Raw genomic sequence first — 70,248 nt, 5'->3', positions numbered from 1 at the left:
GCTCATTACATTGCACGCGTTGCTCTCTGTAGTGAACGTCGATCCGTCGATCCCGGAGGCCGTGGGCGATCGTGAGGCGTCCCACCTTTCTGATTCAGGGCAGCAAGGCAAGCATCGTTCATATTGCACCGTGTCTACTTGAAATTTTAATATGTTATCTACGCTTATGTATACATTGCATGTGTCGGGTACTGAGTTGGGTAGAACCTATGCCGATGCATTATCCCATTTCGGTCACGTGTCATGTGTTGTTCCTAGGAGCCTAGTGGTGTCATCGAGGTCTAATTTTAGTTCGCTATGCTTAGTGGTACTTAGGCTTTCCGGTAGAAGTCGACGGCGGCGTCCACCGTTGTCGCGAGCCTAGGACTTATTATTTGTTCGCACTTATGGTTGGGTTGATGATGAGTCGGTTTGGTGAGTGGTGAGTTGAGACGAGGTGTGGGCGGTGTTAGGGGTGTCATCTGCTCACGAGGAGTCCTCAGGCAGTTCGGGGAGGGAACCCGGACACCGTAGACCGCTTGCACCGGTTAAGCACCGATCATCGGTGTAGTCGGCTTTAGCACATACCTTACTCACCACATGCTGATATAATGGTAGGCGAGCCGATTACTTTCGCAGACGTGGTCATGTGGGCCTCGTCATAGACGGTGTGAGTCCGGTTTGAGTCCGGGCTTTTAGCGGTATTAGTTTGCTCGGGGAGTAGTTCTAATACCGCCTCGCCGAGCTATGGTTGATCCACATGGTTGGGCCTGGTTGGGAAAGGTTGTCACGGGTACCCCCTTGTGCGCATCTTAGCGGGTGGCACAAGCCGTATGGTCCCTGTGTCGTGTGGGTCCAGGAGTATCCCCCTGCAGGGTGTATAATCAGTTCGAGCTGCCGCGCTCTCGGTCATGAGCATCGCTATCGCTTATCTCCACCGAGCGACCATATTTTGGTCGTAGAGTTTCGATGTGGGTTGTGGCATGGTTGGATTGGGGTGGTTTGGTCGGTATGTGGTTGGTGGTTTGGTGGGAATGGTATGCTTTTATACACTTGTTGTTATATATCTGTTTTGATCAGTTGGTTGGCAGGGTTTGAGTCGGTGGTTGGTTAAGTCAGTTGCTTACACCTAGAGTCTAGGTTGCTTACCGCTTAATGAACTTAAACATGTCTTAATCCTTGCTACAGCTTTAAAATGCATGATCCTTGGAGTCGAGAATATATATACTCATACTGTGTAAGACTTGCTAGTACCTTCGTACTAAGGGTGCTGCCCTTAAGTTGCTTTCAGGATCGCAGGTCGGCGAAGAAGAGGCAGTGTTCGGCTACTTTGTGCCTGCCGATCAGGGTGGCGGGCAGGAGTAGCACCTTCTACTCCGAACTCTGGCGCTTTTGGTATGGAGCCTAAGGGCATACGGCTCCATACTCTTTTGTTGTATAGGTTTTTCTTCCGCTGCATAGTAGTAGTTGTTGTTCCTCTTTTGTTGTAAATTGTGGAAGCAGTTGCTTGTTTAACAATGGTAATCCAGTTTAATTATTTGCTCTCTATTAAACTGTGTTGTGATATTTGAGTTGGAAGGCATGTGTTCCGATCCTGGGCACAAAACACGTGCCGGGACTACCGGAATGGTATTCTGGTTAATCGTCGAGGTTGTGATTATGAATAATGATCCTCCTGATGATTAATTAGAATACTATTTGGACGGTTCCTCACAGTGGAGGGCGAGCAAGATTTTCGCGCAGCGGCAGGAGGGCAGGCTGGCAGCGGCGGCGGCAGCGAAGAGCCACTCCTCGGAGGGGAACCCGGCATCTCGGAGCAGGAAGATGACGTCGTGGAGCTGGCCGTGGACATCCCCAACGACGACAAAGGCCTGGTCAGGTCTGTTGCCAGGGAGCAGAGCGGCGCGGGAGGAGGAGAAGGCAAGCCCGTGCGGGGGGGTCGCCTGATCCAGCGCGGCGGTGGCCGAGAAGGCTGTGCTGGCCCCGCTTCCACACCCAGCGGCCGCCATCGAAGGCTCGCCAGCTCACCACCATGGAATGTGTTCGTGGTTGGCTCGGATTGGATTGGAGAGGTATCAGGAGGGGGAGAAGGAGCGGGATTGGCAGGTCCAAGCGAGGATTCTGGACGATTTGTGCCATGGTGGGAAGAGAATCCGTGATTTGCATAGATCTAGGCCGCTACCACCCAGATCCATCTTCCCCGCGTGGATCCCTGGCAGTGGCCATCTTGGTGGCGGTCGAGGCCGACGGCTGCTCCCGGTCCGCCGCGGCGGAGGAGGCATCCTTGCCGGAGGTGGCACGTGGAGGGGATCCGGCGGACTGGTGTTGTTCATGCACGTGATGAGGATGGAGCGGGTGGTAATTTCGAGAGCGGGAAGGAGGATGGGGCGCATGCGGTCGTACGGGCGCGGATGAAGGGCACAGCGTCCGATCAGGCGAACTGGTGATCGTGCGGCGAGCGGGCGTGCGGATGGGCGGAGGAATCGGTGGAGGGATATTCTGGTGAACGGATCACACCTTGCTGCTTTTTAAGTATGAGAGACTGGCTAAGTGACTCTGTGTTATAATAAAAATATAAATATTAAATATATTAATATCAATCATAAACTTAATGTATGAAGATGTGAATGAGCTTAGGAGCGCTGCAGAACAAATACATCGGAAACGATAACATAGTTTGATTTTAGATGTGATCCGAAACAGGAGAACGAGATTATCTATTAATTTTTATCCTATTTTTTTTATTTTTAAATTATTAAAATAGATCTTATATTTATAGTCTATAACGAGATAGTGAGACAGTAACGAGGATGAGATAGAAAAACAAATAAATTATTTAAATTTTAGAGTTTATTATTATATAAAAAGAAAGTAGAGTAAGATATTACGCGAGAATCAACCGTAGAGACAGAGTGGAGACTAACTGCTGCCTTGTTCCGCCTAATTAAGCTCTGTGCTTGTGCGGCAGCGCTGCTAACTGCGGCGTTCAGCAGCAGAGAACTTCTTCCACTAGCTACTAGTTCATGTGTGCATGCATGGACTGCTGCTTCTACTTGCGGAGTATAGAAACACCACGGCGTCGACGTCCGGCCAAGGAGGAGCAATTTAAAACCGCTCCCGAAGATTCTGCCAAACCGCGCCGCGCTGGCTTCACGTGGACTCCCCGCGCGACCCGCCGGCGGCCGAAACTTCTTTTTCGCTTGGATCCACCAGCACCGGCCGTTTTTGTACAAGTCTCGTCAGGCAGAAGAAAGCCCCAAGGACATTAATCTCTCAGAAGTTTGCATCTATTGTCTGTCCCGAGAAGCTACGTATACTAACTAGTGCACGTAATCAGTGGCCCCACCGAATGCCCGGGCCCGAAACTAAACGAAACGATGCAAGTGCTTGAACTGGGCCGAGTAGTATGTACTGATGCTTTCCTAGACTAGAACAGCGTGAATCAAAGCATCGCCGTAAATAAGACCGGTAGAGATTTCCTGTAGAAAGCGTCGAAGTGACACCTATATATGTCGAGTTCGTGAAACAGAAAAACTCAGAATATCTGGTTTAGGTCAATCTCATTCATATATCTGCAGGCGTGCGTGCGATCTACAAAACCACTCTTTTTTCAATTTGCGAGCTATGAATAGAGATGACTGAGTAACCAGCTCGATCAAGTAGGTGCTCCAGTTTCCGGTTAACTGGTAGCTCAAATATCATATGTTATCACCTGGCTAGTATGTAGGTACGCCCCACCTTCTCTACGTACGTAGATAGAACTATTTTTTACGATAATGGATAGATCGATGCAGTCTGGAAGACATTTGACCATCCCTCTGGTAAACAAACATCTTTTCTTCCCTCCCCCACCCTCTCACCGTGAGCCTACGGTAGAGTAGATCCGACGTGTTTCCGGCCGGATCCGTGACCTACCGAGCTGAGTGCGCTCATGGATGGCTAGGCTCGTGGGCGGCTGGTTCGGCTTCCCTCTGTCGGATGCCTCGCAGCCGTTGCCAGATTTCCCTCCGTCGGGCTCTAGGGCAAGAATGGGCGTCATCGTCGGGGCGCTCGCCGCCACTGCCGCACACCTATGTTGTTTCCTCACAAGGTGCGCTTAGGATCCAGGCGAATGGCTGCTAGATCTGCCTTGGACGTTGGGTTCCTCTTTGAGGCCATCGGGATCCAGGCAGGATGGGCATGAGCAGCCGGTCATGCCCTCCGTCAGTAGTTTCTATGTATGCCTAGTTGGTCGCCCTCGTCGACGTGTGTCAGCGGCCGGTCCTGCTCACCGCCTGACCATCGCTTGGTCTGGTGCCCTCAGTTGGGCCCTCGTCAGTGTGCGTGAACAGTTGGCACCATCAGAGCTCGGTTGTGGTTTATGGTGGAGAAGAATTCGAAGTCGAGCTTCTCCAGTACGGTTATCCATGGTGCTTGTCGTGGAACTCATCTCTGTGTTCGCCCTGTCCCGCTCTCTCGGATGTTTGGGCTCTCTCCCTTACCGGTTTGTCTACTTCCCCCGGATCCGGCACATGGGGTGCTCAGCAACTGGTGGAGGGCCAGCGGGTGACGCGCGCGAGGCAACGACGGTGTGGCTCGATTGCGCGATGGGTAGGATTTTTTAGGCTCTAGGCAAAAGGCTAGCTCGGCTTCATGATGGTGCTGATGGCGGCGACGCAATTGGCGCCATTTTCCTCCTTGGGAGATGTTATCATGGTGCCTCCCTCCCACCCAATGGATTTTACGGGTGACAACCTAGGTCCGAATTTCTGGACGGGCAACGATGACATCTTCGATGTCGCATCCTCCTTGGAGACATTGTCTTGGAGATCCTTCCACGTGTTTGGTCGTGGTCACTGCTCCTTGGAATCTCGCTTTGTGCTCGGTTGGTCGGTTGACGCGCTTGGAAGGTGTGTGTTGAATGGAGTCGGAGCTGCTACGTCGATGGGGTCCAACGGAGCTCGGCAATGATGACATGAGGTATGACATTTTTCTAGTTGCATCAGTGGTGATTGCGAGTGCCAGCATGATGATGAGACAATGGTCAAGGTTCACTACGGGTGGTCGGAGCTGCTGCGCTAAGGACGAGTTTGACAACGATGACCTACAGTAGACTTTTCTTGAATTATGTTTTATATGATGTGCGAGTCTCTTATCACGCAGTTATTATGTTTTCAGACCCGATTTTCTTCATAAATTTGATCAAATCTCTTTTTCTAATATAAAATGGGTAAAGTTCATGCTGTCCTTACGAAAAAAAACAAGCCTCCTTTCACACATTCATGTACGCAGCCGAGTGACGTCTCTCCTTCAGGGTCCAGCGGTAGACCTGTTTGTGCGACGATCTGATTCGTCCACATTGCGTTAGATCCCCGGTCGCCCCTCTACTTTTATACTCACTCGCCAAGTACAACGCTCGCGCGCTCGAGCAGCAACAATAAACTCAACAAGTCCAAGCCCCGACGCCCGTCACGCTCCCCGCCACCTCCCGGTCGTCCCAGCGTCCACTCTCTCCGTTGATGTGCAGCGGCCGCACTCCTAGCCGCAGCCTCTCATCTGCCTCCTCCCTCCCACTACTACTCGTGCCAAGGCCGGCCGGCGAGAGTCGCGAACTGCATCGTGTACAGCGACCTCGAAAATATGGTTGGTTGCTGTCAGGGGAGCCGGGGGCTGCTCGGCCCGTGGCTCCTCATCGCCGTCCTCGTCCACTCCTCCTTCTTCGGCTCCACCGTCTTCACAGGCGTCGACGCATCCCGCACGTCGGCGTTCTTGGACACGGCCCCGCTGCTGATGGCTCCAGCGCCGTCACCCGCGGCGGGCATGGTCGGGGACGGCAAGAGGTCGGTGCCCACCGGTTCAAACCCCTTGCACAACAGATGACACGGTTGGGGACGGGAAGATCAGGAGGGCGACAAGTTCGGGAAGAGAGTCATCAGACGGATGCAGAAGGTACGGTGCTCTTCGTTCGTGAGTGAGCAGACAAAGGCAAGGCACGGTGTGGCAGTGGCAGTGGCAGAGCTTTGTGAGATTGACAATGGCGAGACTGCCGTAAGCTTCTGATTCTGCTTCTTTTCTCCTCCACGTTTCTGAAGTTTTCGTTATGGTTACCTTGGAAGCTCGATCGAGGAGAAACGAAGATGAATGAGAGGGATACTTGCTTGCGCATTAGCTAGGTGCTCTTAGGTAGTGCACTGTTCTTGCTTTTTAGTTTGGCGTGTTTGCTGCTTCAGGTAAAAACATTCATGTACTCATTTGTTTTTGTTCCACGAGCAATAAATATATGTTCATAAGTTCATTCTGCGCTAGCTCTGTATTGCAAAGAGATGCATGGCCTTCTGTTTTCGCTTTTTAATCTGGCAGAGATACCCATGTTCAACGCAGATATCGAATGCGGGTTTCCTGCTATTCGTACCGTCGAATTGACTTTGACCTGCTTCGGCTGGCTGCATTATTGATTATTGACTTCGCTTCCAGATGCAGCATGTTAATGGCCGTCCAAAACTCTCTAAGATCATCCTTAATCATATTTTCTTTATTTCGTTATCTTCTCGATTCTCTTTTCCTGTTTCTATTCTCTTTATTTTCTCTCATCTCCAACAGCTTTCCTTCGAGGGGAATTGCGAAAGAAAAGGAAAGAGAATCCCGTCCTGAAGTGAATGACTCTGAAAATCCCGTCGTGAAGGGAACCGTGAAGAGAAACTGTTGAAACGTTAAAGAAAATAAAAATCCATTCACGACAGGATTTTAGTCCTTAAGGGAAGCCGTTAGGGCTAGCCAGTGGATCCAAATACTCTCATTTCACCACAAATTCATTTTAAATCTAACGGTTCATATTTATTTAAAATCACTGTGACTTCACCAAAGTTGAAATCAGAGGATCCAATTCTGGGTTTATGGATGTCAGCGGCGTTGTATAGATCAAGCTTCTTTTCCGTGAAGATGAGGTAGATGCAGATGCATGACTGCAAAACTCGTTGCATCTTGCAGTACCAGTGCACCACCATCCAAAACAGTCCAAACTCAGATTTCGCCATTTTAAGGCTGTGCTAAATCTCAGACACCTGAATCTGATGATTTTTTTCATGCTACGAATCACATGTGTCCGATTTAAATCTAATAATTCAAAACTAAGCAATTATTGTTCATTATCTTCCTCCCTCGTTTCTTTTTCCCTGACTATTTCTTCCTCCCACAGTGCTCTCCCGTCCCACCGCCTCCGATCGTCTCCAACGGCTCTTCTACCATAAGATCCACCGTCACCGTTCCTCCCTCACTGATCAATCCATTTTCGAATTTTCCATTATTAACCTCGCCCATCGTTCACCTGCCACCCTAACATCAACATCGCCACCACTACCTCGCTTCACCCCACCCACCACCCCCAGCCTTCCTCTAAATCTGATACCTCTATACCTCTTTCTCTAATTCCGACAGCCGTAGTGTTTACACATGTACTTAGGAGCCGTGCCATTTTAAATAGAGAGTTCAAACACGTCCCCCCCAATTGCAAATTTAAAAATGCACTAAAGTACTCACGGGTTCCAGATTTCAATTAATGCTCTCGAAACTTCCCATGTACTGAAAATAATTTGTTTCATTTCAATGATACAGTACGATGTAGTGTCTGCTGGAGTAGATTACAGATTCTTTGCTGGTTGTTTTCAGATGCAAGTCAGGACATTAATATCCTGTTTGGTAGTGCTTTATCTTCTAGCTTTAGATTTTGAGATTGTATATTAAAATAATATAAGTTAAGTTTTATTTGTAGTTAAAATAAGAATAAGATAATTCATATAAATATCCTCGGTGTATTTATTGCTCTAGCTTTATAAATTTTTTAAATCTAAAAGTACTTAGCTTTAAAAACTCTAGAAGCTTAGAGCTCTGCTAAACAGTTGTTGTACTAGCTAGTCACACATGCAAACTCCTTGTTTCAAAGCGAATGAATTAGGGTTCAACATATCGACGGTTACCGCTCAAAAATTGTGGTAACCGAGTTTATTGCTCCGCATCGATAATAAAAACCGACCGATTTTCGAATTTAAATTTAAAAAAAAAAATCAAAAAAAACTAGAGGCAAATCTAAGACCTTATGTGAAAAAAATTCTAAAAAAACTAGAGGTAAATCTAAGACCTTATATGAAAAAAATTCAAAAATAATCTAAGACCTTATGTTGTTTGCATCATATTCTACATGGAGAAGGTTTGAAAAAAAAAGAAAAAAATTGAAACGTACAACTCATTTATTAACTTATGTTAAGTAAAATATTAACATATAAACACATTTTTTTATGAGTATCTTAAGATGTTCTTTAAAATTAGCTTAACTTTATTTAGAAGCTTTATTAATTTCTCCTTAATTTTTAAAAAGTTCACAAGTATAAAATGAATATGTTAAGAAACAACACTGTAATTAACTTTTTCATGTCTACCATTATTTTTCATACATAATAATAGTATAAGTAAACTAATAAAAGTTATTTCACTAATTTTGGAGGTATGATGGGTTAGTTACGAATTAATCTAGTTGCAACACATTTACACAATCCTACATGTAACAATAACTATTTCATAATTTCATGTATTTTTAAAAGACATAGTATCATGTAAGAAGACTAAAAATTCGTTTTATAATTTTTAGATTAGCAAAGAGTAAACTATGCATTTAACTAGGTTTAGTAAATATATTTTCTCACAAAAAAATTCAATTTTTTTATGAGTATAAATAATTTAATCATGTAGATCATGTTATAAGGAAACCAACAAAATTTATTTCACTTAATTTGAAGCTCAGATGAATTAGTTATTGATTTTAAAGGTTGAACCATTTTTTGGTTTTTTCGTTAAATTTCATTAAAATTTAAAAAAATCGCTCGATAAATTACTAAATATGGACAGTAAGCGTAGCAAACTGATCGGTTACCATTTGATTGATTCAGTTTGAATTTTTGTCGAATTTCAAATTTGATCGAGTGAATTTTGAGTAAATTCTCGTCAAATTTTATCCGATTATCACGATAACAACGATTTTCCAATAACAGCCGAGAGCGATTTTCGAGACCCAAACAGTTTTGTGAACTTGAACCAACTATATTGCGCTGCTGAAACGGAACCAAGCGTCTTCTTGGGATTCATAGGGGAGCTTGGCAGTTTCCTCTTGGAAGCTTACTACTAGTCTTGCATATGCAGCTGAGAGAGAGCGAGATAGCGCGTGTGCCACGGTGCAGCTTAACGCACAAGACGGCGGAAAAGGTGCCCTCAGGTTCTCCGCTCCCTCCCTCCATTTTATACTACGCATCAACGCATGCCCCTATCTTTCACCAACCGATGCCGAGTTCGTCCAGGCCATCCATATCAACGCGAGCTCACATGTTAGTTTAATCCAGGGTCAAAATAAACTGGTTGCCAGCATAGGGGTGCGCACACTTTTGCGCCCAACTAGCTGGAGGTGAATTTTGATGGTCAAAAATCCAAAATTAGATAATATATCTAAATATATTTGTCAAAATAGATAATATGTAGTTATATTTATTAATTTAGCATTCATATTTGGCACACGGTATATAAAAATGTATACCAAAAACGTGTACCAAAAAGTGTTTTTCAACACACGGTATACCGAATACGACAACACATTGTACGCAAAATACAGATGCTAAATTAATAAATACAACTATATGTTATCTATTTCACTAATCTATATTGTCTAAGTTTAGATTTTTTTCGAATCTTGATAAGCTGATTAGGATCGGAGTACCCTGTCTATGGACGCGACGCTTGCGTACTAGTACGTACCGTAGATGCCATCCACTACATACACGGTACACGTACAGTGATGGTGGCGATATTTGACCCTGTCTCTGCACGCACAGAGATGTGACAAAGCAGCTCTGTTTCGACTTTCGACGGGATTGGCCTGGTAAAAGGTGGCCATTATCCGGTCGTACATAGCAACACGAGAGCTACTACTTCCGTTATTTTGTACTTATGTTCATGATATCGATACTGTTTTCGATACATATGTTTTAATATTATTTTTATAATTTTTAATATATAATTATATAAAAGTATTGTTTCATTCATATCATTTGCATTGTCAAATCTTAAAATTTTTATATGTACTAATGATTAAAGTTTTTTGAGTGAATATCACAAAACTACTTTTTTAAAATATTACAAAACTACTTTTTTAAGTTTGATAGTAACCTAAGTACAAGTACTGAAATACACTACGATCCATATGTTTACAATCACACTGGAAAGTTTGAAACCACTCAGCTTCCCAAGCATGGACATATAAGTACATAACCATCTTGTTGCACGCGTGACTGTACGTCACGCTCGTCATGTTTACTCAACGTACGTATATAACTTGTATCAGGCGGCTTGAGTACAGTACAGAGAAAGAACATACACATACCTGAGCTCCATGGTTGGTTTATCTGTGATGCAGCTGAATAACCGGAGTAGATTAGCTCTGCTTTAATTTAGTGTGTGTGAGGGGGAGAAATTAATGGCATAGAAGTGCGGCCCGCGTCTGTGTGGTTGACTAACCCGTGAAAAGCTTCTGGCCACGCAGCTCAAGAGATTCCAGATTTTTTTGACCTTTTAAGACCATTCTAAACTATTTTTTCTTCGTTTTGTTCTTTTTTATTCTCTTTTTCGTTTTTATTTTTTGCCATCTTTAATAGTTTTTTTCAAAAGAATTCGTAAAAAAAAGAAAATCTTATTATAAAAAGAATAACGTTAAATTTTTTTTGAACTAAACTGTAAACAGAAATTATTAAAGTACTTTAAAAAAAAATAAAAATCTCTTCGTAAAGAGAATATATTAGACATAGTCTAACCAGATACATTTATAGTATATAGTTAAGAGGCCTAAAAAATCAATTTCTTCGACACAGATATATTCACGTCAATATATATTACATATACTTTAGATGACCGTGTCTAGCGAGATCGACGAAATAGTCTAAGATTCTAGTATAAGCGACGGCACGTAGTATTTTTATTATGACTTTACGTGTGAGAGACAACTATTTTATTTTTAAGAGTATGCTCCGGTGAAACACGATCGCTTGTAGGTAGGGAACGGCAGAGGTTCTACTGCTGCGCTATCAGCCCGTTCTCTCAAGATATTCCTGTTTCCATGGCGAGGGAGCGCCGACCAGTGTGCCTGGGTCGCCACGGTTTCCGGGCGTTGTTTATCGCTTCGAAGGCGTTGAATGTTTGCTGCTCCCATCAATGACGATCACGTGAGGCGGAAGCCAGCTCGCGTACCCGCATTGGTGCTTCTCTTCTCCCTTCCTGCTCCATCCATCGATGAGGTCCGTCAGCTGCTGCGACCGCGCGAGACGTCAAATGGACAGCGCTGGCGTTGATCCGTCTCTGTGTTGGCAGTGCTCTGGCGCGTCGGTGTTCCCGAGGGAGGGAGGGAGGGAGGGAGGGAGCGCGTTGGCGTCGAGCGAACTGCGTTGGGCCGTTCGATCCGTCATGCCGCAGCGAAAAGCCCTTGCCCGACCCAGCTCTACTAAGGGCCCAACATGGATCTATTTGACCTTCCTGACTCTAGTCCGAGTCCGATTTTTCGATATATATATATATATATATATATATATATATATATATATATATATATAGGAAAACTACTATGTACTCCTGGGTGTATGTACTCTCACCTCTCATATACCACTTTTACACGTATGTTATATTTCTTTATCATTTTAAATATACTTCATTAGTAATTATAAGATACTACAATACAAATCCCACGAAAATTTTTATGAAATTCCATGATTTTTATCATAATTTGCGTATATACTTCTTTTATGTATAAAAAAGAGTATATAGCAAAAATGAAAGGCTAACATTGAATTTTTTTTCATACAACTCATATTGGAGTATCTTAGAATTAGTATTAGAGTATACTAAAAATGATAAAAAAGTATAAAGTGTTTGTTGAGATGGTATATTGCATGTGGGAGTACATACTCCTAAGAGTATAGAATATGTGTCCTATATATATATATATATATATATATATATATATATATATATATATATATATAGGTTTTAAATAATTATATGCGTAAGTTATCGTCGCCCGTTCAACGAAAGAGAACAAGAGCGATGTTCACCCCGTCATTCCAACATTTTACAGATTTATTGCTTTTTCAACCTCCGATAATAATCTAGATATATGATTATTCAAAATGAACTCTTATCTTTACAATTTTTTGATTTGAGAAATATATAAATAAAAAAGCTCTACGATCCCTCTCATAGCCATGCTTTCGGCCCACAGCCCACCAACGCTTGTTCACTGCGGACCGGTCACTCTTCTTCCTCAGCAAGGCGGCACCGGCACGGCACCACCGGCACGACTCCCCGCCGATCCCCCGCTCCCTGGTCCCCGCAGCCATGGCCTCCGAACTCCCGCTCCCGACGCCTCTCCTCCTGATCCTGCTCTTGATCCTTCTCCTTCCGCCACCGTGCTCCTCGTGGCAAGCGAAGGCCGACGACGACGCGTCGGTGTCGAGGTCGGCCTTCCCCATGGACGGGGACGTGGCGTGGGTGGTGCAGGTCAGCGACCTCCACATCAGCGCCTACCGTCCGGAGCGCGCCGCTAACCTCGCGCGCCTCCTCGGCAAAGCCCTGCGCGCCATCCGGCCCCACCTCCTCCTCGTCACTGGCGACATCATCGGTGAGCCCTCTGGCCTCTGCTCTCATTTTCTGGATCTGAATTTTGCACTGTCAAGTGCGGAACATTCCGTAACTTGTACTCTCATTAGAGCGTTGTCCCGTGACCGCACTGGAGTAGTGGAGTTGTTCTCTTAAGCCCTCATCTTTTCGTTTTTATAAATACTACTCAGCGTTGTCCCGTGACCGTACTGGAGTAGCGGATATTACTAAGGAGACACATGACAATGCTAACTCACAGTTCTAGGATCATGTTTTTATAAATAGAGCGATCATTTGTATGGCCATATGCCCTTTTCAACAAATAGATGGGAGCTCGACTAGCTATGGCATGATCATAGCATTAACTTTCCTACTAAGTTGTGATATGATCACAATGTGTTCTCTCCCTAACGGAATAAACTTTCCCTAGCAATACTGCTCCTGAATGTATATGCATCTAATCATCAAAATAAATGTCTAAAAAGACCAAGTAGTACAGTTACTCTGGGTCATTCCTTGATACTTTAGTGACAGTTCAATTAGTTTCTGCTGCAGGAAAATGATTTCGAACAGTAAAAATTTACCAAAAGTATTTAAAACAAACTGAATTGGGATAATATCCAGATACCTATTGTACACAATATAAATTTTGCACAACTCGAGTTATTAATGGTATGGCTTTTAAGAGAGCCTAAGCAGCACCGATACGGATATGTATATCGGTATCAGACCGATATGGATATGGAGATATGCCATTTTCCCAGGAAAATGATTACGGGCGGCGTGCTGGCGACTGGCAGGAGGCGTGCGAGCGGCTCTACGAGAAGGAGGCGTGCGGGAGTGCGGACGGCAGCTGGCGTGCGGGACTATGGGCGACTAGATCATGTGGGCACAAATGGGTTGGGCAGTATCCGCGTAGTATCAGAGAATATCCAATTGTGTATCCGGAATTTACATATTTATTTTTTTGGATACTTGCCGGATACGTATCCACCGTATATCCGTATCGGATACGGTCCCTTCTTGAAGTATCAGAGTTTCAGAGATGAGTCTAAGGGTCTGTTTGTTTGCTACTTTTGCTGTTGTCTTTTCTGAAAAGTTGCTTTTGGATTTTAGCTGTTGGTTTTTATAATAAATTTTTAACTTTTCAGTACACAACTTCTCAGAAAAGCTACTCTCAGCTAGCTTCTCAGCTTCTAGTTTACTTTTCCTAGAAATATGCTTCTGACTTCTCCAAAAATCACTTTTCAGCAACTCCGTTTGTTCGGACTTTTGACTTCTAGCACCAGAGAAGCCAGAAACAGAAGCAGCAAACAAACAAGGCCTAAGTTCAACTTGTTTACTAGTGCTTCCAACAATCCATGTCAACTAACTATAAGGGTGTCCACGTCATGTTTTTGTCTACGTGGAGGAGAGAATGAATGAATGTGTCCATGTCATATTTTGCTAACTATAGAGTATATATGATATGGACAATTCTTATAGGAAGTAGTTGACTATATTGTTGGAGATGTGCTAAAGCATACTTTTCGGATTCAGTGCATAAACCATTAATAGCCCAACAGGATATCCATTAACAGAATAGAAGAAAGTCACCTTGTTACAATATAAGGATTCGAAGCAGGACACTACCTTGTATATCGAAACAGAACTCTGATTTGATGACAAAACGAATATTGGAAAGTTAAAATGATATAATAATGTTGCCATTGAAAGGCCTTTCTGGTTACCTTCTTTTTTTTTGTGTCCAGTCGTAAGAGAACTTTTTATCATGACAAGTACATAGCTACATGCAAGTATGGTAGATAGAAAGCCCTGGTTAGGAAAAAGGTAATGGGATAAGCACACATATGATTAATATGATTGATCGATATTGCTGTTATTGTAGTTTTACAAATCTTTCATGATTATATTCTAACTTGACTTTTTCATCGTTTTGTCAATAAGACGCAAAGAATCAGGGAAGAACTACCTCAAGACAGGATGAATACGAATGGATTACCTACAAGAAAACTATTGATGCAATTGTTGGAAGAGGTGGCATTGATAAGAGCAGGATATTTGATATTAGAGGCAATCATGATACATATGGAGTGCCCTATAGAGGAGGAAAATTGGACTTCTTCTCAACTTACAGTGTGAACTCACAGCTTGAGCGATTAAGCATCATCAGTAGTATATTGCTTCAGGTACGACTTGCCCCTTTGTCAGCTCTCACTGTAAGGCATCATTTACTTTATTCAAGGTGGTTGTATTGCTAAGCACCATTGTGTACTCATATCCTATGGGTAGCCCAATTTTAGTTAACCTTCTGTGATTTATTATCCTCGCTTGTTTCAAGGTGTAAACTGTAAAATATTTACTGGCACAGCATAAATATTAAGCATTATTGATTAGTAATCTGACACTACAATAGAGCCTTACAAATTACTATGCATAGAATGACGAAGCACCTTTGTCTAGAATGATAAGGCACCTTTGTCTTGAGGACAGGGCACTAGTGTCCCATTTTTAATATCACTCTTTTGTGTACTAATGGTCCAATGCCAGTTATGAAATATTATTTTTGGACTAGTTGGCGTAATGTATTCTCATGATTACACATCTATGTTAATTGCCCATACAGTTCTGAAACTGAATTGTCCTAAAAGGAACTGTAGGGAGACAGTAGAAGCTACCTCTTCCTGGGCATTGATGATACAATGAGTGTTGGCATACGGTTTCCTGCAAATCTATTTGGTCATCCAACCGATAAGAGGATTGAAGCAGTAAATTCAGAACTCCAATACCGGACCAATCATTCTAATGCTCCAATTACAAAAGTTGTTTTTGGACATTTCCCCATGTCATTCACTACATCATCTGAAAACGGACAGCGCTACGAAAGTGTGTTTGCAAGGCAGTCAATTTCAGCGTACCTATGCGGCCATCTGCATGCAAAAGTTAGTAAGCAGCTTTGGAGGTATCATGAAATGAGAATAACAACAGAAGATCACAAGTCAAGCTTTTGGGAATGGGAACTTGGAGACTGGAAGGACTCTAGATTGATGAGGATTTTAGCAATAGATAGAGGTGCAGTCTCCTTCATAGACCACACATTAAAACAGGCACTCCAAACTTCCATCTTGGTCACATATCCGACAGATTCAAGAAGCATGAATATGTTGGAATCAAAGAAGTGGTCAATGAGAAATGATATAAATGTTCTTATTTTTTCTCATCAAATTATCCGTAATGTGAGTGCAAGAGTCTTCGACTCTCATAATGAGTTTAAGATAGTTGAGGAGATACCTTTGCAGCCTGTTGCCAGCTCTTCTGCTCGCAGACCCTTGTTCCATGCCAAATGGAATGCTGAAACCTACAGAAGTCCATCCCCTACTCGCTACTGGTTGCAGGTATTTGTGCTTGATTCTCGTGGTGTAAAGACTTCAAGTGAGCAGAAACCATTTTCAGTCGAGGGTAAGATGGCAATTCCCCCACGCCCATGGCTCAACTACCTGGTCTTTGAAGTCCAATGGGAACACATGTATCAAGTTCTTCTGAGGAGTAATTTGGCCTTCACCATTGTATTGTTGTTCACCCCCAAACTGTTGTATTATTTTGTTAGGAGAAGTTCATCGTACCAAAGATGGGCTGTGTCAGTTCTATCATCCCCTATCCAGCAGAGAAAGGCTTACTTTTGGTTGGTCTGGTTCTTAATGGAGGGTGCAAGGAGTAAACCTTTCTGGTTTTCTCTTGTCATATATGTGCTCTGGCTCATCGAAATGCCATGGTTTTGGGGTCGCGCGACATCTGAAAATGGAGAAATTGCTCGAATGTATTTATCTGGATGGAGTATGCCATTTTTTGACAGGGGCTTGACGGGTGACAAACTGAGCAACCCAGATGTGCTAGTCATCACACTACCTTTCCTATATCTGGTGGTTGTCCCTGTAATAGTTCTTATATATGGCTTGTTTGCAGAAAAGGCTATTGCTTATTTGCGACATAGCAGAAGAACAGAATATGCTGCTGATGCAGCAAATATGTCTGCCGAATCGGCAAGCTTGCTACCAGGTGCTCCAAGGGCTTTACTAACGAAATTCTCTAACAAGATGGTGTCCTTGATGATCCAGTTTTGTGGTGGCTGGACAAGGAGGGCTCTTCTACTTGCATGTTTGATCACTACAGCGATACATTTAAAGGTGTGTCTCTCTCTTCCAACTTTTCTACTGGTACAATTTTTCATGTATTAGTGTTGGTGATAATGTAGATGCGTTTCTTGCAGCTTTGTTCAATGCTAATGTCCGCTTATGGAGCAGCACCAGTGGCATTGTCTCCCCCATTAACTTGGATGCCACTGTTATTATTAGGTGCTGCTGCCTATTGTACAATGCTCCCTGCAGATTAACGCCTAGAGAGTACTTGATGTTGTTGTATATTAGAGCGTGGTACGTGTTACCCTTTAACCATTACTGTATGAGTGCTAACTTACCAGAAAGAGAAACTAGAAACTACTGTTAGACTCTATAGTTACGGTTCAGTTCAATTAGGATGTCACACATCGCAAACTATTTGCAGAAAGTGAAAGTAGAAAGTAGAAACTTATTCCAATAAAGCACTTGATTCATTTTAGTTAGAATGTCACAACTCACATAATTAGGATCATCTTAGTACCAAACTAAGGATGTCCCTTGCTATTGCTTGTTTTTCATGTTTTCCTTAATACTCTGTGAGCGTTCAATCAACAAAGAAAGATCGTGCGTGCAAAGTAAAACATCTGGATGGGTGGGCCAAGAAAGGGTGTGGCAGATTGTTAGCGTGTCTGATCCTGGTGGCAGCAATAGAGGAGAGACTATGAGGGAATCACACGACGTAGGAAGTAGTAGAGAGACACACCTAACTCTCATCTCAGCATGGAAGTAAATTATACAGCTGTTGTGGTAGACAATTTGGAACGAAAGAAATGCGAGGATCTTCAGGAAGCAAGGGCATAGTGAAGACATCATGGTGCAAATCGTCAAAGATCAGCTCGCTCTTTCTTGGCTAAACCTGTAATTAGTCTCCTTTTCTAGTACAGTGCTCTCGCTTTGTATATGACTTCTACGCACATTCCTATCTATCAACAAGGAACGGCAGCCTGGTGCCTCTCGTCAAATATAAAAAAAGAATTCGTGCTATTTCCCTGTAGTGTTACTCAGATGACAAGAGAATGAACTAAAAAAACACTTGAAGCCCTAAATGTACTCTACTTGATTGGACCTCGTTTAAGGCAAGCCCGGTCAATTTAGAGTGGTAGATACATTTATTTTCAGCACAATAATGAACATCACTACATTAGTGCATGCATTAATTGGAGATACTGCATCATAGCTTTATAGTCAGATGAGGTAGATCTGCCATACACAGAAATTTTTCATCACTAGCCACTAGGAAACCACGATGCACCTCTAGTTTTTGTCATGGTCATTCTAGCATACTCTCCCCATATTGACTAGAGCTGACATCCAATGTTCATGCAGAGCTGACACGAACGGCTAGTCTCCCCAAATCAAGGACCAGATGTTGTATCCTCACTCACTGAACCATGGGTAGGCCACACCTGTTGCTCCTTATCCTTTGAACCTGACATGGTAGTCTTCACCTCATCACCTGTAGTTCCTTGGCCTTTCCATAGAGGTATATATACAGGCCGCTGAAAACCAGCGAACTGACTAACTAGCTGTCACAAAACAGCAACATGTATCTGTTATGGCACAAAAAGAATATATGATTACATACATCAGAACAGCTAGACGATCAAACTATCATCTTTAATAGTAAATACTGTAAGCCAAATTCACAAACTGGATTGCAACATCCGTAAACCATAGTAAGGTCGAGATTAAGCAATCAGAGTATAATGTTTTTTAAGCTACATTGTTTACTATCTCTGGTTTGAAATAGATGTCATACCAAAATGCACACTATCAACATTTAAATCTTTTTGACCGTTAATAAATGTTAAACATCTAAATTTGCCACATGAAAATTGGATTAGTAGATTCGCCACAAAAAAAAAATCCAATGTCACTTATTTTGAAGCCATACTAAAATCAACACTATCAACATTTTAAAAGTATTACAATTAACAAATGTAAAATCATTTAAAATTGTCACATGAATATTGTATTAGTAGGTTTGCTTACACATAACTAGAAAACCAAAAAAAAAAAAAAAATCCGACCTGCGTGTTCTTTCTAGAGAGGTCCTTGACTTTGCTGTTTCCACCATCTATCATCTCCGTAGAACCTATGAGGCACCCTCAACTATCGTAATTGGTGCAGGCCTGCACGGCTATGCTTGATGAGTTTCAAGCACTTCGTACCAATCGTGCTCGGGACATTTTTTAGTGAGACGAATCGCGCTCAGGAGTCAGGACTTGGTGCCTTGCCCTCCCAATGGCAAGCAAAAGCTGGATTGCTTTCTCACTCACTAGAAGGCTCTATGGGTCCTTTGAAGCTCCTTCCGCGTGAATGAGAAAAGATATTCATTGTGTGCATTTCCTCCGCGTTTTCAATCACAAATCCCACGTACCGCCTGTGACAATGCAATCTAGGCGCACTTGCAAGCACATTTACAGTCATTAATCATCCATTAAGATTTTATCTTTTTCAGTTTTTAGTTGGAGCGGCTTATACCAACTATTCTGTTTCCACCTTTACTGTATAGCTTGGAACCAGTTTTGCTTCTCCGACTATACTAATATAATGACAGCACTTTGCTGGATCTTTCAAAAGAAAAGTATTGGACAATGGTTTTGAAACATCAAAATTTTAATATTCAAAGTGCACTAATGAATTTAGAGAATTTTCTATCTGGTTTCGTATGCTGTGTATTCAATCAAATTGTAGGTATTGTAGTTTCAAAAAAAAAAAATCACAATTCTGCTAACCTTCCAGTAAGAAAGTTGCTAACTCTACTAGAGTCTAAGAAAGCTATGAAACAGTGCAACTTCAAGGATCTGGTATGTAATTGTTTACTTACCTCCCAACAGTGAGACTCTTCTAGTAACAGTGTTCCTAGATGTTATGGTCGGATTGACATATAGAAGGAGAAAGGCGCAAAGGGAAGCTAATTAAAGTGGCAGTTGAATTGCTATAGTTAGGATCATATAAATTAAGAAAGTCCAATTAGATTTAGTTGGTTATGAATAAGAGATAGAGTCTTATACAGTTTAGTTGAGATATGTTAGCAAATTTGAGTTGTAATTGGAGTCGGTTATGGTCTTATGGACTCCTGGCCGCATAGGACTATGTACTGGTTGGCTATATATATTAAGAGCAGTAGCATGTATTAGGAGGCAAGCAATACAACAATCTAGTTCTCATCCCTTGCTCTTTCTATTATCTTCTCCACCAAGCAGACGCCCTAGGCATCACCCTTGTCCTCATCACGAGTAGGAAACTGGCAAAAGAAAGGCTGGTGGCTTTCCACACATATCCGATCAGGTCATTGCCGTAAGACCGTGACAACTTGGTATCAAATCCATGGCATCCGGTGACGATCAGGAGCAATTTAAAGTCCTGCTCGCTGTTCAAGAACATATGATGTGCAAGGAATATCAAGAGGGGTTCAAGTCCATCCAGCAGCACCTCGGTGCACTCGGCGACATTCAGAACTCATTGGCGGCTATTATGCGCGCGATGAGCGGCATCACGACTCATCTGGCCACAGTAGAGAAGGATAAAGGCATTGATCCAGCTCACATCACGGGTGACGTTACCTCAATTATTGATCAATCTCAACACACCAACAACAGCCTCCTTCACAACCGACGTACGCTCTGCTTGGTGGTTCCAACATCCTGCAACCCCAAGGCAATACCCATGCACCAACCCCCTTCGTCCAACCACATCTAGCCAATAGGCTCGGGACCTATCAGACCGATGACTGGCCAGATACATGTGACAATAGCAACACCGGTGTTGTGCCTCGCTTATTTAAGCTGTAGTTTCTGTGCTATGATGGCAAGGATGATCCACTACCTTGGCTTACTCGATGTGAGCAATTTTTCCACGGACAGAAGACTGAGGAGCAATACAAGGTATGGCTTGCATCATATCACATGGATGGCAATGCGCACCATTGGTACTTCCACCTTGAACGCAGTCGCAGAGAGATATCCTGGAACGAGTTCAAGATCTTATGCAACACGCGTCGGGCCTCTAATTCGCAGCAATCCATTAGGAGAACTTCGCCATCTTTGACAAACTGGTACTATGGAAGATTACCAAAGCCGCTTCCTGGTGCTTCTCAGCTGTGCAAATCCCTTAACAGAACGATAAGAGCGTCAATTGTTCACATCCGACCTAGCAGAGGAGCTGCGGGTCGATGTAGAGTTGCAGGATCCAGGCGATCTCGAGGAGGCCATGAGTTTAGCCCGCGTGTACGAGAAGAAGGCCACTCGCTTGCTGCGGTATGGTGGTTCATGATCATTGTCAGGGCAGCGCACATCGTCGCTGCACGTCAGACCTTACAGTGTTGCTGCGCTAACGAACGTCGGACATTCTAACGCTGTTACTATAGCACCGATCGACACCACGGTGCCACACCAAATTCGCCGCTTCACGCCAACTGAGATGGCAGAGCACCGCCGACAGGGACTTTGCTTTAATTGTGATGAGAGATTTTTCCGTGGCCAACGATGTGCTCATCTCTTCTTCATCAAGTATGACGATTCAGCGTCGGATACTTAAGACTGGGGTGCACCAGAGGATGGTTCAATTGAACCGCACATCTCTTTGTACGTGGTGGTAGGCGTTCAACAAGCAAATACCGTGCAACAAAAGGTCCTCATTGGTGGCGCACCAATGCTAGCATTGGTTGATTCTGGTTCATCACAAAATTTTATTCTGGACGACCTCATGCGCCAACTCAACATTCTATGCCAGCCTGGCAGGATTGGCCAATGGCGATCACCTTACTGCATCCGGCCTTTGCAAGGATACTCCGGGCGAGGTTTCGAGTTGGGGTCTCGGTTAAGTCTAAATTGAATTTACCTGAACCCTCCGAGTTAATTCGAACTATCCAGGTTATGGTCGAGTTGAGCTCTAAAATGTTTTTCCCGGTCGATTCAACTCGCGTGCTAAATCTATGCAACATCAACATGTATATGCCCTATCCAAAGGGTTCTAGAATTAAATTGCACTCTAAACCCTAATGATTTCTAAAGACAATTCAATGGAGTTTCTCCAGGTTTACCCAGACTATCCGGGTCAATTCGGATTATCCGAGTTGTCCAGAGAGGCTACTTCAAGAGGAAATCTTGACCGATTTGATTTGCGAGCCTCTCTAAACCAAAAAGATGGACATGTTTGAGATGGTTCATAGAGTTTAGAACTCAGTTACTAACCTAGCAACACGATTACTAACTCAAATCTCATCCAAATCCTTATTTTAGCTCCAAAGCGTAGGAACTCAATAACTCTGCTCCAACTCGAAATTGACCAACCAAATCACACATTCATGCTGGGGGGAACCTAAGGGACTTACCCACGGTGCTTGTCGAGGTGGGTGACTGTCGGGAGATGGAGAAAAAACTCGGGAAGAGGAAGAACGCCGATGCTCCTCGTTCTTCAACCAAGAACACCAAAATGAGTCAAAACAAGCTTGAATCTTCTGGGAAAACGAAAATAAATTGGATGGATGAGAAGCTCATGAGCTAGTGATCGTGTGAGTATCACATACGTACCTCGATTTGACTTCTAGAGTGTGGATTCGAGGGAGAAAGAGAGAGGGAGATTGAGAGAGGGGGAGCTCCTACTCCTTGGCCGGTTGGAGCACGGGTAAGGGAGAGAGTGAGCTGAGGGGGAGAGAGAGAGCAGGTGGGCTGTTGTCCCTTGAGAGATGGGGTGGTTGGCCCACCTAGTGGGGCTTACATGTTAGAGAACAGTCTATTTTAGCTACGAATTCTATTCATTTCTCTCCAGAATTTCCTTCTCTCATTCGATTGACTTGAAATGAAGTGCTCTAGTGTGCCTAAATAAATTGTCCCGAAATTAATCATGACACTAATAATGCATGGTTAGATTTAATTATGCTATTACGAATTTGAGACGTGACAGATACCATTGCAAAAGTGTCTATATTGAAAAATACAATCTGCTGTGAGGATAATATATAGGCCTCATAGTCGATGATATTTTCTATTTTTTATTATTTTTATGATGATGCACAACAAATTGCCCCAAACAAACATGTGAAAGCAATGAAATTTCACACGATAGCAAAGGACAATTCCTTACAATCTTTGCAGAAAAAAAAAACTAACACTAAATACATTCTGAAAAGACTTACTGCGTAGAGACAATGGTGAGTAGGTGCATGTTCCATCCTATTTGCCAGGCAAGTGTGTCCCTTCTCATAATTATTCCTATGGCAAAAGTTTGCAGACCTCCTAAAAACAAGTCAGCACCAGGGACCAGTGTTTGCACGGTATACTTCTAGAACTTTCACCTAAAATGTCACATTTATGAAATATTACTAGCCAAAAATACACATTTCAAACCAAAGAAGAATAAGAATAAGCACTAATATTACGATATGCTTGTTATGGAAAAAATAGAAGACGAACCTTTGTCCAGAAAACACCCAGCTACAATTAAACATACCTGTATGGGGTACCAAAATGCATAGCTTATGCAATCACCCAACAAAAGCAAGGTGCCGCTCATATGCTGTCCATCAACAGCTCCATTAGAATCCTTACGGCTCCCTCTTATAATTGCATGCCAGAGATGCAAATCTTTTCCTTTGTCCAGGCTGATCAGTAGAGCCCCACCAAAGAAACCAATGCTCCAGTCAGCTTTGAACTGCCCTCCATGGATTTGAGGTGCAGGTTCTCCATGCTGCAAAAGGATGCATACGTACGGATGAAAATATCGGAGGTTCACTCACTTCAGCATGTATGTATTTTAAAAGGTTGACGATGCTACCATTTTCTTCTAGGTGTTTAAGGAGATATAATTTCCCAAGAAGAAAGACTTTTATAAGGTCTAGGAGAAAAATGCGCTTGTGGAGCTTGCAAGTTGTAAGGAAGTGGTATATGGTGACTACAAAGATATCATTGACTGAAAATTTTGGCAAATTTATTAAATGCAAAGCCATTTTAAACTTGAGATATCAAATAGAAATAACATATATGTGAAGTCCCCAATGACTAAAAGAAAAATACTTAGTAATATGATTTTGATTATAAGATTGTGGAATTTCATAGTACAACGTGGATTATGGATGGTGAAAATCAATTTTTAGATTGTGACCGTTTATTTTTGTTTTTACTTTTGTTTTTAGAACTAGAATACATAATCAGAATAAAAACAAACAAGGTCTTCTATCTATGTGGGAGCTGCACTACAATTTAAGATGGTGTTAGTGGAGCTGGTTTTTGTGTCCTCGTAAAGGTGGCTTCGAGGACCTTCTGGTGTAAATGGGATTGCATACACATAATTGTATTCACAAGATGTATGCTTTTGATATATATGGCTTGTGATATGAATTAGATAAAATACAATTATATTACGATAAGTAGATCAACATGCAGTTTTTAGAACTTTTAGCATCGCGCGGACAGTTCAGAACTTTTCGTTTATTGAGATCTGTAGCATCGCGCGGACATCCTGCTAGTCAAAGGAGAAATTAGAGTGCTTCCTGTTTACAAGAAGAGACGGGCTCCGGCGGCGCCGCAAGTTCTCGCGCGTTTTGCCGGTGTCTTGCTCGAACCAGGCGTGTGGCAGGATGAACGGGGATAACCGGAAGCATAAAAAATAGTGGACCCAGGCCGGTGCCGGTGCTGTAATGGCGCGGGACCAATTACCGGTGGCAATTCGGCCAAATTCATCTTTTTAATTTTCAATTGTGGACCGGTTACCGGCTGCTTACCACTGAACAAGGAAAGCAAATCAATTAGATTGTCGACACAATATTACAAATGCTTAAGTATTACTAGTAGTTCATAACAAAGTTGAATACTTATATGGATTTATATTTAAGATAACCGTAACCATCAGATGACAATTTGGTGGAGACGAAGAGAAATAGGAGGATCAAGGGGAAGGGGGGGGGGGGGGGGAGTGTGAGGATTACAGGAGAAGCACGCAAAAGAATATAGAAGAGGAGCGAGCCAGGTTGCCTCCCTGTTTTGCTGTTGCCGCTCGGCTTTTATAGTGAATCTATGTTCATTTGCTTTGGCCCACGACCCAGCCCACCACACGTCTGCACGGCCCACGGAACCTCATTTTCTTCAATAAATAACTTAACTACATGGCAGGATTACAGGAGTTATAAGGAGATATAGAGAATGACATTTAACGGCCTAATAGACATGGACACTGATGAGATAAGAACTGAAACTGGTCACGTAAACATGAACTGCATGAGCATAACAGCAAATAGCAGGTAGCCAACAAGCACCATAACAAAGTTCGCACCGAAACGCAGCATCCAAAATACAGCGACCACACACACAAAAGCACATCACATCTGCCTAGACTTCACCCGCCGCGCTAATCTTGTCCATGATGTTGGCAACAACCTCCTTGGATTGCCGAAGAAGGACGATGCTCTTCTTGAGGCGCTCACGCTTCGTTCCCGTGCTCGGAGACGGCGTGAGCATCCTCTCCACCCCGGCGAACTTGTTGCCCAGCAGCTCGTTCCCGAGCTCCTCCTCGAGGTCTTTCTCCACGAGCAGCTTGACGGCGCGAAGGACGTGCAGCGCCAGACCATCCACGAGCCTCAGAACGATGCTCTTCCAGTACGCGGTCAGCCGCGCCCTCAGGTCGAACGCCTTCTCTGCTAAGTCGGCATGCACCCTCAGATGCGACACGTCGACCTCGCCAAAGCCTACCAGGGTGATCCTCGTCGGCTTTGAATGGTCCTCCACAGCCTTCATGAACTCCTCGAAACCTACCATGATGTCCGCCCATGTCTTCATGTAGTCCGGGTTCGCCGTGAAGTCCGCCACCAGCTCCATCTCCATAAGCTCCTTGACGTGCTGCGCCGAGCGCGCCCGCGCCTTGTCCATCAGGCTCTGGACGGCGCGGCGGCACGACGACTGCATCTGCGGGAAGTTATCTGAGTGTTTCAGCACAATCTTCATCACCAGGTCCTCGACGTACTCCCAGACACCATTGACAAGGTCTTGAGGCACTTGATCGACTGTCTCAACCTTCTTCTTAAGCATGACCAGGAATGCCGATCTTGGCAGGAAGTTGGGGAGATTGATGCCCTTAGTCTCTTCCAGTATGCGCACCTCCTCCATCAGGAACAGCTCGCCTCTGCTCCTTGGGCATTGTTCAGGCAGCTTCTTTGCGTATCCGCTCAGCATCTCCGCGATGCGCGCCGTGCCATGGAACTCGCGTTCTTCAGGGTACACGTCAAAGTCTCCCCTCACCAGTACCTTCTCCAGCGAAGTGCAGACCTGCTTGACGATGTGGAAGAAGACTCTGACCGCGTCAACAACGTTGTTGAGATCCTGTGGCATCTGGTCGAGCTCGGCGCTGCTGCGGCTGAGGCGATCGTTGATCTGCTTGACGATGTCGGGGAGGCACTTGGCGATGATGGCAGATTGTATCTGCATAAGACGCTGCGCGAGGACTGGGATGCCGACCATGGACTTGTCAATCTTCGAAAGCAAGGGGTGGTACTTGAACAGCCGCTCCTCCTCAACGCGCGCCTGGTCGTACGTCTCGTCGCCGATGCGGTTGCGAACGCAGACGTAACCGAGGCCGATGTGCACGTCGTCCATGGTGACTTTCTCAAGCAGGCCCTCGGGGGCCTTGTCGACCTTGGTGACCACAGCGAGCGTGCGCTCGCCGGTGCGGTCCACTTGCTGAGACATGCGGATGGACTCGCACGTCGGGAAGTCTACTGTGGCCGAGAGCACGTTCAGGATGATGCTTTCTTTCGGAGCAATGTACTCCTTTATGATCTTGGCGATCTGATCGTAGATGTCCTCGGGCTGTCCCTGCACGGGCACGCGCGTGATGCCGGGGAGGTCAACGAGGGTGAGGTCCGGTACGCCACGCTTCCGCACGACGAGGGTGATTGGCGCGTCGGAGATGCCCTTGCCGCTCCCGGCGATCTCCGCGGTCGCGGCGTTGATGGCGTCGGCGACCTTGGCCTCGGTGGTGGCCACCACGCGGCCGTTGCTGTACTCGAGCTGTAGCTTGGGCGAGTCGGCGTAGGGGTCGTCCTGGAGGCGCATGACGAGTGGCACGCGCGTGCAGATGCCCTGCCCGCGCGGCAGGCTGATGCCGGCCAGCGACTCGAGCACGCTGGATTTGCCGCTGGACTGGTCGCCGACGACGACGATGGTGGGCAGCTGGATGCCCTCCTGGGTCACCTTGAGGTGGCGCAGCCGGTCCACCGCGTCGAGCAGCGGGCGGATCTGGTCGTTGTACGATTCGGCGATGGCGCTCGCCGTCACGCCGCTGGCCGCGGCCGTGATCGCGCCCTTGGCATCGTCGGCCGCGTTCGCCTTCTTAACCCCCATCTGAAGCTAGAGCGGGGTGGTGGAGCGTGGTGTGCTGTGTGTCCAGTGGTTCGTGCAGTGAGTGTGAGAGGCTTGAAGCGACCTGTTAGTTATACGAGGGGTCGAGGAGAGACTGAGAGGCAGGGGAGTGTTTCTGCGGGGATAAGTGCGCCTGGGGAGCCGTAGCGGCGCTGCTGGGAATTCGGATTGGCGGCAGTCGTTCCGGCTTCCAACGCAGTAAAGTGGACTAGTGGAGTTCTCCCGCCGGTCCGAATTAAATATCATTCTCAAAATATTACTTTGATTATTATTTTTTAATAATACATTAATAAAATATAGAAAAATATACTATTATAAAAAGACTTTAAAGGTAAATATATCCACGTCATTTTTAAATATCTAAACTCAGTACATTAAAAATAATTTATATCAAAGTTTAAAATAATTGACTATACACCTAAAATAACAATTATTTTGGATATGCGCCGTCGAAAGCATTTGCTCGGCCAATGCATATGCGTAGCAACATTTCACGTTTCATGTTTGGGCCTTCGAATTGGACGACCAGGCTGTGCTGACCTGCGTGAGATTTGTTACAGCCTAGTTAGGCTGAGCAGACGGGCCCAGCAAAACAGGCCCATGACTACTGGGCAACATTAGCTGATCAATCTGAATCTCCTCATCTTCCCTCCCAACCAGGCCCACTGAATCACTGATCCTTTCTTTGTCTGTGTCAGACCCAAAAAAAGTACAAAAGAAAAGGATTATTTTCTTTTTTTCGAAATGAATGAATGATGAGCCTCTGCCTTTGTTTCTTTTAAAAGCTAAAAAAAAAAGTAGCAGTTACACATTGCTCTGAGCAAGGGCAGAAAAGAAATTCTGCAACTGCAAAATTGCAAGCCGGAAAATAGGTCCATGTAGATGTAGCAGTATGTAATATCCACCTTCTATTATAATATCATAACTAGCAAGTGTCCTATGTTAATAGTATGACTATTCTTGTTGTAATATTTTATCATAATAATATTTAATTAAAAATTACTCTCTTTAGTTTTTATGATGTCACTATCATTTAGTTACAAAACACATAAAATTTGAAGAAAAAATAAAAATTACGTTAATGGAAGAGAAAATTATTATGCTATAAACTTATATATGTATTGGTTTGGTTTATATACGTTTTGATCAACTAGCAAAATCATATGTCAGGTGTATGCAACCTAACTGTCTATTTGATGCGACGACCTTAAGCTACAGTGCTTCTTAATATATTATCTTAGTAAGAATTTTGATTTTTGATTTTTTATGTTTTTAGCTATTATTTAATTATATTTTACATGGACGCTTTATTTAGCTATTTAATTTTTATAATAATTTGATTTTTTTCTAAGACTATTTTTATGTGGATCCTTCTTTTTTCTATTGTAATCCCAATTTTAATTATTATCAATTATTTTATTTGGACTTTTTATTTAGATAATTTGCTTTCCAAACTGTGTGGAAATCAAACTGATAATTTTTCATAATTTTTATTTTCGAATTTAACTATTTATTAATCATATTTGATATGAACTCTTTGTTTTCCAAATCTAGCTATTTATTAATCATATATGATATGGATTTTTTTCGATTAATATGGTAATTTTATGATCTTAAAAGCGAACCTGGTGACTACTTTTAACAATCAAATAATAATATAATAGATGCAAGAGTTGTTTGTTTATAATAGCCCCTCCAAAGTCCAGACCCCAGGACTCCATATCATTGCATTAATCGTTCAATTAGTGGTGTGCTCATCCATCAACGAGCTGAAGTGTCAGGACAGCTCAAAGCCACTCATCAAAACCAGCATAATTGAGCAGGTTCAATCTGCCGTGCTATCATACTACACCTTCTTACAAACTGGATGGGAGCTTAGGATCTAACTTGGAGCAGAAACACCAAGGACTCGAGGATCATGGTTAGTACAATGGGATTTCATCATAAAGAGGCTTTCTTTCATCATAAATCTGGCTATAAACAACGAACAAACCGCACTTACCAACCATACAAGCTACAACCTCATAAAAATACAACAAATACATCAACACCCCCTACCTCAGCACAAACAAATCTGAAAGTTAACCACAAAAAAAAGGAAAAGGCACAAATAAAATAAAAATCCTCCACATCTCCACTCAGACTAACCTTTTTCTTTTGTTTTTCACAGTCGCAGAAGCTGGCACCATGATTCAGCTTTGTGCAGCTTTGAAAGACCTAATGATTCCTACAACCACCACAAATCATAAAAGTAGGCAGTGCTGGACCAGCACAAAAGGGAGGCTTGCTTCCAGGCGGCCCTCAGGCAAAAATGAGCAGAACCTCCCTTAAATTCGGCCAGTATCTTGCAAAGGGACCATCACCAATGCAGTACCTTGAATCATTCCAATCGAGTCATCAAGTCCGATCAACTCAATCAATATCAAGCTTGGGTAATCTGCAAAGCATAGTTGTTCCCGGACGTTATTGTTGGTAACAACCAGAGTAATGCAAACTTTCTGAAAAGCAACTAAGGAAGATATGGTGTTGACAACATACGAAATGTTTCAGTAGTCAGTACCATTCGAAAGTCATAACAGTAGTGATCTCTGTAAGTAGGAATTATCGTCGGCATATTTAGCTGTTTAATGGTAAGTCTTGCTACCTTTTATTCTCAAAAGAACCTCAAACTGGCAAACTATCTGAACAATTAAGGAACATACCATGTTGACAAGATTCGAGGAAGTCATCTCTTTTAGAGTAATTGGCTACTCTCTTCTAAAAAAAATGTTCATAATGGTAAATATCAAGGTTGTAACTTGTAAACTCTTTGACAACTATGTGCTAATAATGTGTATGTTCTTTTGGACAGTACCGCTCTTTTGTTGCAAAGTAAACAAGAAAAGGAAAAATGCAGGAGCAGAAAATTACCACATCTACAGCAGCATCTTCTATGCTGAATTTGCAGCAAGGGCATCGCCAGCATTCTTGACGTGAAGTTCCACATTGCGGAGATCGCGAAGATGCTGCAAGATCTCCTGAAGAAGGTCCATGCCCTTTTCTCCTTTCTTCAGGGACTTGATGCAGTGCCTTAGGAATTCCTTGTCCGCCTCCAGTGCTTGCAATCTTTCATACACATGATCGACCTCCTCTATTATTGCCAGCCTCTCCTGCTCTTTGGCAACCACAGAAACCGACTTTGTCGTCGAATCAACGGCTTCTCCCTCTTCTACCCTTGCAGATGGCATTTGATCACCGTTCTCATCACCAACTGCATCAAACAGAGGCAGAAGACTCTTCCCCCTACTGATAGAGGTCCTGCCTCGATACTTAGCTTTGTCATCGGTGAGACCATACTCAGGTGACTGAAGGCCATCAGCCGACAAATCGATATCATCGGAGGAATGGCCAGCAGCTGCACTGGTGGTGTTGATGTCGTCGTCTTCCAATGTGAAGAGCCTCTCCTCCAGGGCCTTGAGTTCCTCCAGGATGGAGAGCCTCTCGATCTCAAAGTACGTCAACGAATCATCCAAGGCCACTAGATGCCTCGTGCCATCCTGACCCGTCATGGAGCTAAGAGCAGCATCCGACGAGCTCTGAATGTTGCCGTCGTGCGGAGACTCGCCGAGCTCGCAGTAGTCATCGGAGTGTTCGTCGCTGTCCTCACCACTGGACGACACAGAAGTGCCACTGCAGCTGGTGCTGACCCCATTGGCCTTGAAGCTTGCCGTTCTCCTCCTCTCCTTGTCCTCGTAGTGCTGCACCTTCTGCCTGAACAGCTCGAGTTCCCTCTCCAGCTCCTGCTTCTCCCTCTCCCTCTTGGTGACCAGCTCGTTCAGCAGCTGCAGCGCCTCCTGGTCGTACTCCGACTGCTCCTCCATCATCCGTTGGTACTGCAGCGCCTCCATCTGCATCGCCGCCTTCTCCTCTTGCAGCCTGTTGATCATCGCCATCGTCTGGTTGGTCGCGATGGCAGCGGCGTTCCGCTCTTCCTCCAGCTCGGCGTACAGCGCGCCGAGCGCCTTTCGCTCGGCCTGCAGCGCCGATTTCAGCTGATCCACGGTGGAAGGCTCGCCGCCCTCGACCTCGCTTGCTACGCTCCCGTCCAAAGATAACGACAGCGACCGTTTCCTCTCGAGCAAAAACATTCTGTCCGAGCGTTGTGTGGCGACGCCGTACGTCGGTGTCTCAGGTGCCTTGTCGTCTTCGGCCTCGTTCTGTTCATTTGGTAGGTGGTTTAATCTTGTGGCGTCGGTCACCTCCTCCTGTTCGGTTTCACTTGCTTCTAATCCAACAAAAGTTAAAATTAATTTTAGCTCAACAAAAGCGCCAAGTATCAAGAACATCTCAGTGGGGGGGGGGGGGGGGGGGGAATTGCATGTCAAGTATTGTTCAATCAGTGTACTACCTTGCTCAGTTTGGGCTAGGATTTCCAATGGCAATGGCTGATCATCTGCAGCTGCCAATGGAGCAACCAGGTCCTCAAGCGCTGAGTCTTGAAATGGGACGACGTGTTCATCTTGCTCCCGTTCGCATATATCGCTTCCGATTGATACCTCGCAGTTCGTGTCCACTTCTGCTGATCTGTTGTCATCTTCAGAAACTGCTTCTGTGACTGAAGCAGGAACCATGAGATGGATACTAACTGACAAGAAATGGGACATGATGTGAGAAGCATATGAAGAGAGTAGTACCTTGAGGCAAGATATGTTCTTCTTCAGTTGTGGAATCTCCTATTTCAACAGTATCGTCAGGAACATCTTCATCGTCGTGGGGAATGGAGTTCTGATCAGGATCAGATGGGTTTGTTACAATCTCTGGACGAGGGATGGGGCTGATGAGCACAGCAGAGTCCTCGATCGCATCGGCCGGCGTTGCAACCGAAGAATCCAAAATCCTCTTCTCCTCCAGAACCACTCCGATGTCGACATCCCTCGAATCTTGCTCATCATCTACACGATTCGTGTCATCCTCCTCCTCTTCAACATCCCGATGCAAACCCGAACCATCGGCGATCGTCATCTCATCTAGCGCCACCACCGGCACCAACCGGTCGTCCTCGGGCGCGATCTCTTCGACCCGAACCATGACTTCTAAGGACTCATCTTCAACAGCGGTCACCTTCTCGTCTTGTTGTTCTTGCCCTTCCACCTCGCTTTGCTGCTCTTGCATTTCTATCTCGTTCAGCTCCTCCTCTTCCTCTTCATGGTCTTCTTGAGCCAGCAGAACGTAGCCTTGGTCTTCTTCTTCCTCTGTTATCTTCTCCTGTGCATGTTCTTCCCTTTTGTCCTCCAGCTCGCGCAAAGAAGTTCGAAGAACACCGTTGCAGCAAGAACACGCCGTGGCGCTTTTCTCCCCTGCATCGCTTGTCATCTCCTTCCACGACGACAGGCAGCCCTCGCACATGCCACTGGCCCCGACGAGCCGCCGGTGGTGGACGCAATACCCCAGCGCGGAGATCTCCGCGGCGTGCGCGCCGCAGAGGACGCCCCGCAGCCACCGCACGCCGCCGGCCTCGCCACCGTCCTCCTGGAAGAGCCGATCGACGCTGGAGCAGAGGAGGCACGGTGGCGTGAGCCCGAAGTAGGCGGCGAACCTGGCGATGGCGTAGGCGAGCAGCCCGTTGATCAGGAGCAGCGCGATGAGGACCCACTCCAGGACCGCGTACGCCAGCGCGGACGTGACCCTGTGCGTCCTCCGGTGGAGCGCGGCCGCCAGCTTGCCCGCCGCCGCCGCCATGGCTGCTCCTCGATCACGACCCCTACGGGCTACGGCCGCAGCATGGACAACCGTGATCTTGCTTGGTCTCGACGTTCTTGGAACCTTGCAGCCGAGCGAGACCGGAGGAAAGTATGTGGAATGAGATGGCAGGGGAGGGGAGGGCTGCCGGGTTGGCAGGATGATGAGTTGTTTTGAAGCTTCTTCCTTCACCTTCCGAGGGAGAAAGGCCGGGCCATTGGACCCCATGAACGAAAGAAAAAGGCTTGATTTTTCGCGTCGGGATGGAGGGAAGGACTGGGTTAGCCTAAGGTTTTCCTGTTCGATGCGGCCGGTGGGCGCCGGGGAATTGGAAACGGTGCACCGGCCGAGGTGGCGAGAGGGGCATGTCCTGCGTAAGTGGTGAGCACGACCGTGCAATCTGGCGGATTGGTCTTGGGGTAAAGAAAGGTTGATGAAGACTCAAAAATCAACTGGCACGCGTGTCAAAAGATGAAACACGCAGGGCGTTGTGGTTATCCGAAATGGCCTGTCTACAGGTAGCTAGCGCATCTTTGGTTTGTCGGGAAGAACAGTCATCGACAGGAAAAGAGGGTTCGGAATCAAAGGAGAGGCCTGTCTTCAACATCGGAAACAGCAGTAGAATCCGACGCTCGTGGTGGTACGCTCGTAGGTAGACAGTGCACTGTCAAAAGACGTGCTTGCTTTATTTTGCATTGCGGAGATTCACATTATGATTTCGTCGTTCAAAAAATAAGTTATTTTGTTTGATCAGAAAGGGAAAATAATCAAAATTCCCCTAAAAATAGCAGGAAATTTGATGATAGAGGACGGGGACTGGCCCTTTCAGAAACCAGCTAGGCTCCATGAAAGCATTTGTAGAGCTGGAGCCCGTAAGCACATTACGGGATCCACAATGCCCACGTCCTCTGGCCATACAGTTTCGGTCATTCAATGGCTCGTTCGTGCTTCACTACGTGGTACTGGTACGACGTAGTACAAATCTGATCACATGCGCTTTCAGTACTGGTAACAGGCACCGTACCTATTAGAGTATGCTAACGTTAGCCTAGGATCATCCAGGAAAACATCCGCACACCAACAAGCAATTGTTAGTTGTGAGAACAAATCCTCATAGGCTAGTACTAGCAAGCAGCGGTGAAAAAGCTCTGGTTCGGAACCACGCAGTTTGGACAGACAGTACTAGCCTACTAGGGCTGTCGCAGCTAGCGCCGAAAGATAAAAGCTGGAGAGGAGGTAAAGCCAGGGGACATGAGGTGTTTGGCGAACGGGAGGGCGTACGTATGCGAGAGGGCAGCGGCCAGCGGGGTTGGTTGGAAGGTGGGAGTTGATTGCGCGTCCGCGGCGCGCCCACCCGCCACCGACCCGACCCCGCCTCCGATGAGCTCAATTTTCCGATCTCTCCGTACGCCAACGGATATATGATCCGGTACTGCAAACTACACTATTTTTTTTACGATGATACTTGTTTATTCTCTTTCATATTCAATTTAGTTATTAAATCACGAAATAAATGATATAGATACAATTTTACGATGATCTTTTTAAACAGAATCCTATAAAATTTACTTCTCATCTGTTCTCCCACTCAACTCAGAGGTCGAGGGGGCGCAGGGCTCCTACCTGAACGCATTTGGAAGGTTCTACTGAATTTGACAGTGTATGAAAGAGAAAAAAATATTAGAATAAAGAAAGAAGGATAAAGAAAAAAAGAGTCATATATTCGATAGTGTTGAATCTGCCACTATACCCACTTTGGGCCGTCCTCTTGCCGGCATGGCGCCACTCAGGTCACCCCATTGGCCAATGTTTTCATAGTTGTAGCTTTGCGAGCTATCGGTGTGGACTACGCCTACGGGGCAAAACGGCTGTGAGGGATTACCGAAATGGATCCTCTGAAAGTGGCAGTCCAGGAAAGAGGTGGCATTGTAGGATTAGGATCACGGTTGCTTGAAGCAAACACTGGACAATGGGAGGCATAAAGGATGTAGTGACGTGCTAGAATGCTACTGAAAGAGGCCATGAAACGTGTTATGTGCCAAGGTTTGCTACGATGACAGACATCATTCTAGCTGGTAGCACGAGGGACTATTAAGTTTAACGATGCACTTGAAATGCAGAGATCGATTCCGGTGAGCACGGTCTGTGAATTATCGAATATGCCTCTACTCGTAATAGTAGCACCATGCTCAATAGTTTGATCAAGCATGTCACCTAGACCTAGTGCATTCTCACCTCTTCCTCCTCGTCGCGCAGCCTTAGTCCGTCACAAATGCAAAGGCAAGGAGCAAGGGGTGTGTTTGGTTTTCGATGAGGTTTCGTAAAGCTGCATCGTATAGCTAGGTCGAGCGGAATTATATTTGTTGAAAAGAATAGTATTTTGTTGGTTATATCTATCTGGATATGTTAAGCTGAATTTTTATTTGGTTGATTGAATCTGAGACCGTATGAGTTGATATAAAAATTGAGACTACGATTCGTTACTCATATGAAGATTATTTTATGATACTAACAAGTGAGTCTTGTATACCAGCTTGTTGATTTTGATAATATTACAATATATGACATCCAAATGAGTTAATACTTCGACCCTATTTTCATGGGAGCAAACAAAAAAGTGTTTAATGTAGACATAAGTGAAGGTGAACACCTTTTGAAAGGGGATAATCCAAAGGTTATTGTCCTCATCCAGTCATCCTGTGAAGCAGTACGAAACAAATGCCAACTTATCAAACACTCCCTCTTCGAGATTGTTGTCTGGACATTGACATCGACACATCATATTTTCCGGCCCAAACATAACTGGCCGACATCCCAGCAAAAAATCAAACCAAAAAAGAAACTTCCCAACAAAAACAGGCACCGATACGAGTCATGTAACCGAAATTATAGCAAAGCAACAAAAGCGAACAAACTATGAGCGAGACCCACCTGGCGCACACAGCGATCCAGCCCCGCGCGGCTGTCGCACCCAATCCACCAGGGCAGACCAGTCAGCACCACCCGCCCGAGCCCAGCCAGCCCGGCCGACATCGCACGCGTGCCCTCCCGATCCGGCCGCGGCCTCTCCCTTTTCCCCTGCCGCCCCGCCCGTCCGTCCCGCACGCCCGCGGCTCTGCGCTGACGCTCGCCGCGGCGTCGCCCCCCTGAGTCCAAACCCACCCCCATCCCCAATTCGGCCGGGGCAGGCCCTCTCCAAATCCCTAATTTTCCCTGCCTCCCCAAAGGCCGCGGGGATGAACCGGATCCCGTCCGTCTCGCCGCGGGGCGGGGCGGACGCGGCGGCGCCGCCCGACCCCGCGGCGCTGGCGCGGTGGGCGCGGGCATTCTGCGTCATCCGGTTCGACCTGGAGCGCGGGCAGCTCGTGGAGGCCTGCTTCCCGCCAGACGCGCTGTCCGCCCCCGGCGGCGGCCTCGACCGCCTCGTCGCCTTCTCCTCCTTCCCGGACTCCATGTCCCACCACCTCCCGCGTCACCGCTCCTCCGTCCACGACTCCCTCTTCTCCTTCCGCGTCCCGGATCCTTCCTCCCCGCGCCGCGCCTTCCTCTACGGCTTCGTCTTCAACCGCCAGCGCCAGGACGAGCGCCTCCCCCGCGGCGGCGAACAGAAGTCCGTCGTCATACTCTCCCACGCGCCCTACTCCTCGCTCTTCCGCCTCCTGCTGCAGATCCTCGGCCCGCTCTGCTTCGACGTGGGACCCAGTGCGCTGTCCATGGTGGCGTCGCACGTCGCCGCGTGGCCCGCACCGGTGCCGGGGCGCCCCATGGAGCTCCCGATCGGCAGCGCCGCGCTGCGTGTGCACCTCCCGCCAGCGGCCGACGACCCTGGTCCGCCGCCCGCGCTGCTGCCAGCGAACCCCTCGGTGCCGTACGGGCTCTTCCACGATGCGGACCTGTTTGCCGCGTTCCGCGGCTTGCTCCTCCACCTATGGACGCTCTGGGAGCTCATGGTGGTGGGTGAGCCCGTACTGGTTGTCGCGCCATCCCCGGCTCAGTGCTCCGAGGCTGTGGCTGGGCTTGTTAGCCTTGTTGCTCCACTCTTGTATAGCGTGGACTTCCGGACGTACTTTACCATCCATGATCCGGACTTCGCTCGCTTGAACGCGCTTGCAGAAGGCGAGGTGTTCCCGCCAATGGTGCTTGGCGTGACCAACTTGTTTTTCTTGAAGAGTCTTAAGAGTATCCCCAATGTGGTGTCCGTGGGAAGCCCGAATCCAAATTCCACTAGGGTACTCCCAGCAGGTGGCCAATCGCTGGTAAATGGAGCCAATGGGACGCCAGGGAAGCTCAAGTTTGACAAGCTTGCAGTCAATAAGTTCTCTCCCACTGGCCTATTGAATTCCATCAAATTGCGAAGAGAAGGCCCTCTTTCTCTCATGACAGAGCACAAGGAAGCGCTATGGAGCACGTACGCGCCAACCACAAAGCCTGATACTTCTGTTCTAAATAGGCTCATTGATGCAGGTGTGTCACCGAGGATTGAGGAGTCCATGTCAGTAGTCAATAATGAGATATTGCGGCGGCATTTCTTGGAGTTGACAACCAACTTCCTTGCACCTTTTGGGCCGTATCTGAGAACTACAACACCATCGGAAGGGAGTTCTCCTTTTGTTGATCCACCATTACTACCACCATTTCACGCAGATGAGTTTGTCAATGGTTTGGCTGCTAGAGGTCCAGGGAAATTTTTGTCCAAAAGGATGAGGTCCAATTGGTTGGACCTATATAGGTAAGCCAGATTTTTTTTTTGTCAAGCAACTTATTAGGTTTCTTCTTTGAATTACTGGCATAATAAAGAAGCATGACCTGTACTTCTCATCTTTAACAGGAGATTCCTGGAAGGCCCCAATTTCATGCCTTGGTTCCGGCAAAGACGTGCTGCTGCAGAGCAAGAACAGCAGAGGCTCTGGAGGCAGGTTCGCATGAATGTTGACATTGAAAAGCTAATGTCAAAGATGTCTGAATTGGAGAGGATTGATTCTTTTAATGCTGTTGAGCGGTATCTTCTCAGAGAGATGGAGGTAACTATCTTAACTATTCACATTTTAAAAAATCTAATGTACTAAGTTTTGCAATTTCTTAACATGTGATAGCATTACATTATTCCGGCATTTATTCAGCAGCAAGGTGTGGAACTTTAAGTCTGATCATCCTTAGAGATTCTATGTTGTTATGACAAAGATGAGCCCAAGAACAGCCCAGAATCCAACATGTCAAATAACAAAGAAAAAGGAAAAAAATGAGTTTTATATAGAGGATTTTGCCACCTAAGACTGCAATCTTATCCTAATACGAAACATAAATAAGACTCAGCTATCTAACTCAGTCTTTCTGTTGCTTAAGTTCTACCTAGAATTGAACTCCAGTTTGTGAGATAAGGGGCATCCTAACGTATATCTGACGTCATGATTTATGAACTCTAGGAATTGAAAGTTCTGAAATGATCTCTTGCAATAATTAATTGAGAATAAACTTCTTGTTTATTTATCAGCAGCATATGGCTGAATTTTCCTAAATACTTAGATGCTCTCTTAGGGAAAGACTCGGATCATGTATTTATGTGATTTGCCACAGAATCTTAAAATGAACATGAGTTAAGTTCTTAGACTGAGCAGATCACTGTCACTAGTGGTGTTGGGTTGGTTTCTTATAAAGTAAACTAAATATTAGAAGTGATTTTGCTAGCTGCCATAAGAGTAACTTATTTGCTCAATTCTGATCAATTGGAAACTTCATGCTACCATCTTTCAATAACAAGACCATATAATTTGTTTGGTGCCAATCTTTCTATTAGTTTGACTGCATATGCCCCATCTTTTATAATAATTAATACAACTTGAATATTTATTATATCTTTCAGCTGAATTACTAGTTGGGAGCTAATAAGAGCAGCATAAATTGTCTCTTTGTTTGAAGAACGACAAATTGGGTTAATGTCCCAATGCCTATTCTACTGTGTGACAACTTCGTAATTGTTATTTGTATTGAATGCCAATTGATGGAATACTCTATACTCTACTTTCTAAAATCATATAACTATGTTCTATACCCAGATATTTTTGGACTAACCTTTCCCATTTATGTTCTTTGAACAAAAGTTTGTTTCGTTAATTTTAATTTCTGACTTCACATTGATCGGTGGGGTTTATGGTTTACAGCTTTACACCATCTGAGGTTTTATGTCTAGTTCCTATTTTCCGTCATTAATTACACCAGCAACTAGAGTTTTTTTGCACCAGAAATGGGCATGAAATTCCTTAGTGGTATATAGCATATAGAGAATTAGAGGTCAATGGAATATACAGTTAGCTTGCTCAAAATCCCTGTTCTGTTATTCAGTCATCTATGTTCTATAGACATTATCCAGTGGAGGCCCTAATGTTATTTGTTGTTCTTATTCTTCTCCCTCCAGAGCTCTGGAAAAGGAAGTGCTGATTCAATAGCAGCATGCCAGAAATTGAAGGGAGACCTCCAAGCAGCATTCAGTGTCCTCCCGAAGGACATGCAACAGCTCCTGCTCTCCAACCCTAAAAGAGCTGTTCTCCTTCAAAGTAGCCAAGAAAAAATCCCAGGGCTCAATGGCATTGTCACCCAGACAAGTTTGTAGCAGTTCTTTTTTCTTTTTCTCTGTATAACATTACCACTGTGATTTTTATCCCACACGTAATACAAAATTACTCATTTTTATACTTGCCTGCTGGGTTGACTCACGCTCCTCAGATCTGTTGCTTTCTATCCCTCATTCTCTCTGTATATTCCCAGCCTCCGAATTTATTATTATTTTTAAATATATTTTCAGCTTCGTCTCCTGGAAACAAACTACATCCGCCCTGGTAGATTGGACGGCCTCATGAACCACATCACGTCGCGCTTTTGTATCGAGGCATTGTCTGCATCAAACCTTTAACTCTACGTAGCAAATTCTTCTTACTCATACCCTTGAGAAGATCTGTGCAGAATTTAAGAAAAGAGCATGCATGGAAAAACATGCTTTGTTCCGTGCCTTCCATACAGCCCAACAAATGGTTGCTAAGCCCATCACATGCATCTATTGACCATTGGGTAAGAACTTGTTAACCCAAATATAATACTGACGTACAGAATTAGGAATACAATCAGCTTCAAATGCATAAAGCAACGAATCCCCATGTCATTTTGGCAATAGGGCATAAGAAAAAGAGATGTTATGTTTCATTCCGTGTACAAAAGGAACATTTCCCATCCCCGTTCCGTTTTCTTTTTATCATGTTATCTCTGGTTAGTAAAGAAGTCTGTTCTAACAACCGGAGAAAAATCTTGATCTTCATAGGAATTTTTGCTAGTCCAGAATTAGAGGGGTTTGGTGTAGCGCACCCACTAAGCTAGCAGATCCAAACTCACCGGCTGCGGCGAGAGCTGAATATGGGCGCGAGTAGGGATTGGATGCTTGGACGGGAACAAATCGAGCATCATAATCAAGGGTTTCGTTTCATTCCCCAGAATGTTCCTCAATTACATATGTTCAAGCAAAATGTATTACTCCCTCGTATCAAAATAGACTATATTTTAGTCCATTATACAATATTCAAAATCTATGACGTTCTACGATTTTAAAATAACTTTAGTATAAGTTTTTCAATCTTACTATTTTATTAAGTAACTTCCTTTCCAATGTAAATCTTATTTCTCATGCAATGGATGGTATTAATAGTGGGTAAGATGATTTTTTTTTTTTTTTTATCTTAATACTTATACTTAACTCTAAAACATCATCTATTTTTTTAAGATGGAGTACTACAAGTGATCTAACTATACTAGGAGGCAGTTGCACCTACTCCAACAACCACACAAAAGCATCAACTCACTCTAATCCATTGTGTGTAATCAAGGAACTATCTACAGCTAGTATTTACCGAGTAATGGTACAAGGGCAGTGTTTTTGCAAATGCCTAGGTTCAGAATGATCCTTGAAAAACAACGGCATATGAAGCAGGCTAGAGCTCCTTCCGATCAGAACTCCATAAGAGTCATGCTACCATGTTAACAGTTAACCAAAACACACCACCAACTATTCAAAAGAGTAACCAGAATTCAACATTCAGCAAACCTTAAAAGACAGAAAAAGGAGCAGCATAGAGAGCAGGGAAGTGCTCATTCCAGCCAGGAGAATTAAGCTACCATATTAACTAGCATTTCTTAACCATGCCATCAGGATAACCCAAGTATTCAGAAGAGTACTCGATGTTCAATATCAAGGAGGAATTTTACGAAGCAGCAAGACCTAGAAGGACTGGTAAATCTGTTATAAAACCGAGAGAGTTGATTGAACTGATGGATGGCTCTTCAGAACCTGAACTTGTCCCGGCACTTCTTTGGCCTTAGCTGAACCTATGCCTGTCCCGGCACTTCTTTAGCCTTAGCTGAAAAGAATGGATTGGACAAAATACATCAGACAAAACAATGAGGAGGAGGAGATTGATCACTGGAACTATACAATGTTATCGTTAGCAATACCACTAATAGAAAACTCTGAGCATATATAAATTTGTTACAAACTGTTCTTACATAAGAACTTAGCAGTAGAGAGGCTGAATAATGCACACACCATAAATCTAAAGCAGGCATAACATACGACCAGAACTGAAACTGTAAACAACATCAAGGTCTAAAATGCTAGGTGTGAGTGTCAGCAACTATAGCACAGTGATGCCAACTAACAACAACTCTGAAACATGGATCACGAGTCATATTTGGACAATGCCAATAAGACCAATAACATGGTTTTGGTGATTGGAGAAACTAAGGCTAACCTGGTTGCTGTGGCCACACTTCTTCTTGAGGCGGTTCTTGGCCCCAGGGAGAAGGCGAGCATAACACCTGCAAAACAAAATGGTGAATGAAGATAGGCTTTGTCATGTGTACTACAAGTACAAGCATAAAATGCTTAACAAACCCATCGTTTAATTAAGCGAGTCCAAGAGACATACAGAACCGGCACGAATTGCAGGTCAAAAGAGTGCGCTTTGTGAGTCTGTTCCACAAGGTTAACTCAAGCGTACGATTGAATAATCAATTTGATACTACCAAATAACAGTCACGCAAACAGGTACAGATGGCACGAATTTCACAAACATATAAACGGGACCGATCAATGAACAAAATAATTTCTGCAGTTGCAGCAAATTACTGACTGGGAAATTGAGAGCTCAAACAGAAAGTTTTGTTCATAAGGTGATTTTGCAAATTCAACTGATTCATCACTCCTACCATCCAATGGACCTCAAATCCATGCAACTAACTAGAAAAGATGAAGAAACAGAAAACTGATCGGAAACTCCAACTCATGGGGAAAGTAAAGAAGAACTTATGCTACCTGTGAGTTTGTGACAAACAACCGCGCCCTGAACTGATACAAGCAATGCAGATCGATCATTGCAGTCACACAATTAAGTTGCACAGATCACGCAAACACAATACAACAAAAGTCGTGTTGATAACAAAATTTAGCATCTATAATAGTCATTGCAATGATGATTGGTTTAGTGATAAGAACTTAAAGCCGATGTCGATTTATTTAATCGGAAGGTAGAGTACTCTGATTAGGTAAGGGTGCATGAGATCGTGAAGTAATTGCTGAAGTCGACAAGATGCAATAATCAAGATAGGTAGTGGGCGCATCAACATGTTGATGGCACGATGACTACCAATCATTGACTGCATGCTTTGGCGCTGGCAATTTTCCCGCTGCATGCAGGTGACAGCGATGCGAGCTCCAGAGGAGATTCTCTACGATAGTGGCCAACGGCAGCAGCAAGCAGCGGGATCAGGCTGCAGAGGATGGAACACAGACAGGCGGCAGCGCATTGGATGGGATCGGCCTCGGAAAAGCTTAGTGACTGCGTGCCGAGGCCGATCGCCACGGAGGTCGTCTGCGTCTCCATCTACTTCGCCTACGCGCCCAAGAATAAACGCCTCAGGATGCTCGGCGTCTTCGCCGATGAGCACACCTTCGACAAGCGCTCGGTCATCATCGGCAGCCTCAGCGTCGTCTTCGGCACACTCATGTCGACGCCCAAAGGCAGCAAGAGCGGCGAGCTGCCAGTGACCATCAGCAACAGCGCGCGGAGGACGGCAGCGCTTTGTAGGGCAGGACCAGTTTGACTGGATCTCCTATGTGTTTGTGGTAGGTTGACCGAACGAGGGTTAGTTTGTTCAGTTTAGATCGATTTGGTTTAGGAAACGACAGAGATCAAGGTGATGAGAAAATCTTCTCGGTTTCAAGAGTCCTAGACTACCATGGCAGACACGAGCCCTCCCTATAAATTCGGGCTATCCATTTTTTTAATCTACTATCTAGATCAGTTAAAATACTATTTATTATCTAGAGGTATTATATAATATATATAGGAAGAGTGATAGTATAAGAATATTTTTAGAAAAAATGACATAGTAGTAATAATGTATAAAATCATGGACTCAATGTATGAACTGACCCGAATGGTTAGAATCAATCTCGATGCTATCGGTAGGGAGACACTCGTGCAGCGAGTCGAACACTGCGGTGAAGTACCGAAGGGTAGCCGTGAACTGTGGTAGCAAGCTTGAGGCTTTGTTTGTTTGCTCCTGGATTCTGTAAATAAACAACCAGATTCTGGAAGTAGATTATGCAAATATAGGACTGAATTATAGCACAATCCACAATCCACTCAATATAAGCTTCTACAATTCACAATCCACAATCCAAAAGGAAACAAATATGACCAGAGTGTCGTCTCAATGTGGCATTGCCGCCAGTTACGCTGCTGCAGCCGCCTTCATCTTTCTATACCAAGAAAACCAAGGACGGGTTCAGGGAGTCAATGCGAGCCAATGCGCTACACGCTTCTCTTGAGCTCGTCCTAGAGTTCTGTGCGGCCGGGAACACCAGGTTGACGACCACTGTCGCGTCGTCAGTCTTGATACGGTCATGGCGGACGATGTTTGGTCTGTTCAAGACGCCCTCGAACTCGAACAGTAGGTTGGGGCAGCTGCTCGCAAAGCGCGTCAACCGCGCCTCGGTTTGTCGTAGCTCGTCGGCGCTCGTGCCAAAGCCGATGATTCGCAGGGATACCCACTCGTCACAGTTGCCAATCTCACGGGAGCTGCTCGTGCTCGTGTGACTGGTGAGGTGGAGGCCTGACATGGAGGCGTCCGTGGAGGAGATCTGGGCAGAGGTGAGCGAGTTGAAGACGCAAGTGAATCGGATCGCTTGTAACCACGTCCTCAGCATTCGCCCTGTCAATCTGCCTCTGATTATGCCTCGTCCAAACAAGGGGTGCCATGGCAGAATCATGGCGGAAGGGAGCGAGTTGCACGGGGAGGAGGAACTTGGGCTCACTATCCACAACGCACATCATGAATAGCGGGATCTGGGAACGGAGTGGTCAACACCTTGTTGCCTTCTCCGGGCAAGGGTAAGATTCCTCGAGCCAAGCCTGCTCCTCATCAGAGTGAGGAGGAGAATTGGGGGGAGAAAATCGAGTCATCATCCACATTACCATACACCCCTACCTAAGCTTGATTTTCCGCAATTTTGTGGAGATCGGCCAAGGCTGGGGAGGAAGAGGCGTGAATCATACTTTAGAGTGTTTGGTGTGGGCAGAGATTCTTGGGTGAATGTGGCAACAATGTACTTCACTGGAGGGGCGGCGAGATAGGTAGAGAACACCAATTTTCGGTTTGAGTCATTTACCTGAGAGGATTTCTGTGAGGTAGTGGCGGAGAAATTTGGTAGAGAGGAGTTTACCCAAACCTTGAGACAATTCTTCCATTTCTGGCAAACCGGATCGATGGCAGATTATGTGGAGAACCTTGAGGGAATGATGTACTTGTTGATGGCACATAATTCTCACAATGATCCGTTGTTTTTTGTATCACAATTTATGGATGGCCTGAAGGACGAAGTGAGAGCTATAATAGTTTTGCATAGGCCTCAACAACCGATACTGCCATATCTCTAGCTTTGTTACAGGAGGAGGTGCTAGACAGTGGAAGGCGGAAGGAGTTGCAGCGGTCTAAGCCCTTGGCCATGGCATCACGAGGGGCACCATGCCAGGGCTACCCACTGCCACCACCGCTAGTGAAGTTTGGAGATTGGAGCTCACCCTCCGCAGAAGATAAGCGTGGAACAAAAGGAGTTAGAGCATTTAGAGGAATGGAGGACCAGATGGTTGCTTTGCGTGCGTACTGCAAGGGAAAGGGGCAGTGCTTCACTTGTGGAGAAAAATGGACCGGCTGCAATCACAAATGCTCAAAGACAGTTCAATTGCACGTTGTGGAGGAACTGCTCAACATGCTATCGATAGAGTTAGAAAACAAAGAGGAGAACCAGAATATTGTTGAGTCTGGGGGAGGATCTAATGGCAATTTCCAAGGAGGCTCTCTCAGGTGTAGAAACACCCAAAACCTTGAGGTTGCAAGGGTTGATTCAGCGCCACAAAGTCTTAATGCTTGTGGACTCGGGAAGCTCAAAAAGCTTTATTAGTGAGGCAGTGGCCCGACAAATGAGCAATGTTGCAAGAATTCTGGAGCCAACTAGAATGCGAGTGGCTGATGGGGGGTGCTGACTTGTACCATGGAGATTCCAAAGTGTGAATGGTGGGTTAGGGGACAAACTTTCTGCACCACTCTGCGAGTGCTCCCTTTGGCCTGCTATGATGTCATATTGGGAATTGACTAGCTGGAGGAACATAGCCCTATGGAAGTGCACTGGTTGAAGAAACAAATGGTATTCAGACATGAAGGTAGAAGGGTTACTCTACAAGGAGTTAAGCCCAACACGATAGCATGTACAAAACTGAATGGAATGCAAATGAAGGGGCTGGAACACCGAGGAGCTATTGCACATGTAGTGCAGATCTGTGCTTTGCTTGAGCAGTCCTAAGAGCAGACGGTACTTGATAGTATTAGGCAGCTACTGCATCAATTTCAGAGTGTGTTTGATGAACCAAAAGGGTTGCCTCCGCCCAGGACCTTTGATCATGCTATACCTTTACTGCCAGGTGCTCAGCCGGTGAATCTTCGCCCCTATTGATATAGTCCAGCTTAAAAAGAAGAAATTGAGCGCCAAGTTAAAGAGATGCTGCAACATGGGGTCATCCAATTGAGTTCCAGTCCATTCGCTTCGCCGGTGTTATTGGTTCAAAAGAAGGACAAGACTTGGAGGTTCTATGTGGATTATTGCCACCTTAATTCCATTACCATCAAGAATCGGTTCCCTTTACCAATTGTGGATGAGCTGCTGGATGAGTTAGCACAAGCTATTTGGTTTACATTCTTGGATCTCAAGGCTGGATATCATCAAATACGGATGAGACCCGAGGATGAGGACAAGACAGCCTTTAAAACACATCAAGGACACTATGAGTTTAAGGTTATACCTTATAGCTTGACGGGGGCTCCGGCGACATTCCAAGGTACGATGAACCGAATTTTCGTGCAACTTTTGAGAAGAGGGGTCCTTGTATTTATTGATGATATTCTAGTGTATAGTAGCTCACTAGAACAGCATGAGCATCTTTTGCGATAGGTGCTAGAAATTCTGATCAAGCATCAGCTTAAGGTGAAGGCCTCCAAGTGCTCCTTTGCGCGGTAGTGATTGACTTATCTTGGTCATGTGATCGGTGGTGGGCAGGTGATAATTGATGAAAAGAACATAGCTGCAATGAAAAGATGGTCGATACCCACCAATGTGAGGGAAGTAAGGGGATTCCTTGGGTTAGCTGGTTATTATCGAAAGCTTCGAGGAGATCAGTTGACCTTTAACCAATCTCTTGAAGAAGAATCAAGTTTTTGTTTGGACAACCGAGACAGATGAGTCCTTTAGAGCTTTACAACAAGCTCTCATCACCACCCCTATGCTAGCTTTACCCAACTTCGATAAACAATTTGTGGTGGAGACTGATGCTTCAGATAAGGACATTGGCGCGGTATTGATGCAAGATGGACATCCAATCGGCTTCCTTAGCAAAGCACTTAGACCGAGGACGCAAGGCCTATCTACTTATGAAAAGGAGACCTTAGACATTTTAGCGTTGGTTGAGAAGTGAAGACCATACCTTCAATAGTCGAAATTTGTGATCAAAACTGACCAAAGAAGCATTGTTCATCTCGAGAAGCAAAGATTTAGCACTGCTTAGCAGCAAAAGTTAATGGTCAAGATGTTAGGATTACAATACCGACTAGTATAAAAAAGGGGGTGGAGAATCGGGGTGCGGACTCCTTGTCTTGATGCAAGCTTGAAGAGAGTGAGCATCTGATGGCAATCTCTTCTGTTGTACCAGTGTGGTTGGAGCAAGTCAAAGAAGGGTATCACCAAGACCAGTACTTTAGGCAACTATTGTCCAAACAGATGACAGATGGATCTCCACAAGGAACATTCACTCTGCAAGGAGGAGTGATACGCTATAAAGAGAGAATTTGGGTGGGAAGCAATGAGTTTGTACAATAGTTTTTGCTGAAAGCACTATATGATGGAGATGTAGGAGGGCACTCCGGCATTGAGGCCACTTTCCAACACGCTAAGAAGTTGTTTGCCTGGACAGTAATGAAGGAGACAATCAAACAACATGTTGGCGCATGTGCTATTTCCAAACAAGCTAAGCCGGATCTTGCAAAGTATACGGGGCTACTCGAATCTCTTCCACTACCGGATTACGCATGGCAAATGGTAACATTAGATTTCATTGAAGGTTTGCCTCAATCTAGCCGATTCAATTGAATCATGGTAGTGGTTGATAAATTCTCGAAATATGCACATTTTCTTCCTTTAGCACAACCATTCACTGCTCTTCAAGTGGCCAAAGTATATATGGATCAGGTCTACAAGTTACATGGTCTCCCACAGTCCTTGGTCTTTGATCAGGACAGGATTTTCACGAGTGCCTTGTGGCGAGAGCTATTCCGAATGGTGCAAACTCAATTGAGAATGAGCTCAGCCTATTATCCGGAGATCGATGGACAATCCGAGCGGGTGAATCAATGTCTTGAAACATATTTGCGTTGCTTTGTGCATGCTTGTTTGCACCAATGGAGTTCTTGGCTGCCGCTGGCCAAATTTTGGTACAACACTTGGCAAGACTCCATTTGAGGTCCTGTATGGTCAGGAACCGTGTCAATTTGGCATTGTTGATACTTCGGCTTGCTCGGTTCCTGATCTGACTGAGTGGTTGCATGACCTGAAGCTCATGAATAATCTTCTGAAGCAACATCTTACAAGGGCGCAACAGAGGATGAAAAGCCAGGCTGACAAAAAGCGGTTAGACAGGGAATTTGCTGTGGGAGAGTGGGTGTTCCTGAAGATCCAACCTTACATACAAACTTCAGTGGCCCGCCGATCTAACCATAAATTGGCATTCCGTTACTTTAGGCCTTTTCAGGTGTTGCAGAGGGTGGGGGCTGTGGCGTACAGGTTGAAGCTTCTGGACGATTATCGGATTCACCTAGTGGTGCACATGTCCTAGCTGAAGCACGTGTTGCCTTCGTCAATGCAGAGCGTCGGGGCCTTGCCGGTGATTTCAGATGAGCTACAGGAGACTCAAGTACCAGAACAAATACTTCAACGCTAGCTCTACAAGAAAGGATCAACCGTTGTAGTGCAAGTGCTAGTCCGCTGGTTGGGATTGCCTGAGTCTCTAGCGATCTAGGAGGATCTCAAGCCTAGAAACATCGCTTTCCTCTGGTGCCTGCTTGGGGACAAGCCAAGTTTGAAAGAGGAGGGGATGCCACCATGGAGGGCTATTCTACAGGGGAGCGAAGGGTGCCAAGGAACCAGGACAACGTCCAACCTCGTCGTGGGCTCAGGACTAGGAGGCCCAATCTGAAGTATGGCCCAATGGAGTGGTTGTTAGGGTAGTGGTGTGAGTGAGAAGGGTATTTGTACTGGTGTTGAGGGAGAGGAGAGGGGAGCAATGGAGATACTAAACCTAGAACCTTGCAATTCCTGCGAATCCAGTCCCCAATTCTTCTGAACCCAATCCCCAACCCTTCCCTTCCCAACCTCAATTGGTCGTTCTAGTGACACTTTTCTTTGTTGGTATTGCTTATAAAATAGTTGCTTCTTCGACGAAATCAAAAAATTATCCATTTGCTAGTTTACTTTCGAAAACTAATCGTGTGTTTCTATGAAAGTGAAGTAATCTGATTATTTACAACCTCGTGTGTTGATTTTTAACTCAACAAGTTGTATCTAGAATGCACGTACTTGCGGTAGATCATCTTGTTGACGTTGTAATTTTACGCGATGGCGCGGAGGTCGATGCGCCATCAGACGTAGCTGGAGAGGAGGGGAAGCTCCAGTTGAAGCGTGGACTCCTTCTGGATGTTATAGTCGGCCAGGGTGTGGTCGTCCTCCAGCTGCGTCCCTGCGAAGATAGGCACCGCTGGTCGGCGGAGATACCTACAAGCACACAAAGATTTGAAGCAAAATCCAACCCCAAGATTACGGCTTTATTTTTGTATGCGGGCAAGGCCACTAGCGCAAAGAAAAGCAATGCGATTGGAGCGCGTGCGAGGTAGCGATCAAGAGAAGCGCACCGCACCGCACCTTCCTTGTCCTGGATCTTGTCCTTGAGAGTGGCGACGGTGTCGCCGCTCTCGACCTCGAGTGTGATGGTCTTCCCCGTCAGCGTCTTCATGAAGACCTGCATTATCTCCTCGATCTTGATCACCTGCCCTTTCCCTGCTTCCCTTCTCCTTCCCTCCCGAGTTCTTGCTCTGGTTCGTTGGACGAAGTGGAAGTGAATGTAGAGCGAGGTGGCGTGGCGGATGCGCGCGGTGATATATAGCCACGCGACGGCCGCACCCACCCGCTGCATGCGTACGTAGCGCACCCGCCAAGTCGCCAGTTGGCACTCAAGTGTGTTAGGAAACCTGGAGTTTCACAACCGAATGTGGGCCCGTCTCGATCTCTTGAAAGATTCGATTCTATCTCTTAGGGGTTTTTGGCACTATATATATGGGGCAGCACCCCTCATTATAAACACAGATGAATAAAGAATATACAACTTTTCCCCTACGCTTGTGTCTCCTTTAGCAATTGTTTCAGAGAGATCGCTAGACTACACCCGGTAGCAGTGGTTTCTCTACACGTTATCAGCACGAAGCTCTACCGGAGATCAAGCTAGCAGAATGAATCTGCCTGCGACCGATCTGCACTACATCGGTATCGACATCAAGCGGACAGGTCTTTGGCCTAGCCTATATGCCCTACGCGGACTCACAAGAATTGAAAGGTACGATCGATTCGGTACGTATCCTCGCAACTACTATCTTTTGCATCAAATAGATCTGAAATCTTGCATGAATAGTAGCCCATATGTACGAACAGTAGCCCGTATGCATAAATAGTATTGAATCGCATGAACTCCGTGTATCCGATTTGGTGGGGCCCGCAGCCACCACCTTGCCACCGGCCGATACCGGAGGCCGCCGTCTCTGCACAGTCTAGAAAACAAAAAAAAAGGGGAGGGATGCACCTTCCCATCAGTGCTCACCGCACAATTACCACGCCGCCGGTCGAATCCGGCCGCCACACTCAAGCACAGTATGCAGTGGCTCGAAGGCCACCGCCACAGATCGAAAAAAAGAAGAAGTCGGCGACCTTCCCGTCGGTGCTCGACTGCTCCTCTGCGCTGCCCGAAGTGGCTTCGCTGCGTGCTCACACCGCACCAAGCAGCGCCGCCGGACTGTTGCATCGCTGCACCTCCTGGAGGACCGCCGAGCCGCCCGCATGCGGCCGGGCCACCGCCGCTGCCATTCCTGCACTAGCGTCGCACGGACCGTGCTGCCGCCGCCGGCTTTGCCGCTCCCGCACGAGCGCCTCCCGGATCGCGCCGCCGCCGCCAACTCCGCCGTCCCACTCGCCACCGTGCGCCACGCCGGCTTCCGCACAAGCACCGCGCTTCGACGCTGGCCACTCCGACCACCGCCCGGAGCGGCGCCGCTGGACAGCCCAAACCGCGGCGGCGCGGTGTTGCATCCTGTCGGACCACCGCAGGCCCTGCGCGCCACGTTGGCGCCGCCCTCTCACGTGCATTGAGCGTCGCCGGCCGTTAGACTGAGTGGCGGCTATGGTTTGGAAACCCTAGCCACCCCCATATACAGAGCAGGCGGGTGGGCAGTTTTGCCGGGCTGGTCCAAAGGATAACCAGGCCGGCCCAATAAGGTGAAAAACCAGAAGAAAAAAAAAGGAGGGCGGAAAATCAGAAATTTTACGTTTAGCCCCCATACTCTCTTTTAATTTAAGCGCAATCCCTAAATTTTGCGTTTATGCCCCTGGTTGTTCTGAAAATTATCCAGAGGCTCTGATTTTGCAAATTAGACCCTCTGGTTTCTGAAAATTATGCAAATTTTGGAATTTTGTGTACAAACCCTCGCACTTTATGGAGAATCCTGAAAATACTTTTCCTACATGAAAGTATCTCTAGAATTTGAATTTTGCATATGTTTTAGCCATTATGCAGTATATATTTCTATGTTATTTTACTGTTTAAATTGCCTGTTATGAGTTTAAATTCAGTAAAATTCACATAATAGCATAGAAAATATCGAAAAAATTTGCAGCAATCCAATCTAGCAATATGAAGCAACTTTACTAGTAGTAATACTTGCATCATTTAAATATGTAGATGGCTGGCATCACGAACAAGGAGTTCGCTGAGCTGAGTGCTGATGGTCGTAACTATCTCACTTGGGCATCGGATGTTGGAATTGTACTAGGAGCAAAAAGGCTCCGCGCTGCAATTGGCTTGGGAACAAGTAGTACAATTATTGCCACAGAGGATGAGAATGATCATGCACTTCATTTTCTCCGCCATCATCTCTCTCCCACTTTGAAGGGTGAGTACATGGCAATGACTAGCGCTAAGGTACTATGGGACGCACTGCAGGAGCGTTTTGAGCGTCTTAAGTACACCATCAAACCTCTCGCAGAGCAAGAATGGGTCCGACTTCGTTTCTATGACTATAAGCATGCCAGAGAGTACAACTCCACGCTGCACCGTATTTGCACACTACTGTGTCTCTGTGGGAAAGAGATCATAGAATAGGAGAAAATTGAGAAGACTCTCTCCACTTTCCACCCAAATGCGGCAGAATCCGCACGCAATCACCGTCAATCAAATTACAAGAAGTATTCTGAATTGATTGATGTATTGCAACTGCATGAAGTTCATGATGAAGTCATAAACAAGAACTTTTTATCCCAGTCGCAAGGAAAGAGCAGTGGTCTAGAAGTCAATCACAGCTCTTTCAAAGCGCGCAAGAACCGCAATATGAAGCAGGTGAAGGGAGGAAAGAAAGTGGTGGCAGGCGAAGTCAAGCCTGGTGATGATAATGGTAAGACAAAGAAAAAACTCAAGCTATATGGTGAGCAGAACCAGACATGCTATAAATGCGGTGTTTGGGGCCATTGGTCCCGAATCTGCAAAGCACCAAAGCATATTGTGGAAGTATTCCGGAAGAAGAAGAAAGAGCAGCCAGAAGCACACCTCACCATTGCAGTGGGGATGGAAGAGGACAAAGTAGTCGAAGTTGAAAGGGATGCATCTCACATGGAAGTTGATGACGCTCCCGCAATGACTGTAAAAGACCTCCCAATGAAGGATGCGGAGACCTCTACTTTGCCCTCCTCCACTGTCATAGACGATGCCATGAAGAATGAAGCGGAAAACAAAGCCATTGAAGCAGAACTGGCCGGATATTTTGCAGACTTTATCTAGAATTAGAGTAATTAGCCATTCAATTAGTTGCTGAATTTAGGAGGATTGACAGAATAAATGTAAGCTCTAGAAGAGAAATCTTAGCTGCAAACAATATTATTTTTCGATAGCTAATGAAGCATTTAGTCTTGTTGCTACTTCCTTGCATGTGAACAATTGAATGTTTTATTTATAGAATATGTGTGATGCCTACATGGAGGAAGTGTGTATTGTGGATAGTGGAATCACAAACACCATCTTAAGAGAAAAGATGTATTTTTAGTCTATTAGAAATAGCTCTGGAAAGGTGATGACTGTCACTGGAAGTGATAAATGCATAGTAAGTTATGGAAGAGCCACAGTCATACTACCTATGGGAACTACTTTGCACATTGAGGAAGCATTGTTATACCCTGAATCTACAAGAAATCTCTTAAGTTTTAAAGACATTCGCGCTAACGGTTTTCATGTAGAAACTGGTGAAGAAGATGGTAGGGAGTATCTACACATCACTAAGCGTGATAGCAAAGTGAGAATACTAGAAAAACTTTCCTCCATGAGCAGTGGCTTGTACTACACTTGCATTAGGGCACTTGAAGTGTTCACTACCTTGAAGACTGTATTTCGTAGTGCAGAATTATTCTCCCTGTGGCATGATAGGTTGGGTCACCCTGGTCTTAGAATGATGAGAAACATAATTACTAACTCACAAGGTTATGGCATAAATGTGAAGAATTTTTCGAATCATGAAGATTTTGTATGCTCTGCATATGCTACTGGAAAATTAATAATAAGACCGTCTACCTTAAAGGTATAAGATGAAATCCCTGCATTCCTGGATCGAATCCAGGGGGATATTTGTGGTCCTATTCAGCCGCTTTCTGGCCCGTTTCGGTACTTTATGGTATTAATAGACGCATCCTCGAAGTGGTCGCATGTATATCTATTATCTACCTGCAACCACGCCTTTGCAAAGTTGATCTCACAGATCATACAAATCAGGAATAATTTTCCAGATCACCGCGTGAAATCCATCAGAATGGACAACGCTGGTGAATTTACTTCTAAAGCGTTCGATGATTATTACACTGGTATGAGAATTAAAGTTGAACATTCTATACCGTATGTCCACACTCAGAATGGACTAGCCGAAGCACTGATAAAGAGAATAAAGTTCATTGCTAGACCTATATTGCAGCACTGTAATTTGCCTGCTACATGTTGAGGACATGCAGTCTTACATGCGTCAGCTCTCACTAATTATAGACCATCCTCCTACAACATCCAGTCACCTATGCAACTAATGCAAGGGGTAATTCCGAAGATTTCCCATTTACGCAAATTTGGATGTATGGTTTATGTGCCAATACCGCCGCCACAACGAACCACTATGGGACCTTTGCGGAAAGTTGGAATATATGTCGGTTATGTGACTGCATCCATAATCTGATATTTAGAACCAACAACTGGAAATTTGCATACGACCCACTTCGCTGACTGCATTTTTGATGAAAATAATTTTTCGTCATTAGGGGGAGGAAATATACCCTTGGATGAAAAATGTTGGGAAATTATATGGCAGACTGAAGGAATTGCGGCATATGATCCTCGCACTAGTGAAGCAAATGGTAAAGTACAGAAAATTATCGATTTGCAAAAATTAGCAAACAATCTTCCTGATCATTTTTGTGATTTGAAGAGCGTGACTAAATCACATGTACCTGCACACAATGCACCGGAGAGAGTGGAAGTACCAAACGAAGGTACCCCTCATCTTGTCATAGGAGCTTCGAAAAATAATAAAAGGACAAGAAATTTGGTTTCTCAAGTTCCAAATAGCTGGAGACATCCGACGAAGGTGGGAAATGAGAGCTTACCACAACCGATCGCAAAAGTGCTCCAATGGGAAAAGAAGGGGAGCCAGTTGAGACCTGGCGATGGTATGGAATCTCAGGAAGTAGGTATACCAGATTTGAATCTTCCCACGCAGGAAGGAACCAACGAAAATGCGTGCGCTGAAATCGACATTGGTAAACTAATGGACCTTGCTCCAATAGTAAGAAATTATGAAGAGAAAAATGAAGAAGCACCTGAAAGTGCAGTCCATGATGAAATAGCAATAAACTATGTGAATTCAGGGGAATCCTGGAATAGAGCAACCACAATAGTCGACACATACTTCGCAAACAAAATTGCCACAGTTATAGATCATGACCCTGAGCCTGCATCGCTCGCTGAATGTAGAATGAGGTCAGATTGGGAAGACTGGTAGAAGGCAATAACAGCTGAACTGTTATCCCTGAACAAAAGAGATGTTTTTGGGCCAGTATGCCGCACCCCCCCCACACACACACATTAAACCAGTCGGATATAAGTGGATTTTTGTTCGTAAGAGGAATGAAAGGAATTAAATTGTGAGGTACAAAGCACGACTAGTGGCACAAAGTTTCACTCAACGACCAGGCGTTGATATGAAGAAACCTATTCCCTGGTGATGGGTGGTATTACCTTTAGATATTTAATCTTAATGGTAGTCAACATAGAGTTGAAAATGAAATTGATGGATATTGTGACAGCATATCTTTATGGGAGCCTAGATTCGGTCATTTATATGAAGGTACCTGAAGGAATACCATTGGTGAATCAGGATAGAGGAAAAAAACACCATTATAGCGTACAATTGAAGAAGTCACTGTATGAGTTGAAACAGTCAGGTAGAATGTGGTACGATCGTTTGAGTGAATTTCTTGAAAAATGAGGATACACAAATAGCACAGATTATCCCTGTGTATTCATAAGAAGGTCCCAGAATGGATTTTGTATAATATCAGTATATATAGATGATCTGAATATCATTGGTACAAAGGAAGATATAGAAGAAGCAAGTTCCTACTTAAAATTTGAATTTGAAATGAAAGATTTGGGTAAAACCAAATTTTGCTTGGGCCTGCAGCTAGAGCATGTGGCAGATGGAATCCTTGTACATTAGTCAGACTACACTCAGAAGGTGTTAGAGCGGTTTGGTTTTGAAACATCATTTCCCACTAAAACCCCCATGGTCAGAAGGTCATTACAAGCAAATCAAGATCCCTATAGACCTAGAGAAGAGGGGGAGGAAGTATTGGGACCGAAATTCCCATACTTAAGTGCAATAGGTGCGCTGATGTATTTAGCTAATTGCACTAGATCAGACTAATACTGGTATTAAGAATTAAATCTTAGTCAAGAAGATTAAGTGTCCAAAGTTAATCATGAAGATTATATGAAGCATTTTAGGTGGATTGTACTATTTTTCCCTTAGATGAGTTTTCTTGAAGTTTCTCATGTTAAAGTTTTTAATGAGGCAATTCGTGTAATCATGTCGCGGGCTATGTACTCTTTCTCCCAACTTTTTCCATTAGGTTTTTGGGGAGTTTGGATGAGACATATGCATTTCGCGAGAAGTGCCCAAAGGGGAGTGTTAGGAAACCTGGAGTTTCACAACCGAATGTGGGCCCGTCTCGATCTTTTGAAAGATTCGATTCTATCTCTTAGTGGTTTTTGGCACTATATATACGGGGCAACATCACTCATTGTAAACAAAGATGAATAAAGAATAGACAGCTTTTTTCCTACGCTTATGTCTCCTTTTACAATTATTTCAGAGAGATCGCTTGACTACACCTTGTAGCAGCGGTTTCTCAACACCAGTGATGGTTAGGGACAGTAACCACATGGTTTAGTGCGATAAGTGTATGTTAATAGGGTGCTTAGAGAAGATGTTTATAAAAAAAGTTAGGTTTTTTTAACTGCACTAGCATAGATCTTTAGACGGAGGGTAAGTTGCTTACTTAAGCAATATTATTTATATTAGTGCTAATAAGATAGTTAACTATATTTAAATAATTGTAGTCTTTGTTTATATTAAAAATTATAAATTTTATATAGATGCTTAACACTTTCTTTAATCAACTAGCCATAAGCACTTAGTACCCCTCACTGAGGCGATACTAACTACGTGCAGCCCAGATCGGCCCATATAGGAATAACAACCTCAGTCCAACCCATAATAAATGGCATCCCGTAATGATGGGCTAGGTGTAGGGATGGCAATGGGTCTAGACCCGTCGGGTTGTACCATCCCGTACCCGTACCCATGTGAAAAAATTACGTCCGCTACAATACCCATACCCGCACACGGGTACGATATTTACCCATACCCATACCCGTACGGGTAACGGGTACCCAACGGGTTACCCATACCCGAAAACTCACCCTCAACGATCGGGAGGGGCGACACAGGGTGAGGCGGCGGTGGCGGCAGGGAGGGGTGACGGAGGAGGAGGCAACGGCGGCGAAAGTCACTGGGGGGGCGGCGGAAACCCACCTAGGCCCAACTAAACCGATTAGGTACACGAGTACGAGTAATAGGAGAATGGGTACAGGTACGGGTAGTAGGAGAACGGATCCATACCTGCTCCACCCGATGGGTGACGATTTTCCCTATTAATAGACCCACGGGTATAAGAAGTGGTCCATACCCGGCCCCTAATGGAGTAATTACCCACCGGGTTTCGGTTTTCGGGGCCCCATTGCCATCTTTGGCTAGGTGGACCTTGATCAGGTCAGTGAGTGGTCCAGGTCGCTTTGACCAAGGGGAAAGGCTTCTAGAGAGTAAATGGATGGTTAGGATGTAGTTGATCCAGATCGGACGGTGGAAGCAGTGGAGCAAGAGGGGGAGAGGAATGGAGTGGGACTGTCCAATGGAAGAGATCACAACTGTTATTTGTATTTTTGTGTTGTTTTAGAAAGAAAAAAAACTGTTATTTTTGGTCTATCTTCTCTACGAAAATAATACTACCTGTCATTTTTTATTTCTCCTTTCAGAATCAATGCAATCAAACTTTTAAAAATTTTACTACTAATATGTTTGGAACTATTAAGATTGGTTATACGAAAATTACATCACTACTATATTTGATGCCGAATATAAGTCCGTTAGGACATCTATATGATCTACAATATAAAATTTTGACTAATAATATCTATAAAAATATACAATTAGAAAGAGTTATATATTATAATAGTATTTTTATTATGAATCTAGTAACATCAATCATTGTTGTCAATCTATATGATTTTTTTTTTGGCTATAGATGGTCAAAGCTAAAACGGTTTGACTTAGGATAAATTCAAATAGACTTACATTTGCAAAAATTAGGAAAATTAGTAGTCAAAGTGACGCCTCAAAGACCGTAAAAAATCAACAAGGACAAATAAAAACAAATGGAGGTAGTGTAGTTTTATCTATCAGTTGTTTTGGTAAGTGACCACTGACCAGCATCTTTGGAAATTACTCTTATCTATTTTGGATTAGGGTTATGCAACCTGATCTGTGAGCACTATGCTTTGGTGTCATTATGCAATCTGGATGTTTTCCTGCTTCCAAAAAACAATGTATCCACATGGGACTTGAATTATTTTGATTCATACAGGCGTCCTTACTGCTCATGTGCGGTTTCAGCTCCTGTTCTGTCAGAACCGGGAATTCACCACCTACCGTCTCAGTTTTAGCCCGAAAACCATCACTGCTCCATGCGTTTACCTACTGTTCTCCTTCACCGCACCCACTCCTGGCACGGTTCAAAAAAAGTTAAATAATCTCCAGTCGCCCAGTGCCCACCAGCCGGCCGGTTGCTACAACTGTCAAAACACTCGGCCAGCTGCTCGCTCGCTCGCTCGAGACGTGCAATGGCGCCTTGTGACCAGGGACCGCACGACGGAGCACCTGCAGGCTCCGGTGGCGGCCCGGCCCTCATCGTGGGCGCCACCGGCTACATCGGTCGCTTCGTCGCCGAGGCCTGCCTCGCCAGCGGCCGCAAAACCTGCATCCTGGTCCGCCCCGGCAACGCCTGCCCCGCGCGCGCGGCCGCCGTCGACGCGCTCCGCCAGAAGGGCGCCGTCGTCATCGAGGTAACCCGCGCGAAGCTTTCTAGCATGCGTGCCAAAGTACTGCCGTGCCTCTCGCCTGACCTGGCCTACGGGTGTCGATCGATCGTGTCGTTCAGGGCCGCGTCAATGGGACGGGCTCCGTCGAGGCGACGCTCCGCGCGCACGGCATCGAGATGGTCATCTCGGTGATGGGCGGCGCCAACATCCTCGATCAGCTCCGCCTCATCGACGCCATCCGGACCGCCGGCACCGTCAAGGTACACGGCCGTATCTGAACCAAACCTACGTTCTCTTTGTACCAGTGCGCTTGTTGACACGTAACGTTCTGCGCGCGCGCACCCACAGAGGTTTTTGCCGTCGGAGTTCGGGCACGACGTGGACCGGGCGCAGCCGGTGGGGGCGGGGCTAGGGTTCTACGAGGAGAAGCGGCAGGTGCGGCGGGCCACGGAGGCGTCGGGCGTGCCGTACACCTACATCTGCTGCAACTCCATCGCTGGCTGGCCATACTTCGACAACACGCACCCGTCGGAGGTGCCGCCGCCGCTCGACCGCTTTCAGATCTACGGCGACGGCACCGTCAAAGGTACAACCCCCGTTGGCAGCAGGCAGCTTGGCATGTGCACATTACGTTGTGTCAACCAGGTTAAACCTGTTGGTACCCCCACATGTTTGGGTGGTGCTATATTTCTTGCCACTAAAATTTCGCCTCAGTTCAGTCAGCCGTCGTGGACCATCGGATGAGAATCCAACGGAATTCGTACCATCTTCTACCTCCCGCTCACCTTCTCTCTAACATGACAATTTCCTCACAGTGTCGAAGCCTTGCCTCGCTCTCCCGTCTCCAGTCGTCTCTTGTGACGTTCCCATCGTTGGATCCACGACCTCTGCTCCCATCGCCCTAACTTCTTCGTTTTGGAGCTTCCTTGCCCTAGCACCGGCCTATCCAGTGGTCCTCTGTCCCGCAGTCGGCGACGCCTCCGTTGCCTAACCGCTCTGCCCCTACGCCTGCCTCCTTCACCAGATCGGCCTCCCTCTCTCAAGAGCTTTTTATAAGCTTAGCGACGAAGGAAGCCTCCTCTAGCCCCTACCGGTGGCAACCTCTTCCCTTAAACTCGTCTCCGCCTAAACTCGTCTCCACCGACGTGTTCACATGGTTGCTTAAAAACTTTTGAGTTTTTAGAACGCCTGAATTCTAGAAAGCGTGCACATGCTCAGTTATGTCTCTATTAGGTCGGTTATTAAGTAGTATGTTACATCATTATTTATTAAAGATGCTATGCCCTGATGTGATGTTACACTATATTTAGATTATTCTTTGTCATTATTTGTGATGCATCAAAATAAGTTCTTAATAATTCATGTCTATACGGTGCACTCTGTGCTGCATTCATCATATCCGGCACGTTCACATGATTGTTTAAAAACTTTTGAGTTTTTAGAACATTTGAATTCTTAGAGAGCGTGCACATGCTCGGTTATGTCTCTATTAAGTCGGTCATTAAGTAGTATGTTACATCATTATTTATTAAAGATGCTATGCCCTGATGTGATGTTGCACTATAGATTATTCTTTGTCACTATTTATGATGCATCAAAATAAGTTCTTAATAATTCATGTCTGTACGGTGCTAGTACTCTGTGCTGCATTCATCATGTCCGATGTCTGCTGATTTGGCCTCTGCTTCTGCTCAGCTTTCTTCGTGGCTGGAAGTGACATCGGCAAGTTCACGATCAAGGCGGCGTACGACCCCCGGGGCGCCAACAAGGCCGTTCACTTCCGCCCCGCCTGTAACCTCCTGAGCACCAACGAGATGGCGTCCCTGTGGGAGTGCAAGATCGGCCGGACGCTGCCGCGCGTGACGCTCAGCGAGGACGACCTGCTCGCCATGGCTGCAGGTTTGGATGACACAGCACATGCCAAGTTGCATCTGGCTAAATGAGCAATTGTAAATTGCATGTACAGACGTCTCATCGATTATATTTACATACATCCTGCGGCTCACGCTTGCAGACAACATCATCCCGGCGAGCATCGTCGCCTCACTGACGCACGACATATTTATCAACGGCTGCCAGACAAGTTTCCCCATAGACGGGTGCAGAGATATTGAGATTTCCAGCCTCTACCCTGACATTCCCTTCAGGACCATAGACGAATGCTTCGACGACTACGCCAAGGGCCTCCGTCTGGAGGGCGAAGCTGAAGGGAACAAGAACGTCAACGTGCCCACGGTGGAGAGACTGGAGGTGCCACCTTCATGTGCTTATGAGCTCCAGACAAGCGAAGCCTGGAAGGCTGGAGCATGATGTACCTACGCCTTCCCATGTTTCTCTTTCTACTGCGCATGTACTGTGCTATTGTCAAGTTGGATTGTTTGTGTTGAATAACCGAGCCCACCAAGGAATCAGCCCCTTGGCCTCATGCACGCATGGGGTGCGCGGCTCTCCCTCCGTGTCCAGTTAGGTGTGGGCTGGTACCGAATCAACTTGCCCCAAGCAAGGGATGCCTAGTTTCTTGTACGTACCCCATTGTAAAAGATGCTCTGAAATAATGAAATAAAGAAGCGTCTCCACTTACATCCGTGTTTTTGTGCTTGATCTACTGTTTGGGCTGCGTTAATCGAGAGAGGTCCTACCATCCGTAACACATATGATGTGTTTGATTTCCCGTATTTTCCTCATCTAGTCCCGTGAATGTGTACAATCTCGAAAAGGAACCTATTTAGTTACATATATTTACTATTATAATCTTGTCCGACAGATATAAATATAAAAGATATGGCTTCATTCTAGCCCGGCGGATGTAATCTCTACATCCGCTCATATAGACAGACCCACTTATCGGTATCTGTCGGTGACACAGGAACCGGAGGTCCCTGAGTCCCGAGGTCAGAACAGCAGATTGCCACGTGGCGTCCTCCCGCGGGGGTTATCTTCCCGAGGTGCGAGAAGACCAAGTCCCGGGAGAGGGTGCTCGGAGCCATGAACAGTAGTCCTCGAGTACCCAAGTTCTCCGATGACCCGAGAAGACCAAGTGCCGGGAAGAGAGTACTCGGGGCTGCGAGCGGTGGCCTCCGAGCACTCAAAATCCCCCGACGACATGAAAAATCAAGTACCGAGAAGAGGGTGCTCGGGGCTGCGAGCAGTGGCCCCCGAGCACCTGAGTCCCCCGAGGACCCAAGGGAAGTCAGTTTCGGGAGAGAGTGCTCGGGACCATGAACAGTGGTTCCCGAGCACTCGGTTCCCCGAGGACCTGAACAGCCGGTTCCGGGAGAGAGTGCTCGGGGCTGTGAACAGTGGCCCCCGAGGATTAGGAAAGGGCATATCCGGGAGAGAATGCTCGGGGCTGTGAACAGTGGCCCCCGAGCACTCGGTTCCCCGAGGGCCAGAGAAGTCCTTCGCCGGTGACCCCCACAGAGGTCTAGCGGTGAGGTGTCAACTGGTGAGAGGCCCGATGCTGCATTTAAGAGGGCGCGTGGCCTATCACTTCCAACTGATCCCCCCACGCTTTCTATTAGTCCCTGCCACGGCCTAGCAGAGAGGCGTGGGGACATTTAATGCATGGGTCCCATCACGGGACATCCGGCGCGCCTCGGGATAACATCGCGAAGCCCAAGGCGCCCCGCCTGCCGCCCTGCTGTGTCAGGCTTGCTCTGACCGGGCAGGCACGCTGGGCTGCTCGGTGGCTGCCCGGTGGGCCCTCCCCGCGGCGCCCGTTGAAGAACGGTATGATGACGAACAAGACCGGACGGGGGCACGTTTTCAACCCTCCCTGTCACCTCGCGCAGCAGCCCATGATGGTTGCTTTCCATTTATGGCGCCTTAGAACTCGCGCCATCCTTTCTGGGCACGCTACCGCCCCGACGAGTATAAAGGCGGGGCGGGCTCCCCGGAGGAGTCGGAGACTGAGTTCGGACCAGTTCGGACGAGATCAAATCCTCGGCAACCGGCGACAAGCACAGAAGCTTAGATCAGCCGAAGAACAAGGAGCACGAAGCTCTAGACTAGACAAATATTCTTGTAACCCAGCAAACACTCAAAGAGATATTCTCAGAGCATTTATAGCATACACACAGGAGTAGGATGTTACGCTCAGTGCGGCCCGAACCTGTCTAAAAATCCCCTGAGCATTTACTACTTCCTGCATCCGATCATTCCATTCCACCTGTATCGCATTTACGCCCATTTATTTCACCCGCAAAACGGATTCAAAATCATCCCCCCGGCCGAATCTCAAAGGGGGTCCCTCCGGATCCCCGCTTGAGGAGTTCACCCTCCGACAGTATCATAAAATCATATTCGCGCGAGTAACTAACCACAATCTTAACTCTTGTATTCTCTCATACGGACTCAGATCCAATCAACCAAACAGAAACTCAATTCAACATGTCTAGACAGATACAATCAACTAAATACTCTTTTTTTCAATAAATATAATTCGACTCAGCTTGCTCCCACTTAGCCCCTACTTATATGATACAGCTCTACCAAGTCTCGTCCAAAAACCAAATACACCTAATAGCACGAAATGCTCTACATCGCCCTCGTCGACACTGGCATCACCCCATCGTCGTAGTCATGGTGGTTTTGTACGCCTGTGTTGATGCCGACACTTCGACATCATTGGCAGAACGGTCTGCTAGCTATGCGTCTACACTGCATCGAGCTTGTTCGGCACCACGTTGTCCATAGGCATCAAGCTAACGGTATGTTCATCATTGGCTCGTTGACTATATCATATCGCATAGTTGATTAGTTTATGTGCCCGGATTTCGCCCTAGGAAAATCCGCTTCTCAATGTGCTACCTAACCGACCATGGAGGCTCTGGCTTCTGTTGGTTGTGATCTAGTCTCTAACTAACCACATAGTCCCAAGGGGTGGTGACCCCATACACATGCCCTGATCAGGGGCGGAAACCACAATTGGCTTCTATCCCAGGGGCAGAACTACAATTGATTTCTATCCCAAATCTTTAGTGCCATAATAAAAGGGGACCCGGCTGCCCACGATGTGAATCAATCGCTCATGTGGTCACCCTCATCCTGACACCTCATAAACCCTAAAAAACGGTTGCAGTGACTTGAAGGCCGTCACCACTATCGGTGGATTGCTGATGACTGCTCCAACGCTCTTCTGCCTGCATCGTCTACATCTACGACTCGCCTTCCCCGAAATACAGTACCCTGTCATGGCTCTACACCGATCCGGAAGACCTAACCGATGGCATCTTCAAATCGAGGTCAGTGATGATTGATTGTGTGTTCATGTTATTAAGCTCTGTGATATAAGGGAATTGATCTAATATTTGGTATCAAGAGCTACCATAGCTTGATCATGAACCTCTAAAGCCTAATTGAACCTTGATTGTATCGGTTAGAAAGCCATAATGTTATGTTCATGAGAATTTTGCCTCTGTTAATGTTAATTTTATGTTTAAGTTCATTTCAAGTTGTATGTTAGTGCACTTAAGCATCGGATGCCTTGGATTAGCACTTAGATCAATCTATTTAGGGCTAATTGTTGTTAATTAATTGTGATTAAGGTCGAATTGTTGCTTATTAGGGATGAAAACAGACAGGAATGATCGAAAAACCCCTAACCATTTTCACTTTCACATTTTCTCAACCGGACGAAAACGGAAATGGAAAAGCCGGAAACAAAAATAAACACGAGATTACCGGTTAAACAAAAATGAACAAATCCGAACGGAAATATGTCAGTACCGGACAGAAATAGGTGATTAAAATCTGGAAGACCAAACATCAACACATCTATCATATCATTTTCAATAACGATTCTAACCAACAAACTATACAAACCAAACATAGGAGCATCATCAGAGTCGCAAAGTTCCCCAAACAAGAAACAAAGTTGAGAGATCACAAATTATCAAAATCTACAAGCATAAGTGACAGTATCAAATTATCTTGGGAGGAAAAATCGTTCAGACCAACCATAGTCAAACTTTCGCCGGTTCTTTGCATATACCAAATTCAAATGCCTAATATCAACAGAAAATATATTGAACATTTATGAGAGGCATACCCTCAGAGTTACATGAGTCCAGCAGATATGGGAGTTCCGGAAGCTGGAGAAAAAAAAACTCAGATTACAAGTGTCCTCATTGACAAACGTTGATTCGCTACTATGTTGTGGGAGCATAGGTTGGCTTCACAACATAGCAGAAGTTATCGGAGTACATATTCGCCTCACCTCTCTGATCATTCAGTGCAGCTCCCATCAGCAGGAGAAGGAACACAATTATGAAAGTGCACCTGCAGAATCTAACAATTGTCACGATGTTGTTATCAAGTGCTAAGAACTAGCAACAAAAAACTGCATATCAACAACACTGTAGTATTAAGAAAGCTCACTCTTACAAGGAGAATATGCAAAATCTTTCCGCAAAGACCCGAGCATCATATCATTGTGCCAAAGATTAAGAAAGCTCACTCCCAGGCGCAGGACGACCGCACAAGCCGACGAGGCAAGACGGCGAGGTTGGGCCGGTAGCATTCGTCGGGCGTCGGCGGCTCCATGGCGCAGAACTGCTGGACGAGCCGAGGAGGTGAGATGATGAGGGTAGGCCAGCGGCATCGACGCGTCGTGTGGGCAGCCAGGCAGGACAGGTCAGCGGGGGCAGGCATGAGGGTGAGGCAAGGCTAGGGGCGTCGTGGCCCGTGCGTGCAACAGCCAGCATGATCGATGGACTCACGGACGGGAATGGCGGCGGCTGAGGTCTGGGTGATGGACAACCAGGATGGGAGCAGCGACACCGAGGACTTGCGAGCGGGCGTGAGACTAGGATTGGCTTGGCTCAGGGTGTGTGGGCACGGGGCAGTGGTGAGTTGCATAATGGGCTAGTAGGGTATTCAATACTAGGTTGGGCCTGTTTAACTCCAAAACGAGATAAAAACGGATTTGACCTGAATAAAAATAGGATTTTGAGAAAATGGGCGAGATAAGATCTCATCCGTTTTTGGCCCTGTTTCCGGATGTCACCTTTTCGTCATGTTCCCACGTAAACAGGAAATGACGAGATTTTTCCGTACCACTTTCATCTCTATTGCTTATTGGCTTGAGTATAGCTCCTTAATCGTGTAAGCACTCATACCTAGTAAGGATTGGTTTGGGTACCAAAGGAGGGGGGAGATTAGCACTTCTTGGTGCCTTTTGCTGCTCCAATTGACATTAAAGCATAGAGAAGGAGGGGAATCATCAAATCCGAGCAACCCTAACTTAAGAATCTGCTTTTATTCCCCATCCTAAAACCCTAAATCGGGTTCTTGAGCACCAAACCCACAAAAATCCAAACTCCAAATCCCTTTTAGAACTTCTAAGCCCTAGTGCATACACTCGGATTCCTTAAATTGGATCCATGGTGTGCCTCTTGTCCGTGGCGTCGTGCGCGCCACTACTGCATTGCTGACTTGCTCGACGACAGACGCGTCAACTTCGAGCTAGCGTGACATTAGCTGGCTCGCGCGTCGCCCCTGCTAGCACCGCCGCGCATAAGTTGTGCACCGCCACCATCATGTTTCAGCAGCACTGCTGCTGTCGCACGCAGCGTCGCCGCGCCCAGCGCCACCACACATTAGTCGCATGGCGTTGTCGCCTCTCATTAGGTTTTCTGAATTTTTTGGGAGAGAGGTGAGGGAAGTGAGGGAAATTTTAGGGATTAGGGTTTTTGGTGGACTTATCTAGGGCGCCGGCAATATGGACCGTCCGATTAGAATCATCCGTGGATGACAACCAGGCATCACGGGCTATTTTGGTCTGGGCCACGCACGTGAACGGGTTGTACTTTGTTAAATGGGTCGTGAAGTGATCTTTGGGCCACGCGGGCATGAGTTTTGAGCCCGCGCGTGTGGTACTTCAGCCAGTGTAGATTTTGGGCTGATTTTCAGTGTTTTGATCAATTTAAAATTTAGCCTTTTTTCCTTTATTTCCTATTGTTATTTATTTTATGACTTGTTTACTGTTTTGTAAATCATAATTATGTATCACTTTAAATGGAATTTTTTTGATTATGTGACAAAATGAATTATGATGGTTTAATCTCTAATTTAAGTGGCACCAACGAGAAGCTTTTATTGGAGACTAAATTAAGTTATTTTATGGTCATAATTATTTTCTAACCAAATTTGATCATAATTATGTGTCATTAATTTATTTCTTACTAAATTAAATTATTTTGTTCATTTTTCGTTTTTTGCCCAATGGTAATGCAAAAATTTGAACCGTCGTTAGCATTTTATTAATCAAATCAATGTGGGTTAATTTCATACCAGACTTTACTTAAATTGTTGTAATGATATATTTATAGTTATTTTTAATATTTATTATTTAAAATTATAGCAATGAATACTTCCGCTATCACCGGTTACCTTAACGGTATTGAGCAATCGACTGGGACTAACTTACCCTCCAGGAAAGAACAGATTCTGATTGTCCTGGGAGTGATGAATTTTGATTATGTTTTACGAGAGATAGCTCCTAAAAAACCCACTGATGATGCCCCAGGCCTCGCTAAAAAAAAGTCTATAAGGTAGCTAAGGAAAAATGGGAGCGGTCTAACCGCATGTCCCTAATGATCATGAAGATCACCGTTACTGTAGGGATTAGGGCTCCAATTCTAAGAGTGTTAAAACTTACTTAGACTTAGTGGATGAGCAATTTAAGGGCTCCACAAAAGTTTATGCCACCACATTAATTATAAAGATGTTGAAAACCAAGTATGATGAGACTAGCGGTGTCAGAGAGCATGAGATGATGATGAATGACATGACCGCTAAGCTTAAGGGCATGGGGATGGAGATCTCTAAGAACTTTTTGATACATTTCATTATGATTTCTCTCCCTTCTTAGTTTGGACCATTCAAGATAAATTACAACACTTAAAAGAAGAAGTGGAACATGAGCAAACTCACTACTATGTATGTTCAGGAGGAGGAGAGGCTGAAGGTTGTCAAAAAGTATTGTGCACATCAAGTTAGTGCAAGTCCAGGAAAGAGGAAGTTCTAAGGGGAGTTCAAGTCAAATAAGAAGCTGCACTTTACCTCCAAGAGGATTTCAAGCAAGTAGAAGTCTAAGGAACCAAAGTCACCTGGTGCACCAGCTTCACCACCTACACCCTCTGGACCTAATGAAATAATACGCCGATTCTGTAAAGGTAAGGGGCATGTTCACGCGGATTGTTCAGGTTTTAAGGAGTAGCTTGCAAATAAGGGTAATAATATTATTTCTTTTGTTGATGAAACCCTTCTTACTAGTTTATCCTCTGATTCCTGGTAGATTGACTCCTGTGCAACTATGCATGTATGTAATTCATTCCAGGGATTCCGTTCTGTGAGAATCATAAGAAGGGGGGAGCGAAGTCTTAGAGTGACTGATGGAAAGGAGGCTGAAGTCGAAGCAGTATGAGATTTTCCATTAGTGTTGCATGATTGTTTTACTCTCTATTTGAATAATGTACTTTATGTTCTCATAACCTTATTTCTATTTCTCTTTTGGATGGTCATGAATTTGAATGTATTTTTGGGAACAATCAGTGTGTAATAAGGCTTGGAAATGAAAATGTTGGTTATGATTTTTGCTAAGATAAGCTCTATAGACTTGCATTACTTAATCCCTCTGAATCTCTAAATGTGTACAGTAAGGTTAATGAATGTAATGAGATCTCGTTGAAATTATGGCATTGTCACTTAGACCACATTTTGAATGTGAGAATGGAACTTCTCATTACAGAACAGATACTCGACCCTCTTGATTTCTCTGATTCAGACCTCTGTATTGATTGTATAAAGGGGAAATATGTTGAACAGATTAAGAAGGGAGCTACCCGCAGCACAGGATTATTAGATCCACACTAGCATATGTGGGCCTTTTTCTATTCCGAGTGTGGATGGATACGACTCCTTTATTATGTTCACTGATGATTACTCCCGTTACGGATATATCTTTCATATTCACTAACGATCTAAATCACTCGATAAGTTTAAAATATTTAAAGCTAAAGTGGACAATCAGCATAATTTAAAATTTAAGGTAGTGAGGTCAGACCAAGAAGGAGAGTACTACGGTAGACACGCTCACTATAAGCAAATTTCTAGTCTTTTTGCACTATACAAAAAAAAATGGTATAGTTACACAATACTTAATGCCTATCGAACCTCAGCAAAATGGAGTCACCGAAAGGCAAAACCATACTCTTATGGATATGGTACGGAGTATGATTAGTAACTCTAGTTTGCCAAATAATTTATGCTAGAGGCATTAAAGACATCCGCTCACATACTAAATCGGGTCCCCAGTAAATCAGTGCCTAAGACACCTTATGAATTATGGACTATGAGAAAATCAAGCTTAAGATACTTACGGGTATGGGGCTGTTCAGCTGAAGCCAAAGTCTTCAACCCGTGCATTAGGAAATTGGACCTTAAGACAATTAGATGTCATTTTATTGGGTACCCAGAACGATCAAAAGGATATCGCTTCTATTGTCCAGATCGTACCACTAAATTTGTAGAAACGAAACATGCTAAGTTCTTAGAAAATTCTAAGATCAGTGGGAGATTTGAGGTAAGAAATATTTCACTCAAGAAGAACCAGGTTTATATTCGTATCCTGATTATCCAAGAGGCTAATGTCCGTACACCTCCCGTGGTTGCTGCACCTCTAGAAGTTCAGCCTTAAGAAGAAGATTATGGAATTAGTAGCATAGTGCGTAACAATGAGCATCATATAGATCATACTCTTGTGATCACTAATGAACTCTTAATAAAATCACAATGAGAAATAAGATATGCTCTTTCAAATGACTATGTCGTCTACATGAATGAAGATGTGAATGACATAGGAAATGTGGATGAACCTGCCTCATTTAAGGAGGCCATAATGAGCGGGAATTCATCAAAGTGGCATGAGGCAATGGAGGATGAGATGGAATCGATGAGTTTAAATAAGGTCTGGGACCTAGTAGAAATTCCTGACATGGTCAAATCAGTGGGCTGTAAATGGGTCTACAAAACTAAGCATGACTCTAAGGGACATGTCGAAAGGTTCAAGGCAAGACTCATCGCTAAGGGATTCACTCAAAGAGAAGGTATCGATTATAATGACACATTTTCTCATGTCTAGATAGACTCATTTAGGATTGTTGTAGCGCTAGTGGCTTATTATGATTTAGAGCTACACCAGGTGGATGTTAAAACTGAATTCCTTAATGGTGACTTGCATGAGAATGTACACATGGCTCAACCAGAAGGTTTTGTTATGGAAGACAAGGAACACATAGGGTGTAGACTCAGAAAATCTATTTATGGACTAAAGCAGACGTCTAGGCAATGATACCTTAAGTTTGATGAAATCATAAGAAAGTTCGACTTCAAAGAAAATGAAGTAGACAATTGCATTTACATTAAAGTTAAAAGGGCAAATTTGTCATTTTGGTACTTTATGTGGATGATATTTTACTGGCTAGCAGTGATAAGGACATGTTGCATGAGACTAAACAGTTTCTATCGTCCAATTTCGATATAAAGGATCTTGGTGAAGCCTCTTACGTTTTGGGCATTGAGATTCATCGGGACAAGTCCAAAGGGGTATTAGGTCGATCACAGAGGACTTACATTGACAAAGTGCTCAAAAGGTATAATATGCATAATTGTTCTGCATCACCTGTTTTTGTAGTTAAAGGGGTAAGTTTGGTTCAT

The 70,248-nt window shown here is 45.2% G+C and overlaps 6 protein-coding genes across 9 annotated transcripts; 3 read left to right on the top strand and 3 right to left on the bottom strand.

Moving 5' to 3' along the window:
* The first annotated feature begins 12,238 nt into the window (after window positions 1-12,238).
* On the top strand, window positions 12,239-19,385 carry LOC133912096 (putative metallophosphoesterase At3g03305). Of its 2 annotated transcripts, XM_062354672.1 has the most exons (5): window positions 12,239-12,661; window positions 14,587-14,828; window positions 15,300-16,823; window positions 16,907-17,069; window positions 18,141-19,385. In XM_062354672.1, the coding sequence occupies exons 1-4, from the start codon at window positions 12,379-12,381 to the stop codon at window positions 17,027-17,029; spliced, it is 2,172 nt and encodes a 723-aa protein (XP_062210656.1). In that variant the 5' UTR covers window positions 12,239-12,378; the 3' UTR covers window positions 17,030-17,069; window positions 18,141-19,385. The 2 variants fall into 2 exon arrangements, with proteins under 2 accessions (XP_062210656.1, XP_062210655.1); XM_062354671.1 differs by lacking the exon at window positions 18,141-19,385 and having other exon boundaries at window positions 16,907-17,253.
* Window positions 19,386-25,144: 5,759 nt separating this feature from the next.
* On the bottom strand, window positions 25,145-27,324 carry LOC133910969 (dynamin-related protein 4C-like). The gene has a single exon (XM_062353209.1). It carries the CDS (start codon window positions 27,149-27,151, stop codon window positions 25,145-25,147), a length of 2,007 nt encoding a protein of 668 aa, XP_062209193.1. The 5' UTR covers window positions 27,152-27,324.
* A 1,781-nt stretch (window positions 27,325-29,105) lies between these two features.
* Window positions 29,106-33,267, bottom strand: LOC133912094 (myosin-binding protein 2-like). 2 transcript variants are annotated; one of them, XM_062354667.1, is made up of 4 exons: window positions 31,843-33,267; window positions 31,557-31,763; window positions 30,080-31,430; window positions 29,106-29,606 (listed from the first exon to the last, which is right to left on the bottom strand). In XM_062354667.1, exons 1-3 carry the CDS (start codon window positions 33,113-33,115, stop codon window positions 30,100-30,102), a joined length of 2,811 nt encoding a protein of 936 aa, XP_062210651.1. In that variant the 5' UTR covers window positions 33,116-33,267; the 3' UTR covers window positions 29,106-29,606; window positions 30,080-30,099. The 2 variants fall into 2 exon arrangements, with proteins under 2 accessions (XP_062210651.1, XP_062210650.1); XM_062354666.1 differs by having other exon boundaries at window positions 30,080-31,433; window positions 31,843-33,262.
* A 2,587-nt stretch (window positions 33,268-35,854) lies between these two features.
* Window positions 35,855-40,035, top strand: LOC133912095 (uncharacterized). 2 transcript variants are annotated; one of them, XM_062354669.1, is made up of 4 exons: window positions 35,855-37,616; window positions 37,716-37,908; window positions 39,300-39,438; window positions 39,687-40,035. In XM_062354669.1, the coding sequence occupies exons 1-4, from the start codon at window positions 36,124-36,126 to the stop codon at window positions 39,722-39,724; spliced, it is 1,863 nt and encodes a 620-aa protein (XP_062210653.1). In that variant the 5' UTR covers window positions 35,855-36,123; the 3' UTR covers window positions 39,725-40,035. The 2 variants fall into 2 exon arrangements, with proteins under 2 accessions (XP_062210653.1, XP_062210652.1); XM_062354668.1 differs by lacking the exon at window positions 39,687-40,035 and having other exon boundaries at window positions 35,857-37,616; window positions 39,300-39,576.
* A 9,133-nt stretch (window positions 40,036-49,168) lies between these two features.
* LOC133910492 (ubiquitin-like) lies at window positions 49,169-49,719 on the bottom strand. The gene is made up of 2 exons (XM_062352873.1): window positions 49,439-49,719; window positions 49,169-49,301 (listed from the first exon to the last, which is right to left on the bottom strand). Exons 1-2 carry the CDS (start codon window positions 49,717-49,719, stop codon window positions 49,169-49,171), a joined length of 414 nt encoding a protein of 137 aa, XP_062208857.1.
* Window positions 49,720-58,279: 8,560 nt separating this feature from the next.
* On the top strand, window positions 58,280-61,101 carry LOC133910968 (leucoanthocyanidin reductase-like). Its single transcript, XM_062353208.1, has 5 exons — window positions 58,280-58,554; window positions 58,650-58,790; window positions 58,879-59,116; window positions 60,226-60,429; window positions 60,545-61,101. Exons 1-5 carry the CDS (start codon window positions 58,333-58,335, stop codon window positions 60,838-60,840), a joined length of 1,101 nt encoding a protein of 366 aa, XP_062209192.1. The 5' UTR covers window positions 58,280-58,332; the 3' UTR covers window positions 60,841-61,101.
* The last annotated feature ends 9,147 nt before the right edge of the window (window positions 61,102-70,248 follow it).

Source organism: Phragmites australis, chromosome 3, assembly GCF_958298935.1.
Source record: "Phragmites australis chromosome 3, lpPhrAust1.1, whole genome shotgun sequence".
Lineage (NCBI taxonomy): Eukaryota > Viridiplantae > Streptophyta > Magnoliopsida > Poales > Poaceae > Phragmites > Phragmites australis.
This window is presented reverse-complemented; position numbering and strand designations above follow the sequence as displayed.

Bases quoted from the DNA above. Each gene is read 5' to 3' on its own strand.
- LOC133912096 (XM_062354672.1), top strand. From the start codon at position 12,379: ATGGCCTCCGAACTCCCGCTCCCGACGCCTCTCCTCCTGATCCTGCTC. The intron at 12,662-14,586 runs GTGAGCCCTCTG...TTTGTCAATAAG, and splicing joins CGTCACTGGCGACATCATCG to ACGCAAAGAATCAGGGAAGA. The intron at 14,829-15,299 runs GTACGACTTGCC...AAGGAACTGTAG, and splicing joins TCAGTAGTATATTGCTTCAG to GGAGACAGTAGAAGCTACCT.
- LOC133910968 (XM_062353208.1), top strand. From the start codon at position 58,333: ATGGCGCCTTGTGACCAGGGACCGCACGACGGAGCACCTGCAGGCTCC. The intron at 59,117-60,225 runs GTACAACCCCCG...GCTTCTGCTCAG, and splicing joins CGGCGACGGCACCGTCAAAG to CTTTCTTCGTGGCTGGAAGT. The intron at 60,430-60,544 runs GTTTGGATGACA...TCACGCTTGCAG, and splicing joins CCTGCTCGCCATGGCTGCAG to ACAACATCATCCCGGCGAGC.
- LOC133910969 (XM_062353209.1), bottom strand. From the start codon at position 27,151: ATGGGGGTTAAGAAGGCGAACGCGGCCGACGATGCCAAGGGCGCGATC.
- LOC133912094 (XM_062354666.1), bottom strand. From the start codon at position 33,115: ATGGGGTCCAATGGCCCGGCCTTTCTCCCTCGGAAGGTGAAGGAAGAA. The intron at 31,764-31,842 runs GTACTACTCTCT...TTCCTGCTTCAG, and splicing joins AGAACATATCTTGCCTCAAG to TCACAGAAGCAGTTTCTGAA. The intron at 31,434-31,556 runs GTAGTACACTGA...TTGTTGGATTAG, and splicing joins CCTAGCCCAAACTGAGCAAG to AAGCAAGTGAAACCGAACAG.
- LOC133910492 (XM_062352873.1), bottom strand. From the start codon at position 49,719: ATGCAGCGGGTGGGTGCGGCCGTCGCGTGGCTATATATCACCGCGCGC. The intron at 49,302-49,438 runs GTGCGCTTCTCT...GTGTGCTTGTAG, and splicing joins GACAAGGAAGGTGCGGTGCG to GTATCTCCGCCGACCAGCGG.
- LOC133912095 (XM_062354668.1), top strand. From the start codon at position 36,124: ATGAACCGGATCCCGTCCGTCTCGCCGCGGGGCGGGGCGGACGCGGCG. The intron at 37,617-37,715 runs GTAAGCCAGATT...CATCTTTAACAG, and splicing joins AATTGGTTGGACCTATATAG to GAGATTCCTGGAAGGCCCCA. The intron at 37,909-39,299 runs GTAACTATCTTA...TTCTCCCTCCAG, and splicing joins ATCTTCTCAGAGAGATGGAG to AGCTCTGGAAAAGGAAGTGC.